Source organism: Hirundo rustica, chromosome 1 (genome assembly GCF_015227805.2).
Source record: "Hirundo rustica isolate bHirRus1 chromosome 1, bHirRus1.pri.v3, whole genome shotgun sequence".
Taxonomy (NCBI): domain Eukaryota; kingdom Metazoa; phylum Chordata; class Aves; order Passeriformes; family Hirundinidae; genus Hirundo; species Hirundo rustica.
Genome location: NC_053450.1, coordinates 25457831 through 25529919, shown reverse-complemented (window position 1 = coordinate 25529919; position 72089 = coordinate 25457831). Strand labels below are relative to the sequence as shown.

General features: G+C 40.3%; 1 protein-coding gene across 1 annotated transcript; it reads right to left on the bottom strand.

Moving 5' to 3' along the window:
* Positions 1–60105: 60105 nt before the first annotated feature.
* TMEM64 (transmembrane protein 64) lies at positions 60106–71655 on the bottom strand. The gene is given in 6 exon segments (XM_040084970.2): positions 60106–62112; positions 64438–64593; positions 70131–71035; positions 71038–71106; positions 71159–71324; positions 71326–71655. Coding segments are annotated over 6 exon segments (1815 nt in total). The 3' UTR covers positions 60106–61923.
* Between the last annotated feature and the right edge of the window lie 434 nt (positions 71656–72089).

Below are 72089 nucleotides of genomic sequence, written 5' to 3'. Positions count from 1 at the left end.
ATAGGAGAAGATCACAGGAATTCATTTTATGTAAGTTCAGTCTCAAACAATTCAATAGATACCACTTACAGAGACAGACGAGGCTGTTCTGTATATTCCAGTTCAACACTCTACTTGTAGCAGCACTGCACAAGAACTGAGCACTGTCATAATTAATGATGTTCCCATTCCCCTCCTGTTCCATATCCCTGTGGATAATCTTCCAAGTTCCCTTAGATCCACTAAAGAACAAAGAGCTTTCTAGGTCAGGTGCTGCAGTATCTAATGTGTGGGAAACATCCAAAAAAAGAAGCTTACCTTACAGATTTTCCCACAGAAAGTGATATATTTGGAGAAAGTTAGCTCAGCATAAGACCCCAAACATCCAGTACCCTGAACCAGAAGAATTCTAGTTCAAAATGATCACATAGTGCCAGGATGATGTTGCAACAGACAAGTCCTGCAGTTCAAGGAATAAGTACTTCTGTTCTTTTAATCATCACAGGTGTGAATCCCTTCAAGAAAGGACTAGATCATTCTTTTGAAGAACCAAACTGAACTCTGTTGATGTTGACTGTATTAAATATAGATGTAGATAATCTGTTATTAATATATAGGTGTATAATAAATAATTATTTTTTTAAAAGAGTGAGGTATCCATGGTTTCCCATTGTATAATAGTCTGCTAGTTGCAGCAAACTTCCCAAAGAAGTGTAAGCCTGACTAATTTCTTTCCTGCCCTAAGGGAATTTCAAGATGCAGTTTCACCATTCTGGTAAGCACCTTTAGGACCCAGACAGAAAATAGTCTACATTCTGAATCAAGCAGAGTCACTGGCTTTCTAGCAAAGCTGTCAAAAAATGCAGAATGGAATTCAAGATTTATTGGTGCTTTCTCTGGGAAAGAGTTATCCAATGTTCTCTTGCTTCTTTTTGTGACTCAGCTCTATTTCAGGTTTTTCTTCCTACAAGATTTTGTTCTTTCTCCCTCTGTTTTCTCTGCATGTTTGCATTGGGGTTTTTGTGGTTTGTCAGGTTTTTATAAAAGCAGATAAAAGGCAACACTTGCTTCCAAGAATTTTTCCCCTTAAGCACTGAAACTGTGTTAAAAATGTAGCTAAACAGATTTTGCTAACATGGTAGGTGTCCCTTGCACACAGAATAGTGGGAGTTGTTTGACTCTCTGTACTAGTTAAAATACGCCTTACTAGTGCCTGTCGTTGTCCCTAATGTGACCTGAATTGTGATAGAAAATGCCTAAAAATGTCGAGAACTTGTTCTTGAATATTGAATAGTATGAAAACAGAATTAAAAGTACTGAAAAGCAATGAAATCAACTCCCTGATACTTTTTTTTCCCCCCTACTTTACTCTTAGCCCAAAGTATTATTTGTGTTTTTCTTCAAAACTGGCTTTTATTCACAGACAAGGATGACTAGAATAAAATCTCTGGCTTTTTCTCTGGAGGCCAGAGATTGACTTATTGTAGCTGAGAAGGACTGGAAACTTTTGAGGTTCCCAGTTTCATTCCTCAAAGCAATAGGACAAATCAATAAAGTTTATTAATTTCCTTTTCGGTCCCTTTTGTACAGACTTATATCCATCCCCCACAATATGTCCAATGGAGTTGCAGTAGTTGTTGCTCTGAAGAAAAAGTCTTTCAAGAAAACATATCTACTGCATTTTTTCTACGCTGCATAAAAAGAAATTAAAAATCAAAAGAACATTTTAGTGAATATGAGGCTGGAACACCTTTCACATAGAAAATATTTAACTTCGTAAGGATTCTGCGCACAAAAAAGACCTGTCATGGGGATGAACCACACCATTTTATGATTTTTTTAAATCTTTCTTATTTCTTAATTTTGGAGTTTCTTTTCAGATAATATTTTAAAGAGTTTCAAAGACAGTATAAAAAAAATTTGACCAAGAAGTAATTTATGCAATTAAGAAACTAAAATTATCTATTACTGTGGTTGTTTTAATTTCTCAGTAATTCTTTTAGCAGTTGTTTACTCTGCTAAAATAACTCTGAACTCCTGTAGCTTTTGAAAGATTAAAATTTCAGTCAGCACCAATTAGGGTGGTTCCCCAGAGGCAAAAAGCAGTGCTCATATATATGTCATTGTAAAGACTTCAAAAAGACATCAAATAAAAAAAGCTAAAATGTTCACTATGAGAAAGAATTTGCAGCTCCAGTTAGGGTCAATGACTGCAGGTCCAAATATCACAAAAGCAAAATGAGCTACACTTCCAATATGTCTTGTGGGTCAGAAGTCAGAACTAGCATTCTTTTGGGCATAACAGAAAATTAAGGTTAAATAATGCAGATAATGTGAAATTATAGATAGTAGATTTCAGAGATCAGAGCTCTCTTGGAATTTTTAGAGCTGTGGAATTTTAAAAAGCTAAGAAATGGAAATCAACTTTCCTGAGAGTTGTTTTGGATTTTGAGTTTGAAATGTAGAACAATAAATTATTCAGAATGCTCTCCAAGGCGTGTTTGAGTGGCAAGTGGTACTCACCAAGTTCTTTCATAGGAGTAGTACCTGATAGAAGTAGTATTCCATAGAAATTTTACACAACCAGCCAGCATGCCAGAAAAGCTGAATAAAGGTCAGCACAGCGTCTGGCTATCTGTGTTTTCATTTATCATCGGGTTATATCATCCCAGAGAGCCATTCATGGAGACTGAAGCATTCATACATTATCTGTGCTCTCCCTATAAATAGAAATATTAATTAAAAGATGTAATGACATAAGTAGATTGCATTCTAAGCATATTAGTTGAATATGTAATAGTGTTACATGGAAGCAGGGTATGGTGCAGTTGATCTTGGTCATAATCCACAACATATTGTACATGATTTCATATATTTGCAATCAGTTAAAAATAAACAGTGGGTATGAATTAACAATTTTCCATGTGACTCTTCTAGAAAAATGACATTTCAGAGTAATATAAGACAACATTTCTGTCTGATGTTAAGCAGCACATATGAGAAGAAAATTTTTTGAACATTTTGGGCTCATCAACTCTTAGGTCATTCAAGTTTGAAAGGGTCTCATGGGGTCTTTAATACAACCATTTGTTCAATGGCCACTTGTTCAAAGCAGGGTCAACTATGAGAAGTGGTAGGTTAAAGAAAGCTCAGAAAATACAAAAATATTTATATCATATTCTTAGTTACTCTTATTTTCACTTGATTTTTCCCTAAAGTTTGTGATAATGGATTTTTTTGGCACGTGAAGTACCAAGGACTTCACTCACATACATAGTCTATAATGTAAATTCGGTGAAAAAATATTTAATATCACATTAGTTACCTGAAATCCAATCTCTTAAAACACATTCTTGAACCCTTTATATGGTACTCTCAACCCTGATTCCACATGAAAAGCCTCATTGACACAAACTTTATTAACTGTTATTAAGAGAAAGCATAAATAACTGCTGTGAAATGTTGGATAATTCATGATACTCCCACACTTCACTTGAAATAATTATTTCTGGTTTCTCTCACAGATGCAAGAAGAACACAACATGTATTCTTAAATGTACTTATACTGATGGTTTGCATTTACTCATTTTGCTTTTGTCGCTTAAGTCATCATTCTTTTTTTCTTTTTTAAGCATCAAGGAAAAAAAAGCCAACTATTGCCTTCCTTATAAACCATCACTGTGTTCCATTTTTAAGCAACATTGCTCATACAGAGAATCAGGTAAACCAGGCAGATTCTGATATTTAACAGCATTGCTGTCTATCTGCAGTAGCTCACTGTCTGTTGGTTTCAGATAATCATGCTCTGGTTTCCAAACCTCTAGCATAACATTAAATCCTGTTGTCAAATTACCTCCTTTCAACAACAGTTTTAAGGACATAATAACAAATTCTGGAGAAATATAAATGAGGCATGCTGGTCACCCATAATAATTCTCTTCTCAGTTCTCCTGACCACACACTCAAGGGCACCTTTTAATTAGCTCAAGAACAAGAAATCAAGCTTTAACTTCTGCAGTTTCACATCAAACAGCAGCTCACCTTTCGTATTTCCACTCTTTTCCCATATAATGATTCTTTTTGCATTTTCTAAGTCAATGTTTTGGCCTGTTCCCATCCTCCACTCCTCTACATAACTGCAACCTTTTCAAGGTGATTCACTTTTGCTCAGACAACAGAAATTTGCAGTGTCTTGTTTACCATCTCTTTTATTAGCTGATGAAGTGAGCCCTTTAGAGCTGCATTTTTTCCTGTATTTGGAAATCACTTTCCATTGTGGTATAATCAAACGTGGTATGAGAAAATATTTTTATCCACAGTAAAAGCATAATCCATGAAATCTGTACCTGAAGGAAGTTGCTCAATGCAGGAATTTAATTGAATTTGGAAGAAGCTTGAACATTTTGTATTGCTAACGGACAGTTTTAATAGTTCATACCAAAGCACTTCTGGAAGAAATATTGGCCTTCATGATGCTCTTAAACCAAACTTTTAGTTCTTCTCGATCAGGAAAAAGCAGGATTTACCTCTGTTTATGACAAAACTTGTATGTTTTCCTTTGAAGCACCTATGACTGACACCAGAATAATTGCACCTTACGGCAATTATGTGGCCTTGTATGGAAACTTCTCCGTTCTTTAATAATACCACCAGCCTTTGAAGGAAAAAACACCTCATATTGTTCCTGAAATTCTTCTCTTAAGAACTGCAATCCAGGGAAGCATATATTAGTAGCAATAGGCATTGATAAAAAACACCATGATTATCCTCAAAAGCTAATAATACTCTGGTTTTGTGTCAGAACTCTATTTCTCAGAGAGGGTCAAGGTGCAAAGCAACAGAGTATTTGAAGAAAGAAGGTGGAAAATAATGCTGTGTGTCCTATCCCCCTCCATTTGAATATAAAGCGCATAATTTCAGGACAGAATGATAGGTTTTCATCAGAACTTCTTAGGTTTAAGGTAGAAAAAGTTTGTCTACTTGGAATGTTTCAGGCACAAGTCAGAAATCAGATTAAAGGATGTCGCACCTGGAATATATGAGCTTTGCTCTATCATCACACACAGTTCCTTCCCTGCCATTAACTTTGCCAAGAAACCTCAGAAGCTAAGAATGCAGTAAATCACTGTGCTGGTTTTGATCAACACAGAGTTAATTTTCTTCACAAGAGCCAGTACAGGGCTGTGTTTTGGATTCGTGCTGAAAACAGAGTTGATAATCCAGGGATGTTTTCATTATTTTTAAGTGGTTCTTAGACAGATTGGGAGCCTTTTCTTCTTCTTACACACCCCACCAGCAAGGAGGATGGGGGGACACGGGCTTGGGTGAGGGCACAATCAGGACAGCTGATCCCAACTGACCAAAGTTGGGATGTGGCACCATGCTCAGCAGTAAAAATTGGGGCAAGAAGGAAGAAGGGGACATTTGTAATGGTGTTTGCCTCCCCAAAATCACTGCTATGCATGATGGAGTTCTGCATTCCTGGAGATGGCTGCCCATGGGAAACGGCAAATGAATTCTTTTTTAACTTTGCTTGCGTACGTGACTTTTGCTCTACCTATTAAACTGTGAATATATCTCAACCCATAGTTTTTCTCACTTTTACTCTTCTAATTCTCTTACCTATTCCACAAAGGGGAAGTGAGCAAATGGCTCACTGCTCTTAGTTCCTGGCTGGGGTCAAACCATGACCGACACACACAAATTGTTAGTGAGAAAATGACTGGTCCAGAAAAGTTTCCCCAGCATGTGAGTAACCCCACTGTCATAAAAATTCAGAAGATGTTTAATGGCAAAAATACTGAAAATTCCAAGTGTGTGTATAGACACAATGCTTTGACTGAGTAGCCATACTTTATATTAATAGGTAGTGGAAAAAGAAAAAGTTATAATTACAGTGCTGCGAGTAAAATTTTTCACCTCAGTACTTAGAAAAAAATATTTTTCATGATATGATCAGATTACACAATTCTCTCAGACCTTACCTTGACTGAGATAAGAGTACTTTTTTACAGGACACCAAACAGTTACAGGACAGTACAGAGAAGACCAATACATGACCAGGACACCAGGAGTTAATACCTCCACTAGATCACAAAACCCCAGAATTGTTACTTGACCTACTACGTGTGGCTATCTGACAAATATGGGCATTATATCCTTCAATTCTTATCGTAGCAACACAATGTGAACAGTTTCATAGATGAAAATTACAAATTTCAAGTCTACTAAGAAAAGATCATTTTTCTAGAAGAAGGGATTAAGAAAAAGGCTCCCTGGAACCCTTTTTACTACTATCAGAACTCTGTTCTATCTAAGATATTAATGAAAATACTACAAAAATTACCCACCCTAACAAAATAAAGGCTGTGTTTATCAATTGATATCAATCAATGGATTTAGCCAAACCACAGGGAAAATCTTTCCAATTTTTGAGATGGTGAAATTCTGCAATTACGGGTTTGCAGACTCTGTGAAAAAAGTGTTGCACAACCATCTGCCTGCCACTAATTCAGAGATAAATTAACTGTCCTTGGGAAGCAAAGTGGGATATATAATCTTTTGAGGCTCTTTGCAGCTCTGAATTTGTATTGTTCCAGAATTACTCAGGAGCTTTAGTTCTTTTCTGCAAAACAAACTTACAGAAAAGAAGATATAAGATAATCCCTATTCTGTACTCTACAACCATTTTGATAACAAAGTAAAAATGTTATCCAACTGTTTATGTTGAACTTATGTTGACTTCTAGTAGAAGAAATAAAATAAAATCAATTATTTAAATTCCAGTTGAGATTTCCAAATAGTTAAAAAAAAAAAATAGTGGGCACTGTATGAAGAATTAGGTCATTGTTTAAATTGTGGCCAAAACCACCCCAAACTCCAACATGTCACTACAATTCTGATCCAGGTGGACAGATGGAAATAATACTATTAAATACTTTATTGCCAGAGGTCATGTAATCAGCAGCCAATGAAAGGAAAACCTTGAAGAGATAAGAGACAAAGACTTTTCATTCTTCACAGGTGGTGTAGATAGGCATATTGCTTCCTGATGAAATCAAATAATTAATTTATTTTCTTGAGTTGATATGTACAGAAATTATTCCTGATAACTTTCAAATATAATTTGCTTTAAATCCCAAAGGTTTACCCAAGGTTAATCTTATAACAGCCTATGCAGAGAACAATCAAAAACTCTGCAGATGAAATGAAAGTGACTTTTTTTAATAATAGGAACACTTTTTCTATTATTTAACCTCATAAAGTTTTCTGTGTAAGAATATTGGTAATTTGAATGAGAAGTGGTTACTGGGCCTTTCAGGTCTTACTCCTAATGGATATAATTTGCTGAAGGGTATTCAACAGTAATAAACACATCTGTATTTTGATAATCCACACAAAAATTCAACAGTTGTTTTCTAATGTCTTTAATGTTTTCCCTGATGCTGAAATATATTCATTTTCTTAATTAAAAATATGTATCACTGTACACTTTTAAAACAGTTATGAAATACTTTTACAAATGCTGCTGATAGTGAATGCCATAACTGAATTTTTTTTTTCAACTGATTTTCTTCATATTGTAAGAGTATCACATTTTAACTGTTCAGACTCAGTTTAACAGTCAGACTTTAACTGTTCAGGTCCTGCCTCAGTCTTGATTTTGTTGGAAAGGTTTCCATTGAAAAGATGGAATCATTGCTGTAGCTAGAGGAAATAAGTTAGGCTTAGGTTAGGTTTTTAAAATTCATGACTGTTTACTGAAAATATAAAGGTTGTTTGTAGATTGAAGAACATGAGATTTGACAAGAATCCTCGTGGTGTCAGGAATGTGCTCTTTTTTAATCCCATGAAAATCTACCCAATTTAGACTAAACCAGAGGATTTTGAAAAGTCTTAGTGTGGTCGTTGGAGATTTCTTACATGCTGGCAGTTTCCAGAGACACCATCTGCTCTAATTATGTTTCATCCATTCCCAGCTTCTACAAGCCAACCAGACACGCCATGTATCATTCCCACAGAGCGACAGTGTGTTGTGCCTAAGGGGTGTGATATGTGTGTGGGAGCAAAAACATTTACCTGCAAGTGCTCTTCTTGTCTGCTGGGGACTGTTGGATGGAACTCAGCCCAGTATTATACTGAGCCAGCTATGATTTGCACAGTCTCTTTCTCCCCACTATGACAAGTTAAAACTAAAAATCTGGCCCAAGACTCACAGTCCTTTTGAATAGTTTGGTTTTATCCTTTGGTGTGAATAGTTTGTCCCATCAGGGCAAAGAATGTGTAACGTGTTGTTTTGATAGTAGGGCTCTAGTAAATGACTGGTTCCTGGCCATGGTTCCCTAGAGAAAGCTCATAGGTGCATCCCATAGTTGAGACTGTCAAGGTGACAAGCCAAAACAGGTAGTGAAACCACAACTAGCCCCCAAAGGAGAGCGTGTGTATTCTGCTGAATCTAGGTCTAAGATTCTGCAGAAGAGAGGAAGACCATACAGAAATAAACTAAAAATTTTGAAATTGCTTGATCTGAAGTTTATCTTTGGAATTTTACTTTACTTTCTTCCTGTATTGAGATATTAAGCAGGAAGTGCTCCTGTGCAATTCCATATGCCCCCTTTCTAAGCAACTGGTCTGGAATGAATGAGCATTCATTTTTAATAAAGCCTATAAATTTCTCCTAAAGAGTGAGAATTGGAGCATTTTCAGCTAAAACAGCTGTGATAGCTTTGTAGATGTAGATTAGACCAGAGATAGCCAAAGAATGACCAATAAGCAAAATGCAGCCTGTCATGCCAGTTCATTCATCATTTTGACCCATTTTCTCCATGCTGCCTTCACTTTCAAAAGGCTCAGGAAGCACTCAGCTGGAGACATATCTAACTTTATGGGAGGAAATGTTTGCAGTTCAACTTAGAGTGAATAGTCATACCAAGGTGACAGCCTTCCATGGCTCACACTGCATAAAACTCAGCTGAATGGTGCAGCCTCCAGAACCCAGCCTTGCTATCAATACAGATTCAGCCAGGATAAACTGTGTCACACTGGCCACAACTCTTTCTTCACTCGCCTTGCCTCTTCCCTGCTAACATATTTCTCAACATTTCTTTTCTCCCAGTGTGGCAGCTACAGACACTCCTATTTTGAAGTCCAGAGCTATTTGGAACATCAACAAGTTCTCACTGACTTTACACCATTTCAAGAAGCCATTGCAGTATCTTCCATTCTGGATCCTGTCTCTTTTGAGCAGGGGCATAAACTATGTTGGGAGTGACAAATTAGGGCTATAAAATCCTTCTCTTTGTTAAAAGAACCTCTTAGGGCCAGGATAGATTTCACTTAAATTAAAGGTTTAAAGTTGCCATAGGGCCAAGGGCTCTTCCTGGGGCTGGCTGGCAGGACCAAGGGAGGGATCCTTTTAGGGCAGCAGTTGGGCTTCTGGGACACTTCACATCGCTCACTGATTCAGGGCAGGGAAATTAATTGAGCTCCACCTGTCTTGAGTGTCTGAGTTAGTTGCTCTAGGATTGTCCTTATCATCAAACAGGCAGCTTCAGATGAAAATGCAACTGACCTATTTTAGGATTAGAAAATCTGAGCTCCGGATATCTCAGTTTCTCCATACTAACCCTGAAGCAACCCTAAGACTGACCATGTCAGACTGAAACATCTAACTCCTAGGCATCAAAGCAATCTCAGCAGTGTTTTCTACAAGCACATTTGACATTACCAGCTATGCTATTTGGCTTCCAACTACACCCTCAGGGGTGTGGAGCCCTACTGTAAGTACTGCAAAATATTTCCAAAGCTGTGTAGGTGTCTTGGGGATGCCAAGGTGTGCAATGGCACTGGGTATCTGGGCACTTAAGTAATATGATCCCCATTCTAAGATTACAGCTTTCTTTGAATTTTAACTTTTTTTTTCTCTTTTCCTATAAAATCATTTAAACTAATATTTTATGCCTTGAATTTTTTCTTCTTTAAATCTTTAAGAGGTCACAAAAATAATTTTACATCAATACTAAAAACTAGTTCTACACAGTTTATACAGTCCCCATTTTTGTCTGATCATATGAAAACAGAAGGCAAATATACATAAATCTGTAGACATAGATGCTTCTTATTATCATCCAAATATTTCTAAGCTCAATAATACTCTGTTGCCTGGAGTGACCCATAAATAACTTTGTAAGCTATTTGTTCTATTCTGAGAGGATTTTCAATTTTTTGATTATTTGGTTAAGAAACACAGGTGCTCATCACACATATGAAAAGCTGAAAACTGCCCTTGATGTGATGACCCATTTTGCAGCTCTTCTATCAATCAAACCCAAATCCCTTCCCAAAATTTTTCTCAGTCTTTTTTGAAACATATTTTTCCCTTTTTTCTTTATTAATCTCCCACATGTACCTAACTCAGTTAATTATCTGCCTAACTTAAAAAAAAAAAAAAAAAAAAAAAAAAAAAAAAAGTGGAACATAATATTCTTCTCATGAGCTAACATTTTCCAGGTTTTCTGTTAATTGTGCACTGCTTTTAAAATATTAAGTGGTGTATGAATGGGACAATATTGCAGAGCAACATGGAAAATTTGGTATGCAGTACAGCAATAGTTCACAAATATTTTAGACCACTCATAAAACAGATAAAATTGCAACATTAACTTGCTGTTCCTCTAAAGGTAGTAAACTTCTGAGGGCAGGATTTTACAAAGCTAGAAAGTTTTCTGAACATCTGGAACTGCACAAATAACACCAACAACCTGAGCATGCACAGGTTTTTATTTTACCCCTCATACACTTCCCTGAAGTCTGGGTAAAGTTATGCAGGTGTTTCTACTCACTGAAGAAACGTGCAATAGTGATTTCATAAAATTGATTTGGGGGTGGTTTTGAAACTGCTGCCTCAAAATATTATCAAAGTACAAAAACAGAATTTGCAATACCACAGCATGGAAGCAATGAAATATGGTGTATGATGCATAAAAATATGAAATTTAAATTTAGAATTAATAAACCGGGGTATTTTGATGATAATTGGAAACTAGAATGCTGCCAGATTCTGACATTTGACTAAATCAGCATAATTCATTTTATGTCATATTGAAGGTATTCTTAAATTATTGATTTAATCTAGGAATTAATTTCTTCATGTTCCAGAATCCCCCCAGTTGCTTTCTTAAAAAACAAATAACTGTAAGGACTTGGGATTGTTCAGTCTGAAGACGAGTAAGCTCTAGGGAGATCTTATAGCTGACTTACAGTACTTAAAGGGGGCCTTAGAGAGGGACTTTGAATAAGGGCATGTAGTGGTAGGACAAAGGGGAATGGCTTCAAATGGAGGGAAGGTAGGTTCAGAATAGATATTAGGGAGATATTCTTTGCTGTGAGGGTGGTGAGGCACTGGAAGAGACTGTCCAGAAGAGCTGTGGATACCCCATACTCGGGAATGTTCAGGGCCAGGCTGGATGGGACTTTGAGCAATCTGGTATAGTGGAGGGTGTCTCTGGGGAGAAGCAGCATGGTGCTACAGGGGCTGTGGTGGCTCTGAACAGGCAGCAGCAGCCTGGGGACTTCCTCGGGCTTTGCTGGGGGTTAATGAGCATAACTTCAGCTAACAGCTGAGAGAAAATGTGCTAAGCAGTAATAATCATTAACTGGCTTCCTTAAACTACTTTGGCTGCTTTTAGTCACTTCTTTTATCACAAAATGGGATCCCAGTTCACAGAAAGGAAACATAAAATTGGAAATACATTCCATCTCTTTGTGCCTTCCAATGTGTGCACTGTATGAAAACTACTCAATACTAGGAACTGGAATTACAGTAACAGGGAAAACCTGTTAATGCAGTCTGTCCTGTGTGGATTCAACCAGGGAAACATAAGAACATCACATTCCTGTGAGCAATGTACATTGCTTTCCCATCCAAACAACCACAGGCAACTTTCACTGGAAGTACATGGAAACTGCCTGAAAGTATCTATGTCATTGAGACATACCTTCAATTCACAGAAGAAATTCTGATGGCTTTAATGAATCCAGCCCAGTAACTGGTATGATCGGCTCAATTAGTATTGTTCATATCCCTCGTAATCCTGAAATTTCTAAATTCCATAGCTTTATGACATTCTCTCTAAGGAGGCTGACCTCTTAAAGGCTTTAATTTCATCCAGAGTGATATGCTATTTTCTTTGGTAAGTAGATAAAAACAACTGCAGGAAAACAATATGAGAATGAAATTACAATTCTTAGTTAAGGAATACTAATATGACTACTTTTTTATCCCCACTACCTTATAGATTGAAGTTGAAAGATTAAATTAATATTGAAATATGCACTCTGAAGGACTTTCTTTTGAAGAAATGTTCTTTCAGTTAAAAATACTACAAAGAACATGTATGTCAGATATGCATTTTAGCTAAGTTTACATGAGCTTACGTAACTTAATTTAATAATAGAATCAACGTCCTCAAGGGTATTTAGGCATCTGACTCCATATCTTTGAGCATTTGGGACTTAGTTTTTAAGTGTTTAAATCACTGACCTGTAAGTACAATCACTTTCAAAACATGTCAGGCTAAATTTCTATTCTTGATACTCAGTTTATGATAAGAATCAAGGAAGGCCGCCTTTTTTTATTTTTCCCGTGCCTTAGAGGAAATGTCTTTCAAAATGATCTCTCTTGTCATAACTTTAGTAGTGACCTATATCCACAAAAGAGTACAACCTCAGTCTCTAAGCACCCTCCATGGATCCATATTTTCTTTATGGATCTAGATTGGTGCTATTTTTTTCTATACCCCTGCAGAATAACTGGGGTGGGTGCCTTTGAGTAGTTCCCAGCTCTTCACTGAGCCTGTGCTGTAGTTTCTCTCACAGGCTGTTTATTGATGAGTTCTTGCCCCATTATCATCTAAGTATACACAAGTTTTTTTTCATAAGATACTTGCAATAATTTAAATTTAACACACTCATAATTTAGGGTGTTTCTTTGATGGTATAAGACAGGAATTTGTTCCATTCTGTATATTTAGCAGTTGCTTGATCACACCTTACCTAGTCTCTCATGGCTTATTCAATGAGAACTATGGATGGACAGGAATCCTTGATGTTGGTTTTTTTTTTTTCTGGCAGGGTTCCTCAAAAGTTTAAACAGCTTCTGACCAGATACCAGTATGGTTTTTAAGAACAGAGAAAGGATCAGCTCTTACTGATACAGATCTACTTTCCATCTCATTTCTTAAACAATTATTCACCATTTGGGACACAGCCATTGTCATGTTAACAGCCATTGCAACTAGCTCAAAAGACTGTTCCCCTCAGGTAGAATATTCACTGTGATATTGCTCTTCAGAAATTTTCAGAAGATTCTGAAATGTTATTGAACATTCCTGTAGTAAATAGAACTGAATTCTTTCTCAGTTCTCTAGAACTAGAGAACCAGATTCATTCTTTAGTGATCATCACCACTGCTACAATGGATAGCTGGGTACTAAGGGAAATTGGAAAGGAAAGAAGGTATGGTATGGTTTGGTTTGGTTTGGTTGGTTTGGTTTGGTTTGGTTTGGTTTGGCTGGTTTGGTTTGGTTTATGAAGAAGTAATTATGTCTGTGAACTCTTAAAAAAAACCCAACAAAACAAAACCCAAAAAATGTGTGTATGTTGTGTGCACCTGCCATTTAAGAACCAGCAAGAAACTGAATATAAATGGCTCAAGAGACAATGAGAAAAGAAACTCTCTTTTACTAAGTTACTTCTTTAAATACTGAGTGCTGAGAAACTGATGTCTGGGAGAAAGGGAGGAAAGAAAAGCGGAAACTAATATCCTCTAAATATTGCTGTTATCTCCCCACAAGGGCTACTACATTTAAAGTCTTCTCAGAACAACTTACGTATCACAGGTAACATTTAAGCATTTGGGTCATTCCAATGATACAGGGCCTTTTCTGAAGGATATCTGAAGGAGGCATGCCACACACCCCAAACCCGAGTACTGGGTGTTGCTCCTACACATCCCCCTGGCCAGGCCAGAGCAGTTGTTTTGTCCCCTCTGCTGCTCCTCCCACCGTGAAAAGCCATTGCTGCATGTATTTGTTCTGGGTAAATTTGGGAGGAAGCCTCCAAATGGGGTTCCTCTGGAAAAGAAACCCAAACGACCCCTCCCCAAATCAGTGCGGGAAAAAAAAATCTCCTTAGAGAAAAGTAGAAAAAACTATTTAACAAAGTGCCCACAAGCACAAAAGATGAATAATATGAAACAATAAAACCTCTCATTGCTCTGAGGTGAGATGGCAAATTGAGAAAGTCCTTGCTGTGGGTAGCTCAGCTCACTCAGTCTCTTATCAGTCCCTCTGGCACTGGAAAATGCCATCCTGGGCTCTGGTGGGCCACCGGTGAGAGCTCCCAGTGCTCTTCTGGGTTTTTCAGTCCAGAGCAGGTTTAAACAGTCCCAAGAAAAAGAAAAAAATCAGTCCAGGGAACTCCTCTGCCTCAACAAGCTAAACTAACTGAAAGCACAGGAGATCTCTCTCCCGCTATCAGTCCGTGCCACAGACAACACAGTCCAGGAGCCGGAATGCGGGAGAGTGAGAGCAGTTCTGCAAACAAACTGCACGCTCCTTCTTTCCCCACCTTTGCTCTCAGAACCAGTCTCAAAGGTACAGAACATAATATCCAACGTAAACAGAACAAATGATTAGGGATACAAGCACCATAAAGTCAACTTGGGACACTGCACTAGGACAGAATATTGTGTTCTAGGATGGACTCAACGACATGAATTTGCAAAGGACCCTTTGACTAACATAGAGAAGGGAAGTCACATTTCTAAACACATTATCACATCACAAACAACCCTAAGAATCTGAAGAAGGGTATGGAAATAGGCTGTGGGAATGATAAACTAGCAGTAAGAGACATCAAGCCTGCTTCAGAAATGTTATATTAAAATTAAAATTAAAAATATGTCATATTAGGCAATAGCAGCACAGGATGATGGCACACTTGCAGCCATTTATGATATTTTTTGCCTTTAATAGAAGAAAGAAGCTGCAGTGAGCCTGCCAGGACCCAGCTTTTAGTTTGAAAGAGAATAGCTATCTTGCTGTTGTTTGGTTTCAGTTTAGTGCGAGTCATTGTTCAGTCAAAGATAATAGTTGAACAAAGAGGATATTTCCTATGGATTCTTTTCCATGGAATTCAGAGTACTCAGTATGAAAAAAACCCACATCTAGCACATCCCCCCTGCCTTGATGGAAGGTTATCTTACTTGTCAATATTGACATGTAACAAGTTATCTTTTCCACTGAGATTAAGTGGATCACTGTCTGACACCACTTAGTATCACTAAGCTTTGAAGGGTGACAAAAATTTAGGTTCTGGACTTCTTTTCTCTTAAATTTCTTTTATCATCGTCCTTGAGGAGTGTCTCTTCTTGGACACCTACTAGCCTGATGAACTGGCATATAGACACGACGGATCAGGTCTCACTTTCACACTCAGGTAGGTTGTGCATGCACCCAGAACCACAAAAAGACCAGAGAATTTTCCCACTGGTATCTCCTCAGTCTCCCAGTTCACCCTTTCTCTCCCTTATCAAAGGAGTACCAATAATACCAACCCGTACATTTTCCCTAGCTATAAGTTCATCTTACTCTTGTGTATCAAGGAGGGAATATGAACACTGGTTCACTAATTATCCCTGTAGGACCACCGCTGAAGACATGCTTCTGTTTCTCCACATTTGGCTTGTGAGTAGGACATGCTTTTTCTTAGTCACGCTGCTTTTCCAGGTTTTTTTCTATTATTATTATTATTAGAGATAGATTTTTTTTTTTTTTTTGCCACTGCATATTAATATTTGAAGCTTTCTTGTCTATTGCCCTGGAGGCCTCCCTCAGCATTATTTAGTTTTTGTTGTCATTGCAGTGGAGTGGAGAAGAGAGAAATTCTGTGTGGATGGCAACGCTTCTGATTTTTCAAAAACTGATTATTTTTGTCTCATGTAAGAAATATTAAACATAGCTTACTCAATGAAACTGCACAGTATATCAGAGTTTGTCCACCCTTTCTTTTCCAGCTTATTTTGCCACATGAGAAATACAAAACCCTCAGATACGGGTCAGCCCAATAATGAGGGATCTCCTCTACTAACAAGCATTACATTACTGGCTAACTTAAAAAAAAGGATGGAATTGGGTTTCTTTACGGGAATGTACCAATGAGGAGATAACCCTGACCTACGTCCATTACCCCCCAAAAAGGCCAAGAGGATCTGTGAATGGTGACTAGAGTATTCAGTTCAAAGTCTTCAGCTGGAAGAGGTGGCCCTTGGTCACCCCATTGCTCCGGTACACCTATAGAAATGCAAGGTTTTGTTTTGGGTTTGGTTTTTTTTGTTTGTTTGTTTGTTTTGTTTTGTTTTGTTTTGGGGTTTTTTTGGTGGTTTTTTTGTTGGTGGTGGTGGTGGTTTTATTGTGGTGGTGGTTTTTTTTGTTTTTTTTTTTTTTTTTTTTTTTTTTTTTTTTTTTTTTTGGGTTTGTTTTGTTTTTTTTTTTTCCCTCCTGCATTTATAGAAAGTAAGCAAAGACCGTGTACTTCTCCAGTTATGATTTGCACCTGACACAGCATTACATAAACATCTGCCCACTCGCTCTGGTTCACCTCAGCTGCAGTGATTTATATTTTAAAGCATGGAGCTCAGTCTGCCTCATGGTTGCCCCTAGACAACCATGTGCTGCTTTAAGTGTTGCTTTGGAATTGAAGCTAGAAACCAAAGGCTCAGTGACTTTTGGACTTATCCCGATATGATCTGATTCCTCAGGCAGCAAACTTCCTTCGCTTCACCAAAATACTTCTGCCAACGACCATGTCCTCCAGGACAAAGCTTGAAACTATCACAATCAGCACAGTAGATATAAATTTACTCATTTAGTCTTTGATGTTAAACTTTATTTTTTATTAATTTTATTTTATAGTAGCTTATATTTCTGTGAGTCTCCATAACTTCTACCTTCAAGAGTAGTTCTTGACTCTGCCCTTTCAAATATGTGGTTCTGTACTAAAACCAGCCATGATTACCTGACAAAAACTTACAATCATGAGGCATGTCACAGCCTTGTTTTTTCATTAAAGGACTTCCAGAAATGGAGTGGTTCATAAAATTACTCGAGTGATCCATGATCTTCCCTTCTCTTGTCTTCAGAGTATGCTTCTAGAAGCAGCAAAAAGGAAGCTCTGAAAACTTTCCAATTAAGAAAAAAAAAACCAAACCAAACAAAAAAACCCTCAGTCCCTTCTACCTACATAAAGGCTAATTACTGCAACTGTGATGTTAAAGCAGTCTCAAAATAATTTCTTTCTGACACACACTCTGCTGACGTACAATAAAAGGTTTTAAAAATATCTCGCTCACCTTTCATACTCATTCACATAGAAACCTCAGCTTTGTTGAATTTCTAAATGTTAATTCACAGCTCTTCATTCATCATAGTTATAATCTTTTTTAAATATTAGTAGCTGTTATGTATTTTGCAGTACTTTAAATGTCAGCTTCACTCAGCTATCTGCATACACAGCTGCTGGTATTTCTTGAATATCTTCATGAACACGTAGAAAAAAGTCTTGCTTATCCATAGTGAATAGACATACTTCAGTAACTATGACGTTCTGAAAGTATAAGAAAAGGAAGATGGTTTTGCGAATGGACAAAAATTCATACTGTTTTATATTGGTTATCTCAAAAATATATACAAATTACAAATAATTTCCAATTTTCCCTATGTTCATTAGGTACTTCAAGTTTATTCAGAAAAGAAAAAGCAGGAAAGTTCAGGAGCAGTATGCATCTGCTTCAAAAATCAGGGTTTCTTTAACATGTTTTTGTAAATGGAAGTATCTGTTAATCTGTATCCAGTCTCAACTGATTTAGGGGGACGTGTTTATACACTAGCAGTTAGGAGATTTTATAGCAGCAGTATTCAACCGTTTAAAGATGTCCAGAGTTTGTGAGCAGTAAGTATCCATTCTTAGGAAATGGCATTGGTGCCCTGAGGACATTCACTGATATTACAATTAGAAATCATTTGAATGAGAATGTCATACTGAGGTCCGTGCACAGCTGGATCCCCATTATTGCGGCCCTAGGTAAGCAAACAAGATGAAAAATGTCTAAACAAGTTTATGTAAAGGAACTGGATCTGTATCACCCATTTATAGAATAGGAAAAGAAAAAAAAAAAAGAAAAAAAATACAAACATACAGTCAGGAGAAGAGTAAAATAAACAGCAATGTGTCTTCTATTTCACTTCCCAAAACCAGCCGGACTTCAGGAATTTTGCATGAACTTTTGTACCTTGCACATTTTTAGCCTGTTTTCTTTCTCTCCAGATGACTTTGATACTTGGCATCAAAATATAGGAATCAAACTGAACTTTAAGAACTCAGAGGTAGATATATGGTCTGTGGGCTTGAAACTGGAATAATGGAAGGGTCAGGCTCCCTGACTGCCACTCTATACCCAAGGCCAGTAATTTTGCTGTTTTGTTTTATACTTAACTGAATAGCCTGAGGCTAACAGCAACCTCAGTTTCCACCAGGATAACCCCAAAGTGATCACAGTCCTAGGTTCAGCAGAGCTTCCAGCCTTTGAAGGAGTGATTTTACAATACACATACTCTAGAAGGACCTACCACTTTCACTGTGCCAGCAACAATCAAGGGCAGGAGTTCTGTTCTCCAACTCTCTTCACAGTAACTGTTCCACATAAGCAGACCCCTTTCATATAGGTGATGCCTGCAGCAGCTGAAGACCATTAATGAGGGATAATTCCCACCCACGGAAAGTTCTGCCAATGCAGGAAATATTTCTTTGGAAGTGAGTATTATATAAACACACATTTCTGTGTTGAAATATTTGAATTTTTGCCATGCCTAATTGCTGGACAGAGTGTCATTGTAGGACACGAAAGAAAGTCAAAAGATTCCAAGTATTTTTTAGAAGTCAAAGAGTATAGAAGGCTTTGTTGTCTAACTCTTACTACCTTTTATAAGGTGTTCATATACAGACTTTACATGATTGGTGAACAGGAACGACACCTCTCTAATCCCATTGGTGAAACTAGAGAAACAGCAAAACACCACCTGGAGAAAGATTGTTTTGGGAAAGATAATTTTGCCAAGATTGTTTTGAGAAGAAGCTTTCTTGAGAACTTTTCTCTTGGGAAACAGTTGGCACTGCTAGCAAGTTAAAATCCCTTCAGACTTAGAAATGTCAGGTCCACAGACAGAGCACTCACCTTTCTGTTCCCACCCACAGATGACACCAAGATCCAACTCTTCTACAGCCTGAAACTGCTGCTCCTTAGACAAAGGGCTTTATGAAGATTTAGGCCAGATAATTTACTGGTGCTTTTGACAGCGGTGTCAATATCAGTTTTCACTTGTTTGCCAGTTTGGACACCACTTCACTGAAGCATTATAAAACACTCAAAATCATCCAGCAACAACACGACATGGTCTGGAAAAGGCCCTGATGGAGGATTTCTTAGGCTGCAGCCTCCACAAAAGCTCACAAATACACATAATCTTGGACTTTCCCTGATGTTCCCTTTCCATTTGTCTCTCCTCCCATTACTTTAGCTGAAATGACTCCACGCCTCCTGATGCAGTCATCTTTCCATAACTACATCCTCCAATTTTGCCTTTTGACAACAGCACCTGTCCTCTCCTTGGAGTGCACTCCAAGTCTTTCCTGCTATTCTCATTAATTAAGAGGTTTCTAAATTGGGGTGATGGAAGTGGGTGGAACTGCCATGGTTTAACTGCAGCTGGCAACTAAGTACCACCCAGCTACTCACTCACTTTCACCCAGTGGTATGGAGGAGAGAATTGGAAGAGTAATAGTGAAAAAATTTATGGGTTGAAATAAAGACAGTTGAATAGGTAAAGCTAAATCTGTGCACACAAGTCAAGCAAAATAAGTCATTCATTCACTGCTTTTCCACCAGCAGACAGGCATTCAGCTGTCTCTGGGAAAGCAGGGTTCAATTACTAGTAGCTATGACTTGGGAAAGCAAAATGCTGCTAAAGCTGAATGTCTCCTCTTCTTCCTTTGCCAGTTTTATATCTGAGCATGACATCACATGGTCTGTGATATCTCTTTGGTCAGTTGTGTCAGCCATCCCAGGCATGTCCCCTCCAGCTCCATGTGCATCCCCAGCCTCCTGAGTGACAGGGCAGTGTAAGAAGAAGAAAAGGCCTCGACTCTCTGTAAACACTGATCAGACATAGCTAAAACACCCCTGCATGATCAGCACTGTTCCCAGCAAAAATCCAAAACTTTACTCCATATAAGCTACTATGGAAACAAAAAACTCTATCCCAGACAAAACCTGCACAATTCTCCACCCCTTTTGTCTACCATTTACATGCTGTTTCAAGTCCCACACATCCTCATCAACCACCACTTTCCTTCCCATCTTTTGACATAACATGCAGACAACATTGCCTCAGTCTATGGGCCACCTGCAAAAATCCACTAACATCCACAAAATGCCTATTGAGTTAATTTAGTCCATGACTTCAGGCTCCATATGTTCCAGGGGTACTCAAGGCAAGGGAGGTGGTGTGTTATGTGGAGTTACTGGGCACCAAAGCAGCTCAGATCAGGCCACTGCTGCACTTGTGCCTCCTTGTAAGACTTGTGTTCCATTGGTTCAGGAGGTTGCTGCCATTGCAAATTCTGTAACATGCAACTCAGGTGTTTTGAGGCGCTCCAGCCTGGCTTCCTGCACAAGCACTGAAGTCTCAAGGTGTGGATAAATCCATGCTGCAGCAGGATGCTTCAAGGCATCTGTTCCTCATCACACACTTAGCCTTGGGCCATAATCCCTCTGGAGGTACAGCTGCTGCGGCCCAAATGTAACCACGGCCACAGGTGTTTTGAGAGTACCTGCTCTGGTGTGGACCTATCTGATGCCTTAGGAAGGCTGAGCTGAAACAGAGACTGGACAGAGCTAGAGAATAAAGCAGATATTTATTGAAAGGCCTTTAGGGTACACCTTGGGCAGGACAAGAGCCTGACTAGGGCTACACCCAAGGTGGACTGAAAATGTTCACAAAATGGATGACCAGTCACGAGGCCTTCCACTTTTATAAATTTTGATCCATTTGCATATTGGGATTTAATTGTCCAATTACAGCTTTGGGTTGTGAAGTATCATCATTCTTGTTTTCCTTCTTCAGTCCACCATTGTTTGTGCTTTTGGGCCTGAAACTTGTACTCATTGTCCTTGGTCTTTAGCAGGAAAAGGATTTGTTTTGTGTACCTACTCTGTGAAGAGAGCTTACTAACACTTAATAGGAGGCTCAGAACTACACACCTAGGCAGCACAGAATCTGGAAAACATGAAAGCTAAAACTTAAGGCATCATACCCATGACCCCAGATGCAGCCTTTATCCTAGTCACAGCCAGCACAAGGAGCCAGAATATTGTAAGCTACATAAGAAGAGTAGCATAGAAACAAATCTGGATGTACATAAAATGCTGCGGCTGCAATATTTCATCAATGCTATGTTCACTATATAACACTATAAAGAAAAATTTAATTCTGTTGACTCATGACCAAGAAAACAAAGAGGAGATTTTCCCGATCTCTCTAAGTGTTGTCCCCATTACACTGGGACACTGTCCTCTTCCTCTTGTCTTCCTGCAACACAAATTACTCTTAGTACTGACCAGTCATGGGCATGTCTCCCATCCCAGATCTATGAGAAATTCCAAGCAAAATTAGAACTTCTGAGAAAAAGAACTTCACTGATGTCCCTTAGAAAAACAAGGCAGAAATAGAAAAGACATTTGCTCCTTTTATGAGAGTTAGGACTGCTGTGGAATGTAGGCCAATTAGATGTGCTAATTTGTACCAATATCTTCTCCAAGTGCTTTACCTGTTTCTTCTGCATTACAGGGACTGTGGGGCCAGAGGTTCTGAATGTGCACTACTGCAGTTTCCTGCAGCTACTTTACCTGACACAGTCTTGGCAGTGTTATTCCACCTTATTCAACTTCAATAACAATCATGGATAACATAGCAGTTGGCTTAAGTATGTTATTATTTGCTGGTTAGTGGATTTGGGTTTTTTGGGGGTTGTTTGTGAGGTTTTTGGGGGTCTTATGGGGTTTTTTTCCTTTTGTTTTGGTTTTGGTCTGTTGGGGTTTTGTTTGTTTGTTTGTGGTTTTTTTTTTTTTTTTTTTTTTTTTTTTTTTTTTTTTTGGTTGGTGGTTGTTTCTGTTGTAGTTTTGTAGGTTTCTTTTCATTTTGTAATTTTGCTGTTTTGTTTTAATCTGACTGGGTTACATTGCCCTATAAGTTCTCTCATTTGTTTAATCACTTAAGCACTGCTCTCTCTTCCTTTATAATTACTTTTGGAGGAGCAAAAGGTAATAAGTGATTTTATATGTGTTTGGGTTTTTTGGTGGTTTTTTTTTTTTGAGAAAGGATTATTTTGGCATGTCAAACTGAAAACATTTTAATGGAAAGAGAAATGAAAAAATGCTTGTAAAAGAGAGCTGAAGAATTAAAGTTCAACCTGTAAAAATATATATTCTGACAGATATTTTCTGGCTGTTAATACTGACTTGATTTAATAACAACACTCTGTGGGGACCTGACAAAACTGTTGATGGAAAGCAGGCAGGGAGGCTGGTGTGACCTGTCTTACCTTCCAGGCTCCTTAGCTCTAAGGATGGACAGTTTTTGGTTACCAGCCTCATTGGGAAGAGAGCAGTCAAAAGCGCTGACAAACTGTCTGGCTTCCTGGGCTCCTTCTTTGACCAAGAGTCAGTTCCCTGATCACAGAAGTTTTTAAAAATCTTGGTTGACATTAGTTCTCTTAAGGCAAAATGCTAAAACCTTTCTATTCCATAGAATATTTTTAATTTTTCAAAATATTGTTCCAAATTAAAGTGTAAATAAATTGAATATAGAAATGGTTCTTTGTGTATCTAATAACAAATGGTTCCTCAGACCGGTAATCTAAATAAAATTATCATTCAACCACTGAAGTTTGAAAGACACATTAGTTCTCTTCACTCTTTCTGATGCCCTGGGTGGTTAAATTGGGCCATGCTGCGGCTAGTATGAATATAAGCTTTGGTTTTTGATGGGGTTGAGACTTCACTTCCTTATGTAGTTAAACATTGTCTTTGTAACACAACTCCAGCTATACACAGGCCACTGAAGAGACCACGTGTGTAAGACTTGCCAGCAATTCCCATTGCCAGTGGCAGTTTTTCTAATGACTTTAGTAAATGTTGAGGATTTCACAAGAAAGAGGAGAAGAATGGTTAAATGTATGAAAAGGTTTACATGGGAAATGAAGGAAGCTCAAAATGCATACCGCTTAGCTAAGCAGTGACTCAGAGGGATCTGATTGCCATCCTCAGAAATTTCAGAGAGGTTAAACACATGGGTGGGGAGGAACTACTCAGGATAACAAGGGAAAGGAAGCAATATGATTGCAGACAATTTGGATTGAGCTGGAGGCATATCTTCTGAATAGCATGACTGGTTAAACTGTGACACAATTTGCAAGCGAGACGGTGGTGGTCTCAGCGTTTTGGGCACCTACTGCCAGATGGGGAATCCACGTGGTGATGAATAATCCTTTGCAGAAGTAGACAGACTTGACAGATTTTTTTTTTATTAATTGTTTCTATTATGGCTTCATGTTTCTGGGATCTCAGGAAGGAAAATGTAGAAGCAGCTGGAAAAGGTAGAGGCGGGTACACTTTTACCGCTGTTTGTTATTTTAAGAAAGTAGCATCTCTGTGTAACCAGTTATTTGTTGGGACAACTTCTAGTATGAGGCCTGAACAGGTGAAGAGCAGTCCTGCTGAGGAGGACTTGGGGTGCTGGTGGATGAGGAGCTGGACATGACCCAGCAATGTGCACTCAACAGCCCAGGGAGCCAAACGTGTCCTGGGCTGCATCCAAAGGAGTGTGGGCCAAGGGAGGGGATTCTGCCCCTCTGCTCTGCTCTGCTCTGCTCTGGTGAGACCCCACCTGCAGTGCTGCATCAGCTCTGGGGTCCCAGCACTGAAAGGACATTGACCTGTTGGAGCAAATCCAGAGGGAGCCACCAAGATGATCAGAGGGGTGGAGCACCTCTGCTATGAGGAAAGACTGAGAAAATTGGTTTTCTTCAGCCTGAAAAAAGAAGTCTTCAGGGAGATCTAATTGCAGCCTTCCAGTACCTGAAGGGAGCCTACAAAAAAGATGGAAATGGAGATTTTACAAGGGCATGTAGTGACAGGACATGGGGGAATGGTTTCAAACTGAAAGAGATTAGGTTTAGGAAAAAAATCTTTACTGTGAAGGTGTTGAGGCAACGGAACCGCTTTCCCAGAGAAGCTGTGAATATCCCATCCCTAGAAATAGAATCATAGGATCATAGAACCATAGAATATATTGAGTTGGAAGGGACCCATCAGGATCACTGTGTCCAGCTCCTGGTCTTGTGCAGGATACCCCAAAAGCCGCAGTGCAGGATACCCCAAAAGCCACACCATGTGCCCAAGAGCATTGTTCGAACACTTCTTAAACCCTGTCAGGTTTGGTGCTGTGATGACTTCCCTGAGGAGCCTGTTCAAGTGTCCAAACACTCTCTGGCTGATAAACTGTTCCTGATATCCAACCTAGGGCACCCTTGACTCAGTTTCATGCCATTCCCTTGAGTCCTGTCTCTTGTCACAAAAGCAAAGAGACCAGTGCTTACCCTTCACCCTTCTGTTCAAGACCAGATTGGATGGAGCTCTGAACAACTTGTTCTAGTGGAAGGTTTCTCGGGCAGGAGGGTTTGAACTAGATGATCCTGGAGGTACTTTCCAACCTCAGCCATTTAATGGTTCTATTATTTTATTTTTTTATGCTAGGTCATGGTTATTTTTAAAAACAACCTATTATTTCAAGCCCTCCAATGTAAAATTTCCTGAAGTTTAATGGCATTCTCAAAGTGGAACTAATAGAAGCACAAACCATGTGTATCTGTTCTTGCTTAAACTAACAATCATTATGGCAAACTGATAATATTTAAATAGGCTTACAGAATGGTGTAGTTACACCAGCACTAAAAATTATATATGCATATTTTCATCCTGTTCTGTCCTTGAGTGATGAAAACATTAATGACTTACATTTTCATAGCACTCTTCTGAAAGGAGACCAATTGCTGCACAAACTGGTTTCACAGACAACATATAAGAGACAATTTAGTCGTGTTAGGCAGCAGCTAAAGACTGAAGAGAGCAATAGCATTAGAAGCAATAGCATCTGGATTTATATGGCTTGGAGAGAAAGATGCCTCCAGATGAAATAGCAACATCATTTAGGCCAGGGCTGAGAACATTTCTTACATCAGTAACAGCTTTTGGGACCATGAACAGCATCACTACCTCAGCTTTGCAGGAACAAAAGGGAGATTTTGAATTGCAATGTGTGCTTTATTAAATGTGTACTCCTCAAAGAAAGAAAGGAAAATACTGCCCCAACTTAGGATTCAAAAATGTGTGCTTGAAAGTGAATTTCAAATACTGGAACCAAGATGCTTAAAGAGAGATTTCCAGGGTATGTGGTAATGCACAGTAAAGGAAACGATGCTTAGACAGAGACATGATTTATAACTCAGACAAGATACATGTCCTGACATATTTACATTGCCTAAAACTTTTTCTGACTAATGCAAGCAGAAGGAAAAATCACAATTGCACTGGGGTTTCAACTTTGTGAACCAGCACGTTCCATATGCTCTTCTTTAATTACACACACCTTTTCCAGCCCCTCATCAACCCACTTCTAAGCCACAGCAGAACATAGAAATGTCCATGAAGTCAGGGCTAGATTTTAAGAAACTGTAAATTTTACTCATGCACTGATATCTCTCTTCAAAAGTCTGATGTCCTTAATCATGAGAGGCTTTCAAAAGCACCTGCTCTGAAGTTTGGAAAAACTTTGTAAGACAAAGTGTGCTTACAGCTCACACTTATGAAAATGTGAGAAAATCAGGGCAAAACCTGTCATTTGTAAAATTCATGTTAATTGCAATTCACGCTGTTGGATAAGTGCTTGATATTAAACAACACAACAAAGATAGGTGAGACTAATAGGTTTCCTGGAATAAATAATTCCCCAGCAAGAGAGTGAAGGAGATACGCTCTGTCCCAGCCTTTTTGTCTCAGCCATCCTGTAGTACAGAGGAACACAAAAGAGGTCAAAAATCAGAATGAGGACAGAGGTACTGAAAAAAGCATTGAGCATCCCTGCAAATGTGCAGAAACACAGGCACCAAGTAGTCAGGGGAGAGACAGAAGAGCAGAAATGAGGTAGAGGTGAAGTACAGCTCAGTCAAGCTTCAGCTGACTGCACAGATTGCTTGTGGAAGTGCAAAGTAAGCAGCCACGGTAAAGAGAGGGTTACAATAATTGAACTGAGAAGATGAAACGTGGGACAAAGATTTTAGAAGTAAACTCAGAAAGATTGCAACTATATTGGCCCAAATTCCATGCTTCCCAGAAAAAAAAGTACTTTAGAATCTTGGTTGGAAAAGACCTTAAAGATCATTGAGTTTGAGCCCCTCTGTCATGGGCATGGGCACTCTGTACTAGATCAGGTTGCTCAGAGCCCCATCCAGCCTGGACTCGAACACTTCCAGGGATGGGGCAGCCATGAGTTCCGTGCACAACCTGTTCCACTCCCTCGCCACTCTCACGGTAAAGAATTTCTTTCAAACATCTAAACCTACTCTGTTTTAAGCTTAAAATCATTCCCCCTTGTCCTTGTAAAAAGCTCCCTCTGCAGATTTCTTGTAAGCTCCCTTTTGGAACTGGAAGGCTGCCCTAAGGTCTCCCTGGACTCTGCTTTTCTCAAGGCTGAACAACCCCAGCTCTCTCAGTCTTCCTCAGAGGACAGGTGCTCCAGCCCCAGGAGCACCTCTGTGGCCTTCCTCTGTACCTGCTCCAACAGATCAAGGTCCTTGGTATGTTGGGGGCCCAGAGCTGGATGCAGCACTCCAGGCAGGGTCTCACAAAGGCACCGAGGAGAGGCAGAATCCCTTCCCTCTATCTGTTGGCAACACTGCTTTGGATCTCACAAAGGCACCGAGGAGAGGCAGAATCCCCTCCCTCTACCTGCTGGCAGCACTGCATTGGATGTAGCCCAGGCTACTGTTGGTTTTTGGGATATGAGTGCATATTTCTGGGTTTTGTTGACTTCACTTTTTGTACGATGGGTTAAAAAAGGAAAAGATCTTTCTATTTTGCTATCCATACTGCTTTGACCCCTTAAAAATAGATTTCTGAGTGCTGGGTCCATCAGCCTCTGCATGAAGTTGGCTCCTGATATAGGGAAACTCTTGTTAGGGAAACAATTTACAACCTCATGTTATTGGCAGAAGTGATTTGGAACAGCTTATTTACTTCTTTCTGCCTTGCCCATGGCTCAGGCTCTCCCTGTGATGTCTTTTCAGCTGCAACCACAGCACATTGGTGCCCACGTCAGGCAGCAGCACCCTCTGAGATCTGACTGTCTGGGTGGAACCAGCCATGTCGGGTTGCCCAACAGCCGTGGCTTTCTAAAGGGCCATGACAAAACTGTGCCTGGAGCATCATGTAGATGTAATGCTTTTGATATTTTAACATTTTAAAAGATCAGGTCTAGTGATGTTGTAGAAATGTGGAGGGAAAAGCTGAAGTTTACCAAAGAAAACCACAAGTAACAGCAAAGAGGAACATCAGCATTGCATCAGACTTTATAGTGGCTAAAATCTGCAGTGTGCATTTGGCCCACTGGATAGAAAGTGGTCTACACCCTGACTCTTGTATTTCTACCATGTACTTGGTAGAAATAAAAGCATGCTGTATACCTTTCTGCCTACTGTTCCTGAGGGAAAGGTGTTTTATTATAACAGGAGCAATATGCAGTGAGATCTGCTCTGTACCTCTCACCAACAAAAGCCAAAGACAAATGTGACCCTCTGAGATTTCACACTTTGCAATCAACCAAATGTGAAAAGGGCTGGAAGGCCTCAGCCATGAAAAGAATAAGGAGAAACCTATCTGACAGATGCCTTTGTTGCATATAGCTTTTCATTTTAGGCTTCCTTTAATCCAATATAACATCCTATAAAATATATCTCCATTCTACTGTCTCTTTTAAGGGAAGTCTCTTGATGATCTTTTGTTCTCTATTCCTGCTCAATTGGATTATATCATATTTTTGTTCTTCAAATTTTCTCTCCTCCTCAGGCTTTCGAGCTCATATCTCCTTTACTCTATTTAAACCCATCAATCTCTTTTCTTTTACCTACCCAATGTCTCAAATTCTGTCTTTGAAACAAAGACAACAATTCAATCTTTTCAAGTCCTCAAGTCTATGAAAATCTGTACAAATTCACGCCCTGACCCTGGGTGTTTTCATTCAATTTGCAAAAGGTTTCAAGATGCATAAAAATTAGTTTAAATGGTAAATATTACTGTATTTTTGGAAAGTCTAAAGCAAAGCAAAGATGAGTGCTGAGAACCCTGAGAAGATTTGAAGACCTATCTTTGAGAGCAGCCCTGCCTGGGATACCAGTGGATTAAAATTAGATGTAAATTAGCAACGTGTGACAGCAACCCAGACAAAAAATCATACCCTGAGCTGCATCAAAATAAGCAATGATTTCCCCCCCCCACCACCTCTCTCTCCCTACCTCTCTCTCATGAGAATTTATTCTATGATTCTGATTCTATGATTCTATGATTCTATGATTCTATGATTCTATGATTCTATGATTCTATGATTAAAAGTAAAGATATTTGCCGATGGTAGAATGAACATTATTAAATACCTTAAACAGTAGGGTTTCTGTTACTCCTTTTCTTAAACTGAGTAGCTGTCTTGTCTTAAAAGGTCTAGCTTAGCACTTTTTGGGGTGTCTCACAATCTGTGGAAGATGTATGTGAGACAAAGTGGACCATTAGTCCACTTACTTACTTGTTACCTATAGTAACATCAGCTGAGAATAAAAGCATCTCCACTGTTACTAAGCTATATCCCCATTTATCAGCTCTGATTTATACAGAACTGTCAGACATTTAGGGATTCCTGAATTAAAGTCAGAAAGTGGCCACCCTAGGGGTTCTCCTTCACTTAACAGAACCAAAGAGGCAATCAGAAAGTGGAACAGAATTAACAAAAAAAACCCTAGAACATATAGAAAATGAAGAAAAAAACCCCAACACTTTCTCAATTTCTTACTGACTCTCATCAGAAAAATGTTGGGTTTTTTTCTTATCTGAAGTATAACAGGCATTAGCAGTCAAACAGATTATTTGAATTTAATTAATGGAAAGCCCTACAGTAACAGAGAATAACTTCCAGTTGACCCAACACAAGAACAGTCTTCTTCATGAGTATTTGAGATAAACCCTTGGTGTCCATGCAAATTACTATCTGAATAACAAAATTTTTATGCATATATATGATGGTAATAACAAAGTTCAAAACCAAACCTCAGAACAACTTTACTGTGAAGTTGTTACAGCTTGTTTTGAATACACTGAATTGAAGATTTCCATTAAAAAGCAAAATGCCACATTCCACTCTAGCTGTTCTGTACACACTGCCTGGGTCTTTTTTCATTTGCTTTTCTTCTTTTGTCAGAGTTAATCTCAAAAATCTTAACACTATTATCCCAAAATATATCTTCAGAAAATGTGTGGGTTTTTTAAAAGCAGTGTCAACATGCCCATGTGGGAAAGGATAACCTGTCTCTGCATAAATATTTGGTGTAATACTCTTACATGATGAAGGCTAGTGCAACTGGGCAAAGGGAGATGGAGGGGATATAACTAAGATTTTCACTCAGAATGTTCCTTTTTTTCCCATCTCAAACTGAATGTGAATCAAAACATTCTGAATGTACTGAGAAATGTAGATATTTTCAGGTCTCTGAAAGAGCAGAATCAGCAGCAACAGATGACAAGGGGCAGCTCTTAAATGCTTTGCAGTCATTTCAAAAGAAAACATTAGAAGTGTGTGCTTTGGAGCAATCTGAGATCACATGATGTTTCTACATCATTAAGTGTCTGAATTTACCACAGTCACATATTTTTAAGCTTGCTCAAAACTTTTTTCCTTTGAGTTGATGAATGTATCCTGTGACCCTGAATCCTACCTCAACAGCTTCAGCTTCTGTGGAGTGACATCTCAGTCCTGAGCCATTCTCTACAAGAACAAATGCAGACGGACACCTGGGTTCCACTGAAGACCCTGTCGCCGGTTTTGGCCCAAAGCAAAATTATCTGGTGCTCTTTCTTCACTCTGTGTTTCAGGATAACAGAGGATCTAGATTATTTTTCTGCCAAATAGATGTGTGAATGCAACAAAATCAAATATCAGAAAACCAAACATCATGCTATAAAGACCTTCATCAACTCCTTGGACTGTTTCAAGAACTCATTTCTGAAAGTAATTTGCCACTAACTGGATACTCAGAAATATCAAAGACTCTGCATAGTAATTTCAACAATTTTGGATGCATGAGACAGTTTCAGTAGGAGAAAATGAAAAATACTTCTCACTACTATTCCCAGCTCCTCTTCACTGGTGAGGAACTCAGGCTGTCTTGTTTTACGTGAAGAAGCAAAGGCCTGTTGCAATATAATGAGGATAAGTCTTCCTGGAAAAAAGGGCCTGAAAAAACACCCCGAGAAAAAAAATACAAACAAACAACCCCCCAAAATCAAAACTCTCAAACAAAGAAACAAAAAAATCCAAGCACAACAAATATTCAGTGATTTCCACTGAATGTTCTGAAGGGCTTGTGACAAGAACTTCATGAATTATGTTCTTAACTTTTTTTTCTCCATCAAATAGAATGTCAGACCTGAAAGAGGTAATTGATTTCAAGACTAACTAAAAAAAAGAAAAGACAATATCACCTGCACCTCAAAATGCTAAATGAAAAAGATTTGCCTCCGTAAAACATACTTAAAGACTACATTTCAAACTAGTTTCTATGACTACCAACAATATGCTTCAGGATATTTGCTTTAAAATGTCATCATCCTGCCATCGTGTGCCAATTTGAGGTACTGCTCACTACGTGTAAATTTAGAAATCAAGACTCAGTTTTACAACCTGGACATTCTATCACTAGAAAAATGCATTCTGCAATAGAAATATCAGTTTTCAAGCACTTGTAAATATAAAATTGCTATTATGTGGAATGAGAATGATTAATGCATATATAAAATTGATATAATGACTGATTTTGCTTCTTTTACTTTGGAACAAATGCCCTATAATATAAAACAGTTGGGAAACAAACAGTTAAACTGATGACATTGGTAACATAACACTTCATGTGAAGAAAAAAAGAACAATTTCAGTGTTGGACTTTTCCTCCTTTGTGTCCTACTCCCATTCAATTCCAAACTGTGCAGAAAGTGGCTCACCTTGCTCCCCACTGCTGTGTTAAGTCAGCTGTATGAGGTATGCCACATCAGATTATTCAGTTTTAGCAGACTAAATATAGCACAAGACGGGAATAGGAGAGAAGTCTGCTTTTCTTTCTGCTTAGGCTGCAGAACTCAAGATCTCTTTCAGTGTCTGGGTGCATGATTGGGTCCATTTAGGTAAAAAATCTGTGTTAAACAAAAACAACTCAAAGTGCTGTTACAAAGTCAGCCAGTTTTGTTCACAGATGTTAGTTATGCCTATAAATTTGAACCATGACTTGATTATAGCGCTGACAAGGTGGGTGGTGAAGAAAGCCTTGTTATAGACTTGAAAAATAAGGCTGATAGAACTTTCACAGGTAATCTAGACTAGTCTCCTCCTCTGCCCAGAGAAGGAACAGTCACATGAATATAGTTTTCAGATATCATCCACACTATCAATTGTTTGTTAAGCTTGTTCTCAAAGACTTACTAGTGATGGGGCCTACGCATTTTTCCAGAGAAATCTATTTAGTGCTTCCTGGCTCTTACTTTCTTACTTTCAGGATTTTGTTTGTCTTGATTCTGAAGAATCTCTGCAACCTTGTGTTGTTTATCTCTTTGTGTTCTGCTTTGGTATATTACCATTTAATTCATAAAATTTATAGAGCTGCTCTTTATCTGAAAGCATTTTGTGTGTCCATTTCTAGTCTCAGCAATTCAATTGCATTGCATGTGCCAGAATGGCTGTGCTATTGGAACACATATCATGTGTTGCTCCCTTCTTTGATCTTTAGAACTACTATTGCCCAAAAACCTACCCTAAGCATCCATGTGTGCATTTTCTGATGTGTAACCATGTTTTAAAAAAATCACAATACTGAAGATTGTCGGGGGCTCCTTTTCCCTGGAGTTTAAATTCCCTGGCATTCAGGTGGTTTTAGAGTTCTGGCCCTCTGCAAAGCTTTGTGCCAAACGCAGGAAAAGACGGAGTCTCCAAGGTTACATGCTTCGTTTATTAGTTCTTATCTTACAATTTTCTCAGTGTCCAAAAGATGTTTGCCGCGGCTCGGACATCTGGTGACTCCTCCTGTCTCTGGGCTGTCCTTATCTTTTATACTAATTGCTATGTATTTCTTATTTACTATTTCTTACCAATGTCTATCACTATTACTAAAAAGGTCATCTTCACTCTGACCCAATCCTCACTAACTACTTTGTGCCAACATCACTGCAGAAATGGAGTGAGGGAACAAGAAGGAAGAAGAAAGAGACAATGCCCTAAATTCTCCATCTTGCCGCATTCACTTCAATGCCAAGAATCCCAAACCCACTGTTTTTTCACCCTGTGATATACTAAACTACTATTTTTACACTCTTGTGGCCTGCAATGCTTCCTGCAGTGCAAGAAGCCTCTCCCATGGACTGAAATCAAATCCAGTGTCTCTCTGAGCCCTGGGCTCTGGGCTGGGGTCCCAGACCCCCCTGCCCAGGTCCCTGACCCTCCAGGGCAACCAAAGGAATGCCCTGGACTCCAACAGAAGATCACACATCTGCAAATATTCATCTGCTTGTCCAAAGTAGGAGGTATGGAATTTCCCCTATAGGTCTGCAAATAAACTTTGCAAGCTGCAGACTGAGTGGGCCTTTACACCTTTTAGCATGTGCTACATCATTCATGCATTGATGTGAAATGCTTCTTTGAGGCAAAGAACAGCTCACTTTACCAGTCCTGTGTGCCACAAGGTGTCTGGCACTTACATGGTGTGCTTGTGCACTGTGTGTGCAGAAGGTCCCTAGGTACAAGCTGAAACATCAGATCACAGTTTCTCTGTTAGCTCAGTCCCTGGCTCTGTATTAGGATGACTTAACAAACTTCCTTTGAGATATCAACAGGGCTTGGTCTAATGACCCTAACTTGTTCAGCAGAATTCCCTCATCCTCTCTGAAACTTCCAATCGAACAACGAAAGAGAAAATACTACATAATTGGACCCATAGAGCTAGCCCTCAAACAGATCCAGTCAGCACAAGCCAATCAAACACTCTGATGTAGAACCAGTGTTCTGGACTGAACCCAGTGTGACTTTAGGCCAAGGCATGGTGGAATATCCATCCTCAACCCTGGCCTTCTCTGAGAGCATTTAGTACTGCTGACTGTAGGTATTATAAATCAAGAGTTGGGGCAGGAGACTCCGGAATTTCTTTACAATGCATTCAGGGTAGGAATGGGAGGAGATGAAGCCCTCCTCAGCGAGGTCCTGGAGAACTGTGCTGGGAAGCCACAGCTTCACCAACTGAGCCAGGGCATTCTCATGCAGTATCTAAAGGAAGGCATCAGAAGGAATCAGGGATACAAACAGTAACTTTTCCAAACTTCTCCTTGTCCTCCACCACAATAAACAATGCCATTCATTGTGCTGATTGGATCAACTCATAGATGATTAACAGCTGCCTAAATCTGAGGAAAAGTATTATCTGAGCAAGTAGAGGGAAGCAAGCACAACAGGAAATTGGTAGCTACTGAGTGAAAAAAAAAAATAGTTTTGCTGAAGGTGGAAGCTGACTTTGAGTGTACAGGGTTTTTCCAAGAAAATAAACACCTGAAAAGACAATGTAAAGTTTCCACCACAGCATCCAGGAGCACTGTTTTTGATCAAATCTCCAAAGCAAGAACAGCTAATCCTCTGCATCAGTAGATGCTGACCCAGCCTCAAGGCCTGCCTTCAACACTTACTGCCTGAACTGCCCTGAGACAGTAAAATATCCTGCACAATTCCCAGCATGTTAACGTGCTGCACAATCACAGCGTAACTGGCTGTGAATAATACACTGAATTATATTCAGGAAATACATTCTTATAACTAACATAAACCCTCCCCCCAAAAAAAAAAAAAAAAAAAAATCCAAAATCCTAGATTAGTCTGTAATCTTTGGAGAGCAATAAAAATGTCTACAGCTTTGACATTACTCTTAACTTCTTCTAAAGAATAGGAAAAGAATTTCCTGTTGGCACGATCCATGATTGAGAAAATAGTTTTAAGGGAATTTTCGTTTCCATTTCACTGGAAATTTTCAAATATCTGTGAGGAAACCAGCCTCAGCTCGGTGGTGTCAGTGAGCTGCTTCAACCCCCTACAGTCCCCCCTTCCTGGTGGGCTTAGCAAGCAACATGAGCTTCTTTTATCTACACCAACACCTCCTTACTGATGGAACTACGAAACACTTCCAACATTCAGCTAAATTACAACCACACAGATATTTTGATTTCTGTCTTGAGGGATAACACAAAAAGTCACCTGGACATTCTGAATTCAAGCTGAAATGTGAAACTCCTATTTCACATGCAATTACTGCTGTCTGAAATAACAGTATTAGTTTTTTGGGTTTTTTGGTTTTTTGTTTTTTTTTTGCTTTTGGAGGTCACAGGTTATCTCTGTTGCAATTTATCCTTTACTCCAGAGATATGCCATTCTGTGAGATAATACACATAAACTTTATTTAATGAGCTGCACAACTCCTGCTGTAGCTAAAATTCCACTGAGAAAAACAAAACCAAAACCAAACAAAACCCAGACCAAACTGCCTTAGTTCTACAGCAAATCACCAACACTTCCCAGTAAAGTGATCAAGGAACAAAAACCATTTGTCTATTGTGGACAAAAACATGAAACTTTTTGAACAGAGAGTGGTGTCATTCTCTGTTTCTCTGCAACTGCTTGAACAACAGTATCCCTACTCTCTGACCTCCTGTCTAAGTCTTATTTGATTTTCTGCTGGCTCTGTGTTATTTTCCCTTCTACATTTATAGGAAATTTAAGGTGTTTGTTTCTGGAATCATATTTAAATGTGGTTTTGGTGGCTTACTTGAGGCTGATGCATGCTGACTGCTACTATTTGTTGTTTCAATCCTTACAGTAGTTCATATTGTGGGGTGGTTGACGCTTACAGGATTGCTCAGTGCCCACCAAGCTACTCTATCACTCCCCTCCTGAGATGGACAGGGAAGAGAATACATTAACAAAGGGTTAATGAGTCGAGAAAAGGGCGGGGAGAGATCACTCACCTGTTACTCTCATGGGCAGAACACACTTTGACTTAGGGAAATTGGTCTAATTTATTACTAATCAAAATCAGAATAGGATAATGAGATAAAATAGATCTTAGAAGTACCTTTGCCACATCCCTCCCTCTTTCCTGGGCTAAACTATATTCCTGATTCTCTACTTGCTCCCAGCCAACAGTGCAGGGAGAGAGGGAATGGGTGTTACAGTCACTTCATCAGATTTTGGGTTTGCCACTGCTTCCTCCTCAGGGAGAGGACTTCTCCCCCTGCTCCAGTATGAGGTCTCTCCAATGGCATACAGTCCTCCATAAATGTTTCCACTGTGAGTCCTTCCTACAGGCTCAGTTCTTCACAAACTGGCCCCATGTAGGTCCCTTTGCATGGGGTGCAATCCTTCAAGAACAGCCTGCTCCAAGAACAGGTCCTGTGGGATCACAAGTCCTTCCAGCAAACCTGCTCCACACCTGCTCCTCTATCCTCCACACAGGCTCCTCTATCTAGGGGTCCACAGATCCTGCCAGAAGACTGTTCCAGCACAGGCCTTCCCCAGGGTCACAGCCACTTTCAGGAATCCACCCACTGTGGCATGGAGTCCTCCACCATCTGCAGGAGCATCTTTGCTCCACTGTGGACCTCCTTGTTTTGAGTACAACCTACATTTGAGACTTAGCACATTGGAAGGCAGAGAGAGGAGGGCAGCAGTTGCACCGTCTGAAGTCTGGAGAACTAAACAGAGTTGTACCAGATGCCAACAAGCTGTAAAGCCAGGGGACTTCTTGGTGACAAAGTGGTTACTCCCTGCAGCTATGGACCGCGTTCATTTGAAACTCAAAGAGAAGATACACATCTGAAAGAATACTCTGATAGATGACTTTTTATTCATATTCACTGAGAGAAGATGAATTTAAAGGGAGCTCAGAACTCCCTTTGGAGGCCACAAACCATGGGCAAACAATAAAAATGGCTGAAGTTCTAGGTTTATGTAGGTCAGGTAAAACTACATGGTAAAACTAGTCAATCATTGCAAGCACGTATCTGCAAGAAGTTAGAGAAACCAACTCTTTTGATTTACTCAGATAATTTTTGGTTTTGCCTGGAAGACTGAATAATGTACCTATACAAATAATGCAAAATGAAACCCAGTTGAGCCCACCACATTGCACACTTGAAAACACTGTGCAATATATACACAGCAGTACAAAGGAACATGGCCTGGGGCACCATCAGCGTCCTACTAACTTTTACTACCATAGCATCTCTGGCACTTGGAGTATAATACAGATAAAGTGCAAAAACTCTCATGTACACTAAGGAAATAAAGATGGAAATTACTGATTTTGTGAAAACACCATTTCCCAGACAAGAATTACTGCAAGTGTAGGTTTTCTTGTTGCTGGGATCATTTCTGTTATAGTAGTTGACATAAAGAATAATTTATGAGAGTTATAATATGCATACATGAGTGCAGTTGTATAACAGCATTTGCTGAGCATTTTCCTTTGTTGTGCTAATGGAGTTTTTGGCTTTCTTCTATTTTCATTGTCAAGTCACTCAGCTAAGACAGTCACAGCAGTCATTTACAGAGACTAAGTTTACGCAGCAGTATGTGTCATGATGCAAAGAATCCTATCTAGTGACAGCTGCAAGGGGAATTTCTGTAAGCAGAATGCAGTGACTAGAAACATGCCCAGAAATTTGAGCAATAATGGTTACGGTTTCTCTGTGGTGTACTGTGACCTATTTTATTTCTGATTATTGATGCTTACAGCAGCAGTTTCAATGATACTGATGCAGTCACCTGGTGCTTCCCAGCCTCAGGGTGCTTCTAGAGCACTCCTCACACCAGCACAGACAAGGTCTGCAGATCTCTGCATGAGTTTAGGGCGCATCTCTTGCTTTGTCCTTTGTGGCAAGAAGCCAATTTCAACAGTAATGCTTCCAGGATAAACTATGCAAAGATTTGGTGACCATCATAACATCAATCTATTTGTGCCTGTCTGAGAGGTGATGACCAGGACATGCTGTCCTGGATGACCGGTGATGCTCAGTACCCCCCAGCTTATCTCTCCAAAGTTATTTTGTGCTAGACCTTCAAACTCTGCTGTCAGTGGTTGAGTTTTGTTCTGCCAGCAGGATAATTACTGTGCAGTACTTAGACTGCTGCAGAGTCCCCATGGTGCCAAGGGCCCTACAGTCTTTTTGCCAGGTTGATGGATAATGACAACGCAAGTGAGAGGGAGCCTTGCCACCACTCAGCTTTAGGTAACTCAGAACCTACTACCTGCTCTAGGAGGCTCGTCTTCTCCTAATGTTCACAAAGAGAGGGGCAATCCTTTCCAAAATGCAGTCCAGAGGAGGAGCCAAGATTAAATACATATTGCTTATGTCCCTGCCAGATGTTCACTTTGTAGAGAAGTCTACAATATTTTACCTTCACTGACACCTTTGTGTCTGAGGTAAAGCTGAGTCATTCTGAGGGAGTGTTGGCCTTTTTTAGGGAATGAAATGAGGCCCTTGTTCTAGCAAACCTTGTTATAACAGCATCATGCATATTCCCTCCAAAACCAGCCTAATCTGCCTTACATCCAAATATCCAAGTCTCCAGATGTAATGCTTCCACTCATATTCTCCAATACTCATAACTATATGTATATAAGTGGGATGAATATTCAACACTGTAATCTTGGCATTCACCAGACTAGTTTAGGGATGACAAATATAACTTTTGATCACACTCTGTTCATGTGGAAAAGTTAGAACAGCTGCTGCTATTTCAGCTCTCACAGGCATGGAGTTAAATTACCTACAAATAGACACAGCAAGTATAACCCAGACAGCAGAGAGCCCTGGGAGGTGTGCTGTGCCACCTGCCTCCCCACAGACACAAGGGCTTGCAAGGGGATACCTGGAAGAGAAGCTACAAAGCTGCCCCCTGTAGTGCTTACATTAGGGGAAGCATGTCCCTCTCACCCTTTTGGAGCTGGAACAGAAGTTTCTGGAGCACCTTCACGCTTTTTGTTTGTTGTTTTGTTTTATGCATCTTTAAGGTCTAAAGAAGTAGAGATGAAAATCTTATCCAAGAAGATTTTTTGACTGTATAAAGAACTCAAGGTCAAAATGGGGTTAAATAGATAAACCTTGCTGTATCAATTTTGAAATATGATTCATACGGGTTAAACAATGGGAAAGCAAAACACATTCATCTTGGCATTCAGGGTTTTATTCTGTTCCTCCAATTTCCTTGACAAATCTCCTGGTCCTACCTCATAAACTGTAAGTATGCATCTGCATAACAATAGTAGCTAAACTCCAGCAGCTGGGCAAAGAAGTAAATATTCTTCCAGTGTCAGTGAGCTCATTTTTAATGGTATGTGGGATATTTTATTTCTGAAAAAGTAACTTATTTTGTAAGCAAAAATATGAAGATAAGCTCTTAGAAATACCTGCATAAAGCTACCTTTTCACTTCTGCCCTTTTCCATTTTTCTACTAGCTTCTCTCCCGGCAGTCAGCAGAAACATCACATGATTTATACAGCCAGCAGCACCATAGGCAATGCAAAATGAATTGCAATAGAGGACCAGGGAAAAACCTGAAAAAGGAAGTAGATAAGACCCCTTGGAAAAAAATTAAAGCAGACAAAAGTTTTAGAAAAGAGCAAATTGTAAACAAAATAATACTATTATGTAAGCCAAAAAAAGGTCAAGACTTTTTGCAGAACTGAAAGAAAAAATAATTGCTCAAAAATAATTTGTGTCTTGAAGGAATTATTAAACATTAACAGAAAGTTGGACAGAAAAGATGGATGAATCTTAGGAGGCCATCTAGCTTATTTCCTGGATTCCTTGGTATTTTGAACTGTCTGAGCTCTTTCAGCACAAGAACTGTCTGAGACATATTTCTAAGATTTTCTCTGCCAGAGATGTTCATGTAACACGTCTGAACAAAATTAAAGAGATATGCTAAACTAAGCTGAAGATTTCACCCCAGGAGAGATTTCATTTAGAGTTGTATGTGTTCCATCAGGCAGGTCAGAATAAATATAACAATTAAGCAAAACAATGTTTAGTCTAGTTTTACACCCCAATTGTAATATTATTGTTCTAGTTACTACATGGACTGCTAAAGAGTGACGTTCAGCTTGTCATTTTTGCAGATCACTGAAAGAGCTTGTTTGCAAGTCTTTCTCACTACACAGTTCCCATTTTCCCATATTTCTTTGAGATGACAGCAGGTACCTCAACCTGGAAACATGAACAGGAATACAATTCATACAAATGTCAACCAGGTATTGCTTCAGCACATTTCTGCAGCATGAGTGTTAAGACCCGTGCATTGTAAATGTTCTGCAACTTACTGGACTGTGAAACTACTTGGAAAGCAAAGCTTGAAATTTTGCTTATGAAGGATTTACACTGTTAAATTAAATTTTGTATGTCTTTCAAGTAACAAGAAATGTACATTAAAGTTTTGAAACAATGGCAAGTGCAGAGAAAATGACAAAATCAACAACAAAATTCTTATTGACAGTTTCCTATCCGTCCTAATTCTCTGCTCCTTTTAGGTCTATTTTTCCATTTTGTGGAGATTGATATTTAGAAAATAACTTCAAGCTTTAATTCCACAGAATATATAGACAGCACAAACTGTTCTCAGGGATGCAGTTATTCTGTCAGGGAAGATATCAACAGTGGGTTTAAAGTGTTTAAACATTGCCCATATTCATTCATGCAGAAGAGAAGAGAATGCAGCAACATAAATACTTGCATAAACATAAATCAGTGGAGATAAGAATTTATTGGGTTTTTTTAAGCAATCTTAAGAGGCAGGTACTCTTTTGTTTTGTCTGTTGTTTTCCACTCGGTAATCAAAGAACGCATTCCAGAAATCTACATTAGATTCTGATCCTGCAAATACTTGCAATATGTATAAGGTCAAGCACCTTGTTCCACTGATTAGTCAATTTAGTCCTGTGTAGAATGAAATCACACAATGGGAATCCTTCCCAGTGCCCATCTTGTTCTTTCAGGCTTTGATACTGAGATGGGACAAAACCAATTGCAATACAGCTCTAAGTCAGGATGTTCCCTCTGGTCAAGAAAGAAAAGAATTTTTGCTCTTAAGAGTAAAAGCAAAATTACCTTAAAAGTACTCTTAATTCATACTACTATTTTAGACATCCCCCCAAAGACATATTACAGAAGATGAGATAAAAGCTTTTGTCTTGCTTGTTTATCTAGGTGTCCTAAATTGATCACTATCCCAAAAAACCATGAGGAAATTTTATAAGAACATAAAAAGTTCTCTTATAGAATGGAACTGCTTTTAAAAGTTGTACAGTCTGTAGTTTAAAGAAACTGGATCAGAGTGATCAGATAAAAAAGACATCTGCACTAATACCCTGATTCCAGAGGTGCCAGGAGGCAATGAGCCAGAACAATATTTTTGACTCGGTGACATCCAAGTACCATTCTAAAAAATGCATGACCTTTAATTAAGAGAAGGCAAATGTGTTTAAATTTACCATATAATGATCCAAAAGTTCTCAGTCTGAAAATTAAAAAATTGAAAATCACTACTCTGAAAATGTCCAGGCAAAAATATATCAATCATAGATTCAAAGTTTGAGAGAAACAGCGGCTCTCTGAATCACTACATGAAAAAAAGTTCATGTTTTGACTTAGACCTCACTCCAGAAGACAAACCAGTATCCATGTATGAAAACTTCTTCCTAACTTGCCTTACATAGATACAAATACATTTGTCACTGAAGCTGCCTATTTCCCTGCCCGGTTAAATCTACCATGGTTTTCTCTTGAGCCCCCTTGGCTGGAATTACTAAGAGGTAATGAAAGAAGATATCATAAGGAAGATGTCATACTCCCCAGACTTATTTGTTCCCTAGATGATGACCATTACATTATAGCATTGAGAAAACTGTGTAACACCAGAATGCCTCGATAAATAGGCAGAAGTAAAAACTCAGTTGAACCAGTTTTGTTCTGCATTACTGCTAATATATAAAATACATCATAAGCATTCATGCTATTACCTATGCAGAATACTAAGAAATATTTTACTTGGCTTTCCTGGGATGGAAAAGCAGCTGATCTGGGGCTGTGTTTTGGATTTATGGCAAAAGCAGTGTTGACAGCACACCAGTGCTTTGGCTATGGCTGAGTGGTGCTTACACAGCACTGAGGTTTTTCTGCTTCTCATGCTGCCCTGACAGCAAGCAGGCTGGTGGTGGGCACAAGTCTGAGAGAGGACCCAGACAGGACAACTGACCCTGTCAGGCCAAAGGGATATCCCATACCATATATGATGCTGTGCGTTTGTCTTCCCAAGCCACTGTTACATATGATGGATCCCTGCTTTCCTGGAGATGGCTGAACGCCTGAGGGCCCATGGGAAATGGTAAATTAATTCCTTGTGTTGCTTTACTTTTGGATATAACTTTAGCTTTACCTCTTAGTCTGTCCTTATCTCAGTTCACACTTTTAACCACACATTGAATATTGTGTGAAGTTTTGGTCAACACAATATAAGAAACACATTAAGCTACTATAGAGTGCCCAAAGGAGGGCAATAAAGATGGTGAAGGGCCTTGAGGGGAAACTGAATGAAGAACAGCTGAGGTCACTTGGTCTGTTCAGCCTGGAGGAGACTGAGAGGGGACCTCATTGCAGTCTGCAACTTCTTTGTGAGGGGAAAGAGGAGGGACAGAAACTGATCTCTTCTCTGGGGTGACCAGTGACGGGACCCAAGGAAATGGCCTAAGTTGTCTCAGGGGAGGTTTAGGTTGGGTATTAGAGGGTGGTTGGGCACTGGAACAGGCTCCCCAGGGAAGTGATCACAGCACCAAGCCTGGCAGAGTAAAAGAAGCATTTGAACATGTCTTGGGCACATGATATGACTCTTGGCGTAGTTCTGTGCATAGCCAGGAGCTGGACTCAATAATCCTTGTCCCTTCCAACTCAGCTTATTCTGTGATTCTGTGATTCTCACCCCTATTGTGGGAGGAGCATATGAGCTCCAGGTTGGGACTTGGCTGCCTGGCACCAAACCATGACAAATATTCATGTTGCAGTGATGCTTGAGCTTTTTCTTCCTCATCCTGGTAAAGATCCATATACTCACAGGTATTCCAGCTCCTGACTCACAGTAGAGTTGAGTCATATGCTGGAAACTAGACACCATTTAAAATATGAGCCTTGGGCTCTTACTACTTCATATATAAACCAAGAGGACAGCAGATACTTTGTTAACTGAAATTTTGGTTTCAAAACTTTTAGAATTTATATGAGCAAGATGGAAATGCTTGTTTTGATCTCCAGGTGAAGTAATTAAAAAAACCCTATTCCTTGTCCCAAGCATTTGACATATCCATACTGAAAAATACTCACAGATATTCTGACTTTAAAAGCCACCCAAAGACAGAAACAGTACTTTGTTTTGCTGCTCCCTGCAAGAAAATCTTTGATGTTTATCCTAACAGGGGTGTAATAGCCTTGCTGAAATCATGCTGACTAGAGAATGCAAACATTGAAGCTGAACTTGTTGAAGACTTACAAGAGCTGAACAGGAAAGATTCAAAACAGAAAAAAAGGCAATTTTAAAGTTGTATCTTGAAGTAAAAGACTGTAGCTGTTTCTGTCTCCGCACCGGGCGGACGCTGGCCTCTGGCTGGCTCAGTTCTGCACAGCTACAAGATGTTCCCAGTTCGGATGGGCACGCAGGCGATCTTCACCTGCTGGCTCGGCTTCTCAGCAGCAGCTGGACTAAATAGTGTTCTGACAGCAGCAGCAGTAGAAAAGGATGGCTCTCAGCTTAGCAGGTTAAAAGATGTTTATTCAGGCTGAGCTGTGGGAGTATCACAGCTGGTCCAAACCGCAGGCCAGAGAGGCCAAAGAGCGAGAGCAGAGAGGGTTTGAATCTCCCTCCTCCGCCTTTTAACTGGGGGAGGAGTTCAAGGGAGGTTACAACAAGGTGACGAATCAGGGGATTCAGGGGGTAACAAGGTGTGCCCACCCCCTAGCCTCTGACCATTGACACCAAGGGCAAAGGAATTCCCCCCAGGGGCCCTATCACCTGAAGCCCTCTCTGTATGACTGCTCAAACTTGGGAGGGGTCCCGAAGTGATGGGCAGGCTGCCCCAGAGCGAGGAGGGGGGCAGAGGGGATGGTCCAGGTCAGGTGAGGGGTGGGAGGACTGACACAAAACACCTTATTATACAGAAAACACAAAAGGGGATGGACTGTTACAAAACTGGGGATACAGTGAAATGAACTATAACATAAAACTTCTTATAAAACCCTAATAACCCAGTTCTCGCACCGCCACAAAAGACCGAAGTTACATACTTGGGAAAGTTACTAAACTTGAGAAAAAAAGGTTAAATTACTGACGTGGAGTACATGTGTAATGGGCAAATCAGGGCACGGTATTCCTACAGTGTGTAAAAATAACAATGGGTAAGATTTATGAAAGAGTGAGTCTTATGAGCTTGACATTAAGTTCTGATATGTTGTTTTAATCCACAGTGAAAATTATCTTATGCTTTTCAAAGCAATAAGCATAAGTCATATGTAAACAGAAGATAATGAAGAGGCGTGATATTGGTTTGACCTACACTGCTTTGAATCAGAAGTGCTAGAGTGACCTTAAAAAGAAACAAATAAACAACAACAAATAAGGCAACAACAAAAAACAGACCAAAAAAACCCCCAACAACCAATAAAATAAAATAAAAAAACTCCACCTGAACAAACTACCCAAAACAAAACACACACGCACACACAAAAAACCCAAACCCAAACCAAAACAAAAAAAACAAAAACCAAGCAAACACAACAAACAAACAACCCCCCCCCACACACACAAAAAAACCCCTAAAAACAAACAAAAACAACCCAGAGACAGAAATATTCCCAGATGAGAGCTGAGAAAGCCTCTCACAATACCATCCAAAACAGTATCCAATGTACAGCTGAGTTTAGAAAAATCCAAACAACAAAATCCAGGCCAAACCTAGATGCCACCTTGCTAGTGGAAATAAAAAGGAAAAAGTGCTGTAGTTTGGGGAAAATAAAAAAGAAAAAAAAAAGAAAAAAAAAAAAAAAAGAAAAGAAAAGAAAAAAAACCACAGAAAAAAAGCCCCCAATGAAACTGACAGTAACAAAAGTTATATGTCTACTGGCAAATATTAAACAGCATTAAGAAAAATTTCCAGGCAATAGAATTCAATTTTCTGAATGCTTTACCATTAGGAAAGTCACAAGTATTATTCTGACTTGGACCAACTAGCACCTTCACAAACAATTTACAGGCGCATCTCAGAAGTTAGCTCCTACCAGGACTATTCCCTGTAAGCAGATCGGATGGCATCATCCTGTTTTTGGAAGTTAAACTAGTTTAGCAGTTGGTTTCAGTGCGGGAGAACATTCCCAGATATGTTTATTTTATGAATACCAACATAGACAAATATTACAGGTTATGGGTAGCTGAAGCTGAAATTATTACAAGAATGTGACCTGCAGAGATTTAAAAGCAGTTGATAAACAACAGGAGCATATGAACTGATAAGCTGTCCAAGAGGTGGAAGAGACCCAAGGGACTCTACAAAATGTTTTCTCCTGCAAGAAAAACTTCTTGGAAAACCATACATTTAGCTACAATATTTATTTTGTCACTGCAGCTAAAAGGCAACAGAATAAGGCTGTATTCATGGAAATAGAAGGGGAAAATTAAAAGTCTCCAATGACCAAAAAAGAAATTTTGTACTGTACTTATCACATGAAAAAAAGGCATTGTAATCCTCTTGAAAATGCTTAGAAAAAAACTTTCTTCTGTTGTTGTTAAATTATTATTTTATTATTCCTACTCTCCTTTTTACATATGAGATATTTTTTTCTATATGTGCTTAATTCCTGGATAATTTTTATCCTTTAGTGACTAGGAAATCTGTGTGTATGAGATTGCACAAATTTCCAAGCAATATATCTGCTGAGTAATGTTTCAGGACAACTTGCTCTGTTAGAGACATTGGTTTTATTTAGAGTAGACTAGCGAAACATAAACATCACAATATATTTACTTACAACATCAAAGAGTTCCTGTTTGTGATGATGGCAGTCTAACCTTGTCTTTCAGATTGCTGAAGGCTATTGGCAGAAAAGACAGGGTTCTGGAATGCAGGTAGAAATTAGGTTGAAATCAGTCAGATTAAAGAGGAAACAGGACTGGTTCCATTTCCAGTGGCACATTTACTCTCTGTCATCAGCAGGTGAGCCCAGAAACAAGATCTCACGTCTTTGATGTTGACTAAAAAGTTTACTCTACAGATCTCAAAGCTCCAGACAGCAAATGATGGGATTCACTGTTTCAGGTGTGAGTTATGTCTAGCACACATCTGGGCCAAGTCACCATAGGATCCTTCCACAGTCCCGCAGAGAGCACGGAGCCAGGCAGGAACAGCAAGAACAGGTCAGGAACCGCCTCATTACCTCCTGAAGGAGGCACCTTTTATTTCATCAGGTGAACTGCACTTGAATTTCCACTGCTGGGACTCTGCTGGGAACCAAAACAACCAGACAACTAAAGTTAGCTGAGCTCAGCCAGAGTAATGATGTGGAGGGCCACTGCAGTGCATCCTCACAGAAGGCACACACACACCCCAGCCAGCTGAGCCCAGGGCAACAAGTCAGACCCTAGAACATGTTACGTACTCTCCAGAAACAACATAAGGCTTAGGCACACCCCTTCTTAGCACAGACTTAGTTTAAGTAGCACTAACCTAAGCCCCTAACCTGCAGCCGGAAAAGTAGGCAGATAGACTGATAATCCTGATCAGTGTGAGCACTGGGCGCTGTAGGAACCTTAAGCAGTTTCAGACATTTGGAAAACAAAATTATTCATGACTTTATGAAGGGTATGTGTTCTGCATAAGAAGTTTCTCACATATGAGCACAAAGACACCCCATTTCTTCAGGCATTGGAGTTTGCAGTGTATGCACACAACATGCCCGGGTAATACGGTAACTGTGGATCTGACCTCCCAAAGTGGTTGCTTCACCTGCATTAAGTCTAGAGATATTTGAAACCAACCAATGTCTTACAGGAACAATTAGTACCATGGCATGTGCAGAAAGGTCAGAAAAGGGCTGGAGGGATAGTACAGAACTAGGCCTGCAGACAGTACCACATGCACCTTGTGCCACAGGGTACACACCGTGAGTTTTGACAGCAGGAAATCGGGCAGGGAGGGGCTGTTTGCATTTCCCCTTCATATTCCTGTGACTGCTTTAAAAAATAGCACAATGTGAGAGGTCTTAGTACTATTGATGTGCATTCTGCTGTATACATGGATGACACTGTTCATTATGTGCTTTTTTTGTGTCACAGCCAAAACTCAAAATACTTCTGTTTGTAAAAAGTCAACAAAACCTAGAACTGTGAAGCTTCATCCTCTGAAACACGCAGCACTTATTAAATGTTTGTGGGTTGTCAGACAGGAAGACTGCACAATACTGCAAGGAAAAACAAACTAAAGAAAGCAGATGCCTTAACAGCTACTAATTAGAATCTAATTACTCTTTCAATTACCTTTACTCGGCACTCTAGGTCCCCAAGCCACGACTGGCAGACATCAGCTGTCCATGTGGCATCCTCATCTGGCACAAACCATATTGAGTGTGAAATCAAACCAGACACTGTTACCCCAGCGTTAGCAGCAAGCCTTTCAAACTCCCTGCAGTAGCAAGGTGTGCTGAATATTTCATAGCATGCATTTAGAACTGATATCTCCTTCTTGAGGCAGTACAATTACCATATTTCTGCAGGATTGCATTGCTGCAGAGCTGTAGGCCAGTGATTACATTCTCTGCACAAACACAGAAAAATCACAGTCATGCTGGACTAAACATGGATTCCCCCATCCTTTTACATCAGTTTAAACCCCTGCTGTTACAAGTAATTTTGTCATAGGCTAACATCTAGCATCACCACTTTCCTTACTTAAACACAGGGAAGGATTCTTGCACACTGAAGGAATGAAACATATTTACAATCCTTATTCCTCCAGAGAGGGTTTTCCTCTGTATATTCTAAGGAACTGAAAATCACAAAATCCCTGTCATCTAGAGATCTCTGTATACCTGTTATTATTTTTCATAATTCTTACAGTGCCTGGAGTCCTCTCACAGCTACAGAATCCCTCCAGAGTGGGTCTGCAGATGTCTACACTGTGAGCAAGACCACTGCCACAAACACACAGCATAAGCACATAAGAAAACAGAAATAATCTCTATTTACAGATGAGGAACAAAAGCTGAGAGACATTTCCCCCAAAATATGACACTTCCCCCTCAACCTCAAATTTCCTTCTTTCAGCACAGCATTTACTCTAGGTCCACCCTTCTTTCCCCAGAAGGATGGGCCTCCTTGCTTGCAAATAAACCCATCTCAGTTTCGTGGGAATATGAATTTTTGAAGCACCCTGAGCAGTAAGACCTTTTGAGACATAGTTAGCATTAAAAAGAGCATCTGAATGTGGCTTTATCATGAGAGTTATCATGGGAGCATGTCAGGGACTAAATGTTCCAATTTATGGCTTAAACTTCTTCGTGAAGGACATTTGCTTATTCTAGCAAAGCTGTATAAAAGCTACAGAGAAGACACCACGCCCTGAATAGGCTGACTGAGGCCCTGAAATATGAAGATAACATAGTGACTCAGGTCTGGGCTGGGGGAAGATTACTTCCACAGAGGTATCAAGCTTAGCACCTTGGGGTGGAGGCCACAGCCCCGGGGCTATCAGCTGCCATGCTGAACAGACCCTCGCACCAACGGGTGAGGGGAGGAAGAGAGGTTTTGGGTGTGTGGTGGAAAGGCTTCTGGTCAGAGGCAGTACACACCCACCCTCTGCTGTGCAGAGAAGCTCAGCTGTGGGGCCCCTTCACCCCGGGAAAAGATCTGCGTCCACATCAAGGACAGAGGGATCATCAAGGCCCATCAAAGCCCCCCCAAAGGGGTCCCCAGACCCTGCACCAGGGCACTGCAACGCGATACAACACATCCACAGTGCTCCAAGGGACAGTGCCAAACCTGCCCTAGCCAGGGAGGCACGTGGGCGTTCCCACCTGGACAAAGCATATATTAACCCAGGGGATTCTATACTTTTTGGTAGGGAACTCTCAGCACTAAGAAGATGAGATGGAGGCAAGCCATAAGTTGTCATTAGGACCCCCAGAAAGGCGATATGTTTCCACCTAACTCCTGTCACTCTCTTACTGTCCCCGCACCCCCCATGCACAACCCTTTTCTTTCTTTCTCTTTTCTTTTTTCTCTTTTCTTTTCTTTTCTTTCTTCTTTCTTTCTTTCTTTCTTTCTTTCTTTCTTTCTTTCTTTCTTTCTTTCTTTCTTTCTTTCTTCCTTTCTTCCTGTCTTCCTTTCTTCCTTTCTTCCTTTCTTCCTTTCTTTTTTCCTTTTTCTTTCTTTCTCTCTCTCTCTTCCATTCCCTCTTTCCCTCTTTAATAAAATATATCAATTTTTTGCACCAGCATCTAATCTTTTTGGGTTTAATCACAATTTTTGGGTATATTTCAAACCTTTCTGGGTTTGATCTGTTTTAGTCACAGAAACTTCGTTTCTCTTGCTCTTCTGTGTTTAAACCAGTTTGAACAGTGATGCTACCACTTAACCGTGAGTGCAGTGCTATTGCTGCAGCCCACGAGTGCCATGCAAGAAAATTGTACTTGTTTTTCATGTATCCTGCTCTACCAAGCAGCACACACACATGCTGCAAGCTCTTTTGGAGGCAATTTGACTAGGCTTCACTTTGGATCTACCTTTTTCTGATCAGTTTGTCAGAGCATTCTTCTATGCCCCAGAGGAGTGAGTCTATATTCCAGCAGGAGACCTGTGGGCACTCGAGAGGGCTGATGACACCACTGAGATGTTCAGCCTGAAGGGAGAAGAAACTTAAATACCTGGTGAGGAAAACTGAATAATGTTCCAGAGAACAGGAAAGCTTTCCCTCAACCACTCCACAGCTGGAGAAGGTCTGCAGGTTCCTGTGCCAGAGTAATGGAAACTGTCCATTTAGGAATACCCCATCACTTCTGTAAAGCAAGCAATACACGTGTTTCCAAAATAAAAATGTTATGAAGTAACAGGGAGTTGCTCAACATTCACTCTCTCAACTACATTGCTGAATTACTAAAATACTCACAAGCTAACTGGCAGTCTTCAGAAAAGCTTTCAAGTTGCGTTTGTGAGTTGCTATGGCTGGGAAACCCATCCAGTTTGGGCAGCTCCACCTTGTGAGAGGAAAAATGGTTTTACCTCTATGGACATGGACTGTTCACTCTCTGTCTCAGTGCCAATGAACAGTCCCAGACATAATTTATTAGTACAGATGCAGCTTAATTCTCTGCTCACTATGACCTATCAGACTACTTGCCAAAATGTACAGCTCCTCTTCAGAAATAAATAATTACTGAAAAAAAATCAAATAGCAGAAAATAAAGTTTTGGTGTGATTCTCCTTACTTCTTGCATTTGCTACAGACCACAAGGTCAACAATCATTTGTTTTCTTGCACAAATCCCTCTTTGGGAAGAGGTGGTCAGAGAGAAGACAAACTGTGTACTACAACTCCCCATCCTGAGCACACTAATCAATCTCTCCTGTTAATTAGCCAAACTTGATTAGCAATATGAGGAAGCTCCTAACAAGACACAGAGTTTTATTTTTATTTCTAAAGAGTGATGATTACTGATGTGCACACAAATAGGTCAAGCTAATAAAAAGAATAAAGATTGAATATAAAGCAGTTTTCTATCCCAAAGCAACCCCTTTATTAAATCCCCAATGTCAGTCTTGAATCAGGTTGTTTTCTTGTTACAGGCAAATGTACATGTGGGAGCAGACCAGATCTTTGCCTTTTCTTCTGCTTCAAGTGCAAAGCCAGGCAAACAGCATTACAAAAGGAAAGCAAACTGCCAGAGGAGAAGCAGCTTCACTGAAGAGATGGGAATGACTCCTGCTGTCATGGGAGTTTTAAAAGATTCCTAATCCTCAGAAATAATAATAGTAATAATAATAATAATAATAATACCTTAAAAAAAAAAAAAAAAAAAACAACACCACCAGCAAAAAAACATATATTGACCTTGCCAACATGAAGAATTTATTTTGAGAATAGGAAATGGGGAAAGAGAAAGATGTTCAAAATAAGTGCTGCACAAAAAGCTGCCTGTTTCCTTCCTTGCCACTGAAAAACTTCCTTATATTTTTAGTGAACATTTTTCTTTAATTTATTCTGATTTAGATGGTAACATTCTGTTCTTCAAGAGATGGACAGAGGGATTCACTTCCTGCAACCTACACTGTAACGCCATATATTTTTATAATTTTGTAAGCAGTTTTCTCCAGTGAATATTATTCTGATAGTAAAATGAGCAAAAACGTTTAATTTAATGTTCACCATTTAAGAAAATACTTTTCTTAGGGGATTACTGCACTACTTTATTAAGGCCTTGTTCTGCATAGATGCAGGAAGTTACCTTGCTATACAGACCTCCTTTCTGAGTTCAGATTCCATTATTTTTAATCAAAACTTTGAAATTTTCAAAAAAAGGTACCTGGAATTTCCTCCACATATTCAAATGAGAGGATAAATTAAGGAAGAGACAGATGATTATTTTCTATTACTCTTTTTTATTAATTATTAATATTGACTAAATATGTGTTGATTTTATTTTCCACCTACTAAGATGATTGTAAAGAAAAGTTTTTAAGCAGTTTTTCTGAATTCTATTATATTTTTGAGATCTAAACCCCTTGAGCACATGAATACACTTGGAAAATGAAGGGAGTTTTTTGGTTAACCAGAGCAAGGGGAGGATGTCAGATACAGTGGGGGAGTTCTTTCTCATCCCTCCATTTTGAAATATTTAGTACACTGATTTTTTCATCTAAGCATATTCTTAAACCTTTAAAAAAGTTGGAAATTACTTAATTAAGAGCTAGAGATTAATGCATCTATAAATGAATATATGATATAAAACCTTAAACTAATATAAGATTAAATTATACTCTAATTATAAAATACAACTGGTTTTCCTTTTACCTTCTCCAGTTCCAGTATCTTACAATGAGATAATTCATCTAGTTCCAGGGTGGGTGCCATCTGTATTTTCATTATTATTGAATCCCAAAACTGTTAAGCATACATCAGAGGACACAAATCTAAATATAACATATTCCAAGTATATTCTAAATATAAATATATTCCAAGTTCTTGGGATCCATGTGAAGCTAATATTGTGATAATATTGACACAAGATAATAAACCTTTGTTATTGTTACTAATTTATTATTGCAAAATTCCAGCCTTTCCAAATGGCAGCTGAAGAATATCTGTGCAAACCGCAGACTTCTGAATTAGCAGCATGGCTTCTTGGTGCTCCTCCCTGCAAAAAACTAGTGCAGCATCTCAGAGTTGGTTTCACAAAATCACTCTCAGAGACCAGACTTTCAGGCTGGTTTTGCAAGGACAAGGTTTTGAGAAGTGGTTTTTGACCTGCAAGCACACAGACAACCGTGTCCCACAAAACCCTGTGTGCAAAATTGTTTTATACATTAAAACTGCACTGTTGCTGAGATTCTTTGTTCAGATTAAGAAATGGACTCTGAAGTCCAAAATGCTGGTGTGCCTGAGATCACAAAGCTGTGAGCCTATTTAATCAGCAGTCTCATATATATACCTATATATACACACACACACACACATATATATATATATGAGCAACCAGTTTCCTGACCTCTTTGTTCCACGCCTCTTCTCTCTTCCTGTACACAGTACAAAGAGTACAAGTAAAATGTGCCAGCACTACTTTCTTCAGGATCATCTCAGACATATGCTGAGTGATCTCTAGAGCAAAGCAAAACCATATATAGCAAGCAGTGCTTCTGCTCTGAATTACATTGCAGCTCCAGCTAACAACCTCCATATGATTTAGGTTGAGTAATTTAAGATGATGGTAGGGAGCAGGTCTGGTTCACTATCCAATATTTCAATACAGTCACAGCCTTCACACTGATTTATTTTAGTGTACTTCTGAGCTTGTTCTGCAGTCTGCATTTAAATGACAAAATCTAGGTAGATTAGGGCTCAGCAAGAAAAGTATATAAAATTCTACTTATTTTGTTCTAAACTAGAGGGAACTATGCCTGAGGTAACTTAACAGGAGACAGTACCTCTCCAAGAGGCATGACACATTTATCACAGTATCTTGATTCATCTCAAGTGAATATCCTCAAAAGCTGACAAGTTCAGAAATCAGTGGGACTCAGGATCAAGGATTCTGCTTTGCAGAAGATACCATGGCACTCCTATTCTGATCCTCTTGTGCCTCTCCAGACACTGGACTGGGTAATATCTGTGCAGTAGGTCACAAATCGGCCCTTAAAAACACTGGAAAATATCAGGAAGTGTTCACTGGAATTGGGTGCTGAAATGCTTTGAAGACCCTTAGCCCATGGCTTCAGACATCTTTTAGGCACAAAACTACTTTAGAGAAACTGCCTTCTGGGTATCTAATACTTATTACACATAACAGGAATTCTTTGAGAAGTTCAGATAAATTATTTCCTTCTCTTGTGTTGGCAGCATTTACTGTTGCCCTGCTACTGTTAAATGCCCACTAACATTACAAAATAGGAAAAATAAAACAGTTGCCAAGGCAGCATAAATCTGAAAATTATTCAAAGCGATTTCACTGTACTTAAAACACTTCTTTGCACGTGTTTGGACATTTGTCTTAATTGTAATTATTGTAGAAACTTCTAGGAAGAAAAACATTCTCCTCCAAATAGCTGATATTCTGGTATTATTTTTACCAGTATTTCTTTAGGCTGACACTTTGAAAAGTAAACTGTAATAATTACCACTTAAGAGAAAATCTTGTGTTGTAGCGCATTAATTTGGCTTATATTGTGTTCCATTTTTATACTGGGGTTTGTAATGTTTTCTAGTGTATCCCCTTGGAAACTGTATCACGAGGTTTGTTCCTGCTCGGCGGTGCCCATTCCCCACACCAGAATGTAACCCAACTCTGTTCCACTCCCACCTTATCCCTGACTGGGCAGTGGCTTGTCCCTGCCTCTGGGCCCGGCCCCCCTGGGAAAGAACCCCAGGACAGGCAGGGCCTCGGTCTCTTTGGCATCAGAACAGGGACGGGGAAGGAGCTAAAGGAGCTCTGGACCAAATAAAGCTATAATTCCCAACCCGGACAAAGAGCAGGCTCTTGCCTTTTGCCCTCGACAGTCGTCTGGGTCTCTCTAAAGAACCACCACAATCTTGGAATCAAACAATATATGATATACTTAATTTAAGCATTTAAATTCAAGTTTTGGGGACATGCCTAAGAAGCTACTGCATTAAATGGCAGAAATGCATATTCAGCAGCAGCATAAAAACAAAATTAGTCTGAGATGTCACTTGGGATTTCATATTCTTCTTTGTTCTCAAGCTGGCCAGGTCAGCGTTTGGAGATGCCTTTCTCCTCCTCCATGATCTTCATGCACGATTAACTCTTTTGCAATAAAAATATGCATAGTGCGTGTATTTCATTACAATCACAGAAAGATTGTAATTAAAAAAAAAAAAAAAAAGAGACAGAGAGAAACAACAAATCCAAGGAATTGTCCATTTCTAGACCTGCAGGGCTGAATGTAAGAACACGACCTTTTGCACCTCTGCTCTCTGCCCATATTTCCTCTTTACTGTACCAATCCCCCAGCACCATCCTCCCAACACCATCTCCTGCCTCTGAGGCAGCTGTAGACCCCAGCTTCCATTCAGCTGCTGTCTTTGACTACCTAATGGGCAGGAAGAGAAGACAGAGCCAGAATCTTCCCAGAGGTGTTCAGTAACAGAAGCAATGGAGACAAACTGCAACACAAGAAATTCCAAGTATGAGCAGAAATTCTTTCACCATAAAGTTGGTCAAAGATTGGACCAGGTCACCCAGATCCTCCGGAGATATTTAAGCCTCAACCAGATATTGCCCTCAGGAGAGCAGATCTAACTGGGTATGACCTCAGCAAGGGCTACACTAGGTATCCTTTCATCCTATCTTCATTACTCTATAATGCTAAACCTGGAGACAAACTGCTCTTTTGGAGCTTCAGCTGGGAGTGTTTTTTAGTAGAAAATTCACCTCTTATTTAGGCAAATGTAATCACACACTATACCTGTAAAGGGTTTTCATCAGAGGTACCTCAGACACTGTAAATATCATTAAGGAAATTATATCCATTATCAAAAAGCACAGGTGCATCTCCCAGCTTTCCTTTATCAAGTTCTAAGCTGGTTAGAGCTGCTGCTAAGGGGGAGGGATTATTTGCTCAGGCTTATGCCATGTTATCACAGCTACACATTTGGCCAATTCCGAGACACTGAAGTGGCTCATACACAGCCTGGAGCATAGGAAGAGAACACCAGATACTTCTACTCTACACATAACTCCAAAAACTGAACACTCAAGGACTTTTTCCCAAGAGAGTATAATCCATGTGATACAAATCTACCCATGCTTCACTACTACATGGCTACCTTTCCTTTACCTTTACTGTTTATCAGAGCAGATATAATGAAGAAAAGTAGACTTGTACCTGCCACTTAAAGCAAATTTCTGCCTTGTCTCAAGGTTAATATTCAGTAATCTTTACGAGTCTGACTTTTCTGCATTGTTAATACATTCTTCTGTGACTCCCCTTCCTTTTCCTCTTTGGGTTTTAACAAGTAAAAAGGCTTTTAAAAATACATTTAATCCATTCTTTATGGAATGACTCACTGAAAAGGAGAGAATAAAGTCCTCTAATTATAGCTGCCAGGGTTTTTACCTCCTGCTAAGTATACTAATATTCTTTTCACTAATTGCAACTTTCCTCTTCCTCCTCTAAATTTTAAATTCTCAAACTGCTTCTTTATGGAAACATTTTTTGAACTCATTACTACAAGACTTTTCTCCATTGCAAATGCCAGGGCTCTGAGGAGTCCAGAGTTATTTCTACAGACCGTGCCATTTTCCCACCTCCAATCTTGTTTGAAGGAACACTACCAGACCCAACTTAATTTAAGGAAGCATCCATTTCAAGAAGAGAGAATGTCATTAGACTGAGTGATGTAGGTGGAAAAAAGACAGATTCCTCAGCTGAAAGAAGACAGTCACTGAAAAAAATCTGCTCAATGGTGGACCAGCATGTGTACATAGCAGAGTCCTCTACTTGCCTGCAAACCAAATGATAACTGTACAACAGCTGATAAACTGCTGTGGCTGCCGTGGGGGCAGGGGGAAAGAGGTATGCTGTAGTCAGAGAAATACATTTCAACTCACTGCACAAAAATCAGCTGTGCTAAAACCTGGAAAGACACACATCATGTTACAACCACTGCAGCCTTCCCACAAAGCACAACACGAACGCAACACCAAGTGCTTGTAAAGCACCAATCTATACAACCTTGGAGCTGCACATGTGCATCTGGCTATGGTTTCCACAGCTGTGAAACCCTGAAATTCAGCACCACACCAGAATGGCTGGAAATCAGTGATTCTGTCCAATGGCAGCTACAAGGAAATCCATGCACGGCTACCACAGCACTGGTCCCTCACAAGCTCACGCAGGAGTGTGGAAGACATTACTACAGCTGTCTGAAGAGAAAAAACCATGATTTTCTACCTCAATTTACATCCATGGGAGAATATACAGAATATTAATTTACTGGTATGAATTTTACCAGTTCTGAAGCTTTCTTGTGTGGCAGTGTTTGGGGGCTTTTTTTTAATTGTCATTTATTTTAGTTTTGTTTTGTAATTTCTTCCTTTTCTTTCAGATCACAGGGAAAGGAAGCTACTCATTCATAGTGGTTTGGGGATGAAAGACACAGAGAAACCTCTGGTTTCAGCTCAGCAATCTCTGCCACCCCAGCTGGTGGAAAAGCAAATGGCAAGCGCACAGCTCTTCCTCCCTCAGCCCCCACCTGTGCCAGGCAAAGCAGAGCGAGGCAAAAAGGAAGCCTTTCAGGCAAGCAAACCATCTGCCATGTGCTGCTGCTGCATAAGATACCAAAAGGACAGCAATAAATGTTCCACTTTTGATGAGATCTAGCCATTGCTTCTGGTTTGGATCTCTCTAGCTCAAGTTAAAAAGGCAGGCCCTGGAGGCAGAAGTGTGCATCCAGCGGCTCTCCAAAATCTGAGAAACACTCTTTCTTTGAGTGTTTACTCCAGCTGCTCCTTCTGAGGCACCATCCCCCATAGCTGTAAAACACATCTGGAACAGTCATAAAAGTCAGAGTTTAAAGCTTCATACTGTTGCCATTTCATTGTTATTTACTTCCAGTAGTACCACCCCCACTCCTCTCCACGCCCCAAAATCCAACCAAAAAAACAACCCTCTATCATCTGGGCACTTCATCATCTATTCAAGCAAATTGTTACTCCCTCACAAAAATCAGAGAATTCATTAGTCTATTCCCTTCACCACCTACCATTTCTCACATTAAACGGAGAATATTTGTGATCTTAAGCAATCAAGTTTCTAAAGCACAGTGAAAATTTATTCTTAGAACAGTTCATCACCACAGGCCTTTCCGTCCTTCCACCCACCCACCCACAGACTTTAAGGGAAACAGTTGCAGCTTACAGGGAACAGAGGGAAACACCTCACATTCAGAAAAGAGAGCTCACGCACACGCATGAACACCACTTGGTACACGAATTGGTATCCCAGGTGATCTTACCGTGTTATTACGACAAATGAAACCATTCTAATTTACAGAAAAGTCAGCAGAATATTATTTCAGAAGTTAAGAGGTCTGAAAGTCAAAGCATGCTAGAATTCTCTAGAAGAGAAAATGCTGACCTGCCTCTAGGTGAGGCTTCCCGGCTGCGCTGCCTTGCCCTGGAAAGAAGCAGAAGTTGCCAAAGGACTCGGTAACTACAAAACCAAGTACTTAGGTGTATTCAAAGGTCTGGTTAATTTAACTCTTCAAACTGTGTCTGCTGTGCTCAGATTATTTCTTCCCCTTCAGCCTGAAGCTGAACAACTTGCAGATCTCTATATTCTTCTTCCTGCAGAGGAGGGATGGGAAGCAATGCATTGCAGTCACCAATGCCAAACTGCGGGGTTGGAGATTGTATGATGAAAAGACTTGTCACACTGCCTGGATGATCCAAGTTTTACATCCTCTTCACCAAAGCCAGTACGTAATTACCTTGACTGACATAGGCTTATGTGGGCTACATCTTGGAAACAGTCTCCCAAAAAGGATGACACCTAATATTCAAGTCTCAGGATCAGGCAGAACAAACCTTTCTGCTATCTTGCTAATGACTTTTGTTCTAAAACGAAGCAAAACTGCCAGTACATTAAGCCTGTTCTGCTAATTTCTTTAGCAATGCATCTGAGGTTCTAAATAATTAGAAGGAAATCTGGAGAACTTTTCACCCTCACAACGGCAAATCTGGCCGAGCTAACTTCCCAAATGAATTGAGAATCCAGAGCCAACCAACTACACATTAGTCACTTGGCTAGCAAGAGCAACTTACACTAACGAACTTAAGACTTCATTAAAATATAATTTTAGGCTTAGCAATATACCAGGATGATATACTGTAGCAGGAAAGGGACAGGATTGACACCACAGACTCATCTTATTGCTACTTATCACTAATAAATTAATATAAATTAAAAATCAATACAGCAGAGGTAGTGCAAGACAAATGCTAATGTCCATGAAGAGAGAATTTGTTAGACTCATCACACCTGTGCTGCCAGGCACATCACTAATTCTCCAGGACTGGAGAGGACAGACAAGCTGCTGTGCACAGCAGAGCCAGAATTAGCATCAGCTCCCCTTCTGCAATCAATTCCTATTCCCTCAAGCACAAACCATCATCTTACGTGGACAGGACTAGTACCAACTTTGAGTTATTGTGAGAAGGCCTGCCACAGAGCTACCCAAGTTCTTTACTTGTGCCATTAAAAACGACCACAATGTGAATGGGAATGCTTTTATAATTCTTCTTACACATTGTATCCTAGGTTACTTGCAAGACAACAGATGACTCCAGTTATCTCAGTCAGTCAAAATCCAAATTGTATCAGCCTCAGGTGGAAAGATGAAAATGAATGCAAAGGATCTGGTATGGGTCAAAAGTCATGCACCATCTAAGAGCAGCTTTTCCAATCTTCAAACCTGACCTCAGCAATGCTTGCTCAAATTATTGTGCAAAAATCGTATGAAAATAGTATATTTTCATACGACAAAAAAGGTTTTTTTCACACAGATGCTTAGTCAAAAGTTAAATTTTGACAAATTTACTGCACAGTTGCACTTACCACAAGGCGGAAGGAAAACTGGTGCCATGCAGCTGAGATTCTTTCTTTATGACCTGCCCTTTCATATATAAAATGCAGAAATGTCACCATCATGGCAACTCAGAAAATATTCTTGAAGATGACTTGCCGCATATCGTGTATTCATACCTTTGTGGATTTTAACTAGACTAGGTAGGAAGGCTATCTTAAAGAAATAATAATTACATCACTTTTAATACTGTTATGTTCAGAAATACCAATCCTCTTGCAGTTTTGTAGCATGTTTCTCATAAGCACATGTATGTTTATTCTTCTATCAAAAAAGCAGCTGCAAATACCAAACCTTTAAAGTATCTAGTAGAAGAAAGCATGTATTCCATTAAAGAAAAGTTAAAAAAAGTGTAATTCCCTTGTCAGTAACTCCCCAGCCATGGAATTCATCCTTAAAGTCAAACTTTTTCTCCTTTGATGCAGACAATTATTTTGTATGGCAGGTAAGACTTCACTGCACCTTCTTTCCAACTACACCACAGCAACTTCAACATTTAATACATATTCCTTTAAAGAAATTTGAGTGAATTTATTGTATAAAATTATGATTGGCATGGTACAGAAAAGTTCCTTTTAATGCACATTTCCCATTAACTTGTACACAAATATTACAAGTATCAAGCAATATGCAAAAGTCTTAAGAACTAATTCCATACTACAAAAGTGTTCACATAGTGAAGTTACTCTGGATACAAAATGTCATGGAAATAAAAGCACTTCAAAATACATATTTGGGAAATGTTTCGAATAATCAACACAACCTTAAGTTAGTTAAAAAATGCAAAGAAAGAGATACTCTCTTCAAAACACTATTGTTCATTTGGCAAGATGGAGCAAAGTTCAGATCAGTTCATTGAAGGACTGTTCTTTACAAGAAACAAACAAAAAAAAAAAACCAAAACAACCCTTTAGTTAAGAAAGGACTCAATTATACTATGATGACAAATAACGCCATCAAAAAGTTATCTGGCTCTCGTTTTCACACAGGAGCTGTCAGAGGCAGAGATGTACAAATGAACACTTCCAGGTAGATACAGACTGCCTTTTCAAAAACCAACTAACCAATCAAAACTAAATCCAAAACCAAATGAAACCAAAACCAAACCAAACAAACAAAAAACCCCCCAACCCCCAAAAAAATCCCCCCCCAAAAAAACCAAAGCCCCAAAACAAACAAAAGAAGACAATCTGAACTTTGTTGCTTTCATTGAACTAGCTCAGTTCTTTAGGTCGCAGGACCCAAGGACACCAATCTGCAAAGGATACAGATTTAAGGAACAAAATGGAACTCCCACTGCAAAGGGGCGCGCAGATGTTTGGTTACGCGAGTGCCGCACATCCTCTCAGTAAGGCTGTCAGTGGCTCTCACATCTCTGTTTCCCAGTGGCCTTGAAGACCCACTATTCTCAAGAAGACAAAAATGCTTGGACCCTACAACCAACCTTACAAAAAGGAGGCATAGTTGTACTGTTAGAAAATAACACAAAATTTTGAAGACTGAAAGCATCCTTAAAAATTCACATAAAATAACTACAAAAGAAGCCATACTTTACATTATTTTTGTATCAGATGACTTGCGTGTGTTTGAGCCACTGAACATCGGTATGTATATCTACATGAAACTCACACATACAGAACATTGTGTCCAGGCATTACTGTTGTTTTTCTTTTAGACACACACAAGTTACTGCCAGGTTATCCAGTCTATTTAAATGCAGTGAAAAACAGTCCACAGCAGGCATAAAAGGAGCAGTATCCAATACAGTGTTGTCTTGCAAAAATGGAGTCAGAATTCCTGAGTCTTAGAGACATTGCTGTCCTCTCCACTACTGGATTATTTCTTTTTCCAAGGAGAACCTCTAGTTTTCATTTCTTCACTCTGATGAAATTTGTAATAGATTGCGTCTTTTAAAAAATGTAAAACTAGTACAAAAGATGTGCCAACCAAAGTGAATTTTTAAAGCTTTTTAAAGGGAGAGGGGATTCACTTACAAAATAAAGGCCACCTTCTTGTAAAATTAGTACTGCTAATATCCCATCATTCTGTTTAGAGCAGAGATTTAGCTCCCTGCACTAGGGCCTCACCACATGCAGTCATGTGAGCTGAAAAACTTCATCCTTTTAACAATTAAAAATATTATATATAGGACTAACGTGGAACAGCCCTTTGTTACAATCACCAAGGTGGCAAAACCAATTAAGTGTCATTCAAATAGTCATTGCAATCTAACTTCTGCATTGTCCCTTGTACTTTGCATATTACACAGTGTAACTTAAAATGTAATTTAAGAGCACTTCAGTCCCACAATGTAGGATTTAAGCTTGTGTGAATACATTTGCATGGCTCTGCAACATTTGTAATGACTTAGAAAAATACATTCAACCAAAACTTTATATAGGGTTCTATCTTTTTTTGAAATCAAAAATGAAGAAAAAGCCAAATGGTCCCATCATTAGCTAAATAATACACTCCAAGTTCTGGAAGCAATTCCAAAGCAAAAGCACATTCAAGAATAACATACATTGAATTGCATACTTTCTCATTCACCTTTATCAGTAATAAAATTCTACTGTATATAATTATTTAGCCTTATAAATAATGCTAAGCAGAAAAATATTTACCTCTGTGCTACTTCTTTGTTTATAGAAGCATTTCTCAGTTTATAGGAGCAAAGGAAAAAAAAAACTAAAGTGCAGACTACAGGCCATGACAGGCATAATAAATGACCAAAGGTGCAGCCAAATTTGCATTTACATCTTAAGTTACTTTGCCATCTTCCTTGTCTTGCTAGAAGTCACCCCATGTGCAATTAAAGAGCTGGTCAGTTGGTTTGTGCCACAGTACAACCTGTAATCACTTGTAATTGTTTTAAAATCTATTTCAAATGTCCATAGATATTTCTAGGCAAGGTTCAAGATATTTCTAGCTTAGGTTCACAAAATCTTACTCAATCATTAATACTTGAAATCACACAATATTGACACCTCCTCCAGAGAATGTCCTCTTGTTGCAGTATGTGGTTGAGCCATTGATGCTTGGTTGAGTGTCTTTAACAAGTGATGTCTTCATTTCCATTTCACACGCTACAATAGCTGCATTGAGCTCCACTTGAGCCCGGTGAACGACATAAAACGAGAGTCCTATGCTTATGACAATCTGCAAATAAAACAAGAGCGTTGTAGTCTGCATAGGCTGTGGGAATGAATACAAAACATCTGATCTCAATGAAACAAAAGTTGTCAACGCAAAGATTCATAAGGCATCTGCTGGCTCAAAGCTTCACAAGCAAGACACTGGGAGATGAACTTAGCCCACAAGCAGCTCTAAACGTACATATGCTAACAACGTAACACAGATATTACACAGAACTTAAAATACTTATATAAATTGAAAATATAGGCTTCTTTCTTTCTGTTGAAATCCATATACTTGTTATAAAGCAATCCTTTCACCTTCTCTCTTCAATAAAACATCAGTCAAGTTTTTAGCTGAGATCCTTCTTAGAAAAAAAAACAAAAGGTAAAATCTTCAAACAAAAACAAAGGTCTCTCATAGCAAGAGTTTCTTTGAAAGAAGCAAGTTCCTCTGTCTTTTTTTAAAGAACGTTAATTAGCTGGAATATGCAGCTTCTTTTCAAAAAGGCAAAGAAGTTATGTAACTTAAAACAGAACCTAAAGTACTGAGTCTAAAACCTGGACTTCATTACTGACTGTAGGGCTATGTTTCCTTTAACTTTGAGGACTATTGCTTAAAACACCTGTCAGCATGGCAGACGGTGCTGGAATATCACTGAATAAGACAATTGACAAGTGGGAACACAAAACAACTGCAGCTGCAAGGCACCCTGCCAGTCTCTAGCCCAACCAGCTGCTCAGAGCAGGGCTGACTGTACAATCAGAACAGGTTGCTCAGAACTTTTGTCCAGTCAGGTCTTGAAAGCTGTAAAAAGGCAGAGATATCACCACTTCTTTGGGCACACTGCTCCAGGGCTTGACTACCCTTGTGGTGAAAATTATGTTCCTCACCAATCTGTTACACATTTCAAAAGCTGCCCAAAATAAGATTCACAATGATACTATAGACGCTAGTTTTTGAATAGATAGGAAAATTTCTATTCTAGAAGCTTACCCAAATATTTAAATTTGATTTGGTTTACAAATATTATTACCAGTAACCTAGCTCCCTAGACAAATAATTAAAATATATATATATACATAGACAACCATGAAATGTGAAGGATTTTCAGAGCTATTTACTAAATCAAAATCCCATCAAAGCTCATCCAGGCAAAGCACTCGGCAGACACCTGAGAGACAGTGGGAGAATGCAAATTTCTCCACTAAAGGCCTCTCCTTCAGTTATTCAATCACGTCCCAAGGACTGGTTTCAAGAAGGTTAGCACTCCTTAGACTATCCAGCTACCACTTACCTGAGCAACACGTTATAACCTATATGATCTACAAGGGAGAGTCAATGTCAATTTTATATATATATATATAAAAATGGGGGGGAAAAAAGAAAAATATCACTAACACTACTACCCTGGAAATAACATTTCATGACTAAAATTACAGGTAATCAAGAAACCATTTATGTTCTCTCTGACCTATCAAGATTATCTATACACATGCCACACCTACAAAGGCGTTTTAAATACTCATAACCATGTTTCATGAAAGCTATAAATTATATGTTCTATTTAAAAGCACACAAATTTCAGGGCAAGGGGGGAAGGTATGTTTCAAATGGTCCTAGACTTAGTTTTCTAAGTTAGCATTGTTAAACATCAGCTTTATGATTATAAAAACTGAGGAACAGAAACTACTGCAGTACCTACTGGAAGTCTGCAAGCCATGGTAATTGCTAGTCAAACACAGTTTGAAGTACTATCTCTGTCAGAGGAGGTTTTAATATATAATATAATTCTGAAATACCCATAACCTCTATGCTCATAATGGTCTCACACTCAAAGCTTACACACAAAATTTACTGATAAATTATTTCAAGAGCTAAGGTCATCTAAAGGTACTTGATATACTTCTCATTAATCTACTCACTTGTAAAATTAGGATATTCTGATTTAGGCATTAGGAAAAGAGTACTCTACAGCATTTTCAATCCTGAATATCTATGCAAAATGGGTATGCTGACTGCTAACAGTGAACGGAGCATAGATGCTGGGTCTACACACGTATAAGCTTTTGTGTAGGGGTGGTTTGACAAGTCTAAAATTCACCAGATTACCCTATAAGGCAAGAGAAGAAAACTTACAAAAACTGTGTCAGAAAAAGAGAAAACTGAGTAAGTTCTGCTTTGTGTTATGGGAGGTGTGAGAGAATTATACTTTTCTCAGAGCATAAAACAAAACCTGAAGAAATCAGTACACTGGGAATCCATTTTCTGCATATCTCCAGTCAACAGAAATCACAGAGACAGACAGCACTGTTACCAAGGTCTATGAAAGCAATTGTTTGAACTGACCTGTAAACCGAACACAAAATAGCCACTAACACTTTGTTCTGCAATCACATCCTCCATGGTGCGCAAGGTAGTGCCCAAGTATGAGTTCAGGAGCTGAGTAGGAAGCAGCCCAAGTGAAGAAGCCATCAGGTAGTTGGGTAGGGATAAATCTGTAATCTGAGTAAAAAGAAAGAGTAAGAAATCAAAAGCAGCTCCAACACAATCTATGTGTACAAACAACCAGAATACCACTTCCCTCAACCATCTCTGCAAAATCATTAAAGAATAACCTACATTCCTTCACTGAAACTTTGATTCATGCACAGGGGGAAGATAACAGCACAAAACAGTATGTATCTAGTTTTCATCTGGCCTTTTTTAAGTTTCTAGGTTTGCTTTAATTTCACCTTACATTACAAAACATCTCTGTGCAACAGTCATTAACTAGGGGTGCAATTACACTGTTCACTGAAGTGACTTATTTTTGCCTGGTGAATAGAGCCCTTGGATTTATGAGAAATTACTTGTGAGAAGAAATTACTTTATTGAATGTGAAGGTCTAACACAAAAACCTGTTTTGCATTTTACATGTATGGCAAATAATACCAGAGGAAATTGTTAAAAGTGTCACTGTGTTAAGTATGATCCAGGTAAACAGAATGGCAGACACAATTTGTCTGTGCTGGGCAAGTTATGAGCTTATTAAGATACACATGTCTTTCCGTGATCCCCATGAGCAATATCCATCTATATCTATATCTATACTGATATATATGAGTATCATTAAGATTGCCTACCAAAAGTATTTTGCATCTTGCTTCAATTAGTGAACAAAACAGTACACACAGCTATAGGTTTTATTCATTTCTCTGGAGAAAAACACTAATAATATGTCGGTATTTTCTTCTCTTTGCTGGGAAGTTTCTGTTCTGCGTCAATAGGTGGATGTACAAGCTTACATGGGAACAAAGTACACAGTACCAGCTAAATTAGTATCAGCAGCCGTCAGGAAATATTAAAGGCAAGTGTCATGAGATCAGAAGATACTTACACAAGAAAAAAGAAAACAAGGAAACTGGGTTAAAAATGAGTATGAAAATTATGATGTTGAACAAATTTTCCAGACAATTCAATTGATAATAACAGAGATCTAATTAAGAACAGCCCTGACACTGAGAGCCCACATGGAAATTATTGACCTTGCCACTTTTGTACAATGTTGAAGACCAAAGAATAGCAGCAATGTTACTCATTTCATCATGCTATTCTTAAAATAAACTTTAGTTACTGTGAAAGTCACAGCGCTGAATTCTCAGAGCTCTAAGCAACATTAGTGGAAAGTTTTTGGGAGGAAGGGTAATGGAGAAGCAGAATGCAATGAAGCATAAAGATAAAGAATAATTCACTGGAACAAGATCCAATAAGCCATTTCCAAACTTCACACTGCATATTATACTTCCTGAAATATATACCAGCACCAAAACTATCATATTTGCTTCTCTAGACAAGATTAATTTAGATTTGTAACAAAAAATTATTACATAATTATGTCAGAACCTCACATTTGACCAATACTTTCAAAAGCTCTTTTTAAGCATTGTTGTAATCTGGGCCATGTAATAAGAATGCACAGTCCGAACTTCCTGTATTGCCAAGGGAATGAAGGAGCCGCTATTAAAAGTTTCTGAAACACTAACGCAGAGGCAAGATTTGCTAAGTAGGACACTATCATTACATCTAATGGAGCTGGGAAACTTCCCAAAGATTGCTTTAGCACTCCTGGCACCTTTCCCATTTCTGTAGAGGTATTAAGGACACTTCAGTTGCAGAGCAACATGTCTGCACACCTGGATGTGTCCTGAAACAACTGGACCTTCTGAGTCATGAAAGAGAGATTGTTTCCAAATGAAGGGGATACAGCTTGTGCTTCCCACCACAAAGAAAGCTAAGGAGAGGGTGAAAAAATTTTTGAGATGCCCTTTTAACTAAACTGTAGCTTTAAAGCTACTTTCCCTTTCCCCAGAATGCAAAGGAAGTGGACAGCATCCCTGCCTAAGGAACTTGAGAAATCGTCAAAAAAACTTACAGCTTTCCACACTTTTCTTTCTAGGAACTTTACCTGTTCTATGAACCTACCAGACTGGTATCTTCATGGCCAATCTGCCTAACAAAGCCTACAAGGACTCTGTTTCTGGTGAAAGCTCAAGCCAGCAAAAATTAACCCTGAAATCCTAAACCAAGCATGGTTTTGTGTTATGGGCCATAACAGGAATGCATTTAAATCATATTCAAATACAATTAAGGACTACCTAATTGCACTGATAACAATAGCCAGAAACTCTTCTATTAAGCCTTGGACAGGTTTGTCCCATGGAATTTGTGTGCATTCTTTGCAGCTGACACCTTTGGTTCAGCACTGTCAAAGAATAAATGCTTCTGTCGGGACTTGGGGGCTCACATGCCTTTAGGGATTGCAGCAGTTTCTCTTCCCTCAGTTTACAAACCCCTATGTTTCAGATAAGGCAGGCTTTATGACCAAGGGCCAAGGATAACTCCAGTGCTTTTTCCTCAAAAAAATGCCCAAAACAAAACCCCCTGGAAACGCACTATGTCCCTGCACCGCCCTGCACGCCCCGCCCCCCAAAAAAAGCCAACACCACTCCCTTGAAAAAATGTCAGTACAAAAAACCAAACCAGCTGCCAGCTTTCAAACAAGCAGAGGAAACACTGTGCACATTCTTGCAAAGCAGGTACCATTTCTTCAACTCTGACTTCATTGTATGCATTTCTAAACCCAGAGGTGCACACTTGAATACTCAGATTTTTTAATCAGATTATTTCTTTCATGTAATATTCCCCTTAAAGAGGGGGAAACAGTCTGAAATCCCATCTAACCTACATCTGGCACTACAAATAACAAGTTTGCACAAATCTCACTCCAAGAACAAACCCGTGGGAAGAAGATGATAACCTGCATACCAGGCCTCCTTACAGACCTGCCTTCAAAACAGTACAGAGTTGCCAAGGTGAGAGAGCTGTGTGTGGGCAAACACATCAGTAAGTGCTACCAACCCACCCCAGCAGCCCAGGCCACTTTGGCATCAAGAGCGATAATTAAGCAAAACTCACTCAAAAGAGAAATACAAACATGCTTTCAGTTAGCAGGTGCTATATTCCAGGCAGGCAAGTAAATGCATTACCTCACCCCTTTCCTATCAGCAGAATGACCTTTTAAGAAGAAAGATCTTCATGTCTGGCTGGTGAGACGCTAAGGAATTTGTGTTAATTTTCTTCTTGCGGTGTTTCAATTGACATGATTCCCTCACTAATCAAATCCTAAGAAGCTCTTTTATCACTCTCTACGACCCCTACAAGTCAACCTCCCAAAAGCCCTCAGCAGATGGTACATGCCACCAAACAAGTGCTTGTGGAAATCACTTAATCCCAGCCCTGCAGACAACCCTGCTCACATCAAGGTTATGCCTTTCCCTGAACCTCATGTCTCACTTCCTTCCTTCCCTCTCATTTAAGCATTCTCAGTATTTCCAGTTTACTTAAAAATACCCACACAGAAAACATGCCAGACCAGACCACTGGAAAATTAAAGATGTGTACTCTTTCTTAAGCTCACTGTTTAAAAATTAATCCTTTTCAAATTCATTGCTGAAGTTGCTAGCATGGGAAAATGCATTTTAAACTTAAAACAAGTTTAGGTTTTCAAATAAGTGAGCAATGACAGCATGGTCTGTGTAGGCAGAAAAATGTATTTTTTACATAACTTAAACTTGACTTAAAATGAGAAACTGTCTTGAGTTCCTATATTTGTATGCATCACTTTTCAGTGATCTAGTAGCTGATATTAAATGTTCTCAGTGAAAAATTGAGTATACACTGTACTTCATTTGACTATGCTATACAGTAGTAGATTAGGAGTAATAAACATAACCAAACTAAAATTAGCAAAGAACATCAAAGTTACTTGGCATAACTCAAGCATCTGGTTTCATCTCATTTCCTATCTATTATTTTAACACTGAAACCATCCACTTGGAAAGAAAATTATTTAGCCTGCAGAATATGGAGAATACAAACCACAATGATTTACGGCCTCATTTTAATATTAAACTGGCCCGAATACTCTGCTGAATCGTGTTTCTAACAGAAGGGTTCTGCCAGGAAGGAAATCATTTTAACTTGGTAATTCTCTGGTCTGTTCTTCAGATCAAATACCACTCTATACATCTGCTGACTACCTCAAGTGACACTTCGAAGCTGTGAACAACCAGAGCACAACAGCTCTCCCCACTTTAGGAGGGTCACAGCACTGAAGCTTCAGTGGCTACATGGGACCCTGGGCTCCAGGAGAGACTCTGCTCCCAGCTGGACGGGCCTAAGCCTCTTCAGTCCTGCAGTAATATAGGCTAACAAACAAAACAGCAGAGGTTCAGCTGTTCACACGCTCATTCTTAACAAGGAAATGGTTAAAGGATCTGCTTAAAAAGAAATTACAAGTTGCTACAGCTCTTATGGATCAAGATTACAGCTCTGGAGATGAATGCTCCAGTACACACAGTTTTATATACAGCAATTTAAAGTATTTGGTGTGGATGTTACACCCCAAAATTACATGCATTAAAATTTACTTTAAAAACAAATTTGGTATTTGGTGACCTACTAACTGCAGCCAGAAAATTCTGTCAAAATTAAGCAAGTGCTTCAGAAGGGTGCAGAATCAGGACTGCAGACAGGGAACGGAAGGTGAGCTGTAAGAAAGTGGCAGGCCAAAACACATGTTTAGACAGTCACTTATGTTAAAGAACATACAAGTTACTAGTAACATTTAAAGTATTTCACAATCCAGTTTGCTTTGCTTTGATTTCATCAGGTTAGTAGATAAAACTGAAGATAACACAGCCAAAACAGATCCTTCAGACAAAGTACTCGGGAAGAAATAAGGGTCTGTAATAGTCATCAGCAGCATGACAATATTCAAAAAAACCACCCTTCATGTTCTTCTTTACTTTTTCCTTTAAGGTGATCAAAGAAACCAAATGAATGTACCATTCTTCACCTGAAAGTAGAAAGAAAAGCAAGACTAACCCTTTCCCAGACTCAGCTTTAACTTTCAGCGTCGCTCTAGAGTACAGTCCCTTTTCAGGTCTGAGGCTACATCCTGCTCTGCCTGAAACCTGCAACCTGTCTTGTGTGCATAGACTCTAACATCCTTTATGGATTTGCCAGATGCATGGTACAAACACCAACCACACCAAGAAAGAATTTTAATCTGTCCACTTCTTTCTTTCCAATATGATTACTTATATTAAGTAGTTTACAAAGATCTGGCAAGAGTTTTCCTCAACTCTTGCCAGGTTTAAAGTGGATCACTTTGAAAGCACACTTTGTAACTGTTGAGGTCTCCACAGATTGTGCTATACAACACCATGGTGATTCTAACACCAGAATATAGTCTCGAAAGATGAAAGGGCAACTCTTAACACAACGCCAGTGAGCAAGACATCTTAAAAATCTGCCTGCTTTCCCTCTGCATAGAAGAGAAGGCAGAGAGGGTTGCTTCTACCGTTGTTAGGAGAGAGAAACCATGGCTTGTTCCCAGAAAAGGAGGCAACCTCTACCATTAACAGCAGCCACTACGCCGAAAGACATCCTTCCAGCACTTGTCTTCCCCAACCGCACAGCCCAGGCAGGGAACTCACCGCGAAGACGGCGTTCTGCAGCCCGAAGGGGATCAGCGTCAGCCGCGACAGACACACCACCCTGAGGCCGCTGCCGCCCTCCACGACACGGACGATGGCACTGAGCGTCCCGCTTCCCTGGATCCTGGCCCGTGCCCAGCGGGCCAGCAGCCGCTTGCAGGCCACGTGGGCGACAAAGGTGCCGACCAGGACGCCGAACACCATCAGCCCCATGCCCAGCACGAAGCCGTAGAGGTAGCCGGCGGCCACGTTGAGCAGGATGTAGCCCCAGCCGCACGGGAAGGACACGACGACGAAGCCCACGGTGAAGAGCAGCACACCGGCCAGGCTGTCCAGGCTCTCGGCCCAGAGCAGCAGGTCCCGCAGGTACTGGCGCACCAGGGCCAGCGAGGCGAAGCAGACGGCGGCCAGGATGCACAGGCTGAAGCAGCTCTTGTACCAGCAGGTGCCCAGCAGGCAGCAGGAGCAGCGCCAGCCCCGGGCCTCGGCCAGCCCATGCCCGCCGCCGCCCGGCTCGGGCAGCTGGCAGAGCAGCAGCTCCGCGGGCGGCAGCCCGTCCTGCTCCGCGCAGGGCCCCAGCAGCAGCCCGCCGGCCCCCGCCGCCTCCGCCGGGACGAAGCCGATGGCGTCCCCGCTGCCGCCGCTTCCCGCCGCCGTCCCGGCGGCTCGGGACAGCCAGCGGCCCAGGTCCTGCCGGGCGCCCTGCGCCGCCGCCTGCTTCACGGCCCGGGAGAGGAGCTGCAGCGCCGCGGCCCCCGCGCCCCGCATCCCCCCGCCCCGCCGCCCGGCGCCAGCGCCGCCGAGCCGCGCAGCCCCTTCGCTCCCCGCCTCCCCCCGCAGCCTGCGGGCAGGGGCGGCCGTTCCCTCATCGCCCCGCCATGGCCCGGCTGCCGAGCCCGGCCGAGGGCCGGGCGGGGGCGGGGAAGCGGCGGCGGGGAGGGCGGGAGGAGGGGGCCGCGCTTCGCCGCCGCCCGGCGGGCAGAGGGGCAGCGGCGGCCTCCGCGCCGCCTCCCGCCTCGGCCGCGCCGCCGGGGCTGCGGCGTTAGACGGCGGCGGGGCCGCTCTCTCCGTCCCGGCGGTGGCAGCAGCGGCCCTGGCGGAGCGCGAGTCCCGGGGGGCGGCGGCAGCGGCGGCGGCGGCAGCACCGGGGCTCCATCTCCCCGCGCTGAGCTCCCGCTCCGCTCCGGGAAGCGCCTTCGCGGAACGGCGGTGCCGATGTGGCAACGCCGGGAGGGAGGAGGCCAGGCGAGGCTCCGGGGGCAGCAGCGCCCGGCCCCGCTGCGGGGCTCGGCGGCGGCGCCAAGGCTCCGCCTCCCGCCCCGCCCCGCCCCGCCCCGGGAGCGCCGCGCCGGCCGGGTGTGCCCCCGCGGGGCCCCGCCGCCCGCCTCGCCCGCGCCGCCCCGCGCCGCACACCGCCGTCGGCCCCGCTGCCCGCATTCCCGGCAGAGCCGTAACCTGCAGGGTGTGGAGGAGCCGTGCTGGAAGGCGGGTTGTTTTCCGGCAGGGGAGCGCGGGGTTCAAGCATCGCTGACCATACTGTTACTCTTGCGCTCCTTTGACGTGTCGGCGACTCTCCTTCTCGTACGTGAGGGCTTTGTACCGCAAACAGCCGGGCTTTCCCCTCTCAACCAGCGGGACGAGCCTCTCCCGGCCAGCGGCCGGAGTTTGAGTCGAGGGGCGACAGCCGATGCGCCCGCGGCACCTCCGCGTCAGGTCCGCGTAGCTCACATGCCTGAAGACTCGGACCCGCTTTGGGACGGTCTGAGGTTGAATTTTGAGCTAGAAAGAAAGAAACTGCCTGGATATGCTGTGAGGGCCATCCATTTAGAGGGGTGTTTTCTCGGGAGCCTCGATAGCTTCGTAGGTTGCTTTTACTCTGGGGTTACTAATGGCAAGGTTCAGAAAGGTTTTGTTTTCTTTACAACGCTTATACATACGACGTGCTCCAGTGGACTTTTA